This window comes from Cibotium barometz, chromosome 24 (genome assembly GCF_041138505.1).
Source record: "Cibotium barometz isolate CiBa-2024 chromosome 24, ASM4113850v1, whole genome shotgun sequence".
Taxonomy (NCBI): Eukaryota; Viridiplantae; Streptophyta; class Polypodiopsida; order Cyatheales; family Cibotiaceae; genus Cibotium; species Cibotium barometz.
Window position 1 is genome coordinate 1,703,236 of NC_141069.1, and position 72,089 is coordinate 1,775,324.

Below are 72,089 nucleotides of genomic sequence, written 5' to 3' on the forward strand. Positions count from 1 at the left end.
TGAATTATTTACACACAAGAGCCACACCACAAGGAGAGGTGCATGGAGTCCAAATCGAAGATGCCCACTAAGAAAGCAAGTAAAAAACATGAGCAAACTTGTCTTGCCCTCTACAAATTCCTCACCATTCCCACATCATACCAACATCTACAACATTTGGTTGCTCTCATACCATCTCAACCATCCCATGCCCACCTTTATGAAACTCCCAACAATTCCATTGATTGGTCTCTCCCAATGACCTTCTTGCTCCCCCCAAGCACTTCAAAATTTAACACTCACCAATGGGTTGAGCTTATCGGCATGGAGACATCCAAGAGGAACATCCTCTAGAAACAACATGAACTCAAGTGTCGGGATGAGTTTATCAAAAGAGGAGCCCCCGAAGCTCAACCACTCAACAACTTCTTCAAGCCGCAAATGAGAAGATTGACAAGCTAGTTGTTAAGCTTGAAAAATTAAAAAAAGAGAAGGGCATAGGCTTTAGAATGAGCTCGTTTTGCTGCTCCTAAGCTTTTTGTATTGCATGGGACTAAGAGAGCTAGCTCTGATGATGGTGTGGCTACTGATGGCTAGAGAGAGAGAGAGAGAGAGAGAGAGATGGCAAGGTGGTGAGAGTGAAGTGTGCAAGACTCAAAATGATCAATTTTTGTGTTAATAACAAGTACATGATTTTGTAGTCTCTCCTCTTAAGCAACATCATTTTGATGTGGTGCATAAGGAGTTTTACCATAGCAACAAAGTGCTGAAAATGAGAAAATACCTCTAACTTTTCCTTCACAGGGTAGGACCTAGCGTACTTATTGTAGTCATCATTTTCAACCATAGTAACAAAGTGTCCTCAATGAGAAAATACCTCTAATTTTTCCTTTATAGGGAAGACCAACCATACTTGCTGTAGTCCCAATAAACGTAACAAAGTATAAGTTTCCTCTCCCAAAGAAGTAGTCCTCATCATTGTTGAGCTACAATTTGTGATTAGCTCTATCGTTGCATTCTTTAGGAAAGGTTGGCGAGAAAGTTTACCAATGATACAAACATATCTTGGTGGTGGATCAAGTCGAGGAAGATCCTTTAACATCCCATGTTTATGCAAAAGCATTAAACCACCAAATAGAAGTGTGGCCAAACCTAGCATGCCACAACTAGGCATCTTTCATTGCATTAGAAGTGTCTATGCCAGACAAGCAACATCACATTTGTCATACATGTCCAATTTGTATAAACCATCAAGTGGTTAAAGATCTAGTAATACAATCTATTTTTCATGTTCTCTATCTCACGGATAATACATTTATCATTTGCAAATTCAACATTAAGACTCCTCCTTACTAGAGTGGGCATAAAAAATATATTCTTTTGAACCCTGGAATAAAAAGTACATTTTGAAGACAAAGATTCTTACCACTAATAGTAGTGAGAACAATCTCACCAATACCTTTGATGGGGTAAGAAGCATTGTTGGCATACGTAACAATGAGACTACCTTATGCAATCCCATATATTTGAGAAAAGTTCTTTGAGAAGTTATGTGTTTAGAAGCACCATTGTCAAGAAACCAGAGATATCTACACTGAGACATGCATCCTATTTAGGATTACAACTGCAAACAACCATTAGTGAGAAGTCTTTATGGACAACAACAACAATTGCAGAGTCCTCTTTCTTTAAATTTTGATTGTCACCGTAATTGCTTTAACTCTTGTTGGATTCCTTTTTATTCCTTTTCTTATTTTAAAGTTTGAAGCAATTTTCAATTGCATGGTTGGCTTCTTGCAATACTTGAAAGTCATCTTCTTTGGCCTTTTGGAATCACCCTTAGCCTCAAAACTTTTGTTAAAAATTATTCTTCCACTGAAATTTATTGCCCTTATTCTTGGATGTGAGAGCTTGATCACTATGGGACTTCAGGCTAGGTGTGTTGGTCCCGACCCCTGTTAAGGAGTAGCAGGAGCGATGCTACTCTCTTTGGTAGTAGTGAACAACATGAAAAAATAGAGATAAGTAAAAAACATAGCTCCCATGTAGGAGCAAAAAAATGTAGTTTGTAAAAAGCATGTGGAAAAAAGCATTTAAGGAAACACATCAACGTGCATTAAGGAAAAATGTGCAGTGTGAAGCATCACTCTAATAAAAACAATAGCATGCTCCTTTCTTTTTTTCTACATCGATATACGACCTCTAGCACCTCACCTATTGCCCCGCTGACTATGCCCCATGATGCCTTATTTATTAAAAGAAGAGAACGATCAAGAGTGGGAGCTTACGTAAAGTTAGAGCTCTGGTGTAGGGAGGAAAGAAAGCAAATAGCTTATGATGGTTGGATGATGTTTGGCATTAACGTGCGTGTGTGCGCTCTCTCTCTCTCTCTCTCTCTCTCTCTCTCTCTCTCTCTCTCTCCATCATGTAGTATTATCTTATGACAACGTAAGTTCAATGCTTCATCTTATGCAGTGTTGTAAAAATGACTCACTCTTTGCACTTTCAACACTGAAAGTGCTTCTTTGTTTTAGAGCTGCCATACCTTGTGTATGGCCCTTAAAAAAACAAAAATAGAAAACTCACTTCAACAGTTGGAGCATCCGCCTTATTCTTGATAAATAGTAAAGGACTAACGTTGCGAGGTGTCTTCTATATTCAATAGTTGGAGCATCCGCCTTATTCTTGATAAATAGTCACAAAATTATAATAGGTACACTTCTTATGCCATTCTTGTTCTCGTGTTGACAAGTAATTGGAATCAGTTTCTCTTATTGTAGTCTTAAGTCATTTCATAAAGTTGTCTTATTTCTACATAGTACTATTCATAATGAATCATCTACCTATTATTAGCATACGAATATATATTGATTAACAAAGACTTATGTGATTTTCAAACATATTTTATTGACTAGACTAACTAACTCATTACTCAATAAGCACATTAACATGTTGTCAAATTTGTGTATATCTGTGTGTACATTTTAAACGTACACACGAGTCCACATGCATAGTTGCTTAAGCATTCTAATACTATTGCATTCTTAATTCTAGTCATCTAACACCTTCACTAGCAAACATGCATTCTCGCTCTCTCTTTCTTTTATTAAGTCATAAATTCTTTCTTTTATTTTATTAAATCATTAACCCATTTTTCTTTTTTTTAAAAAAAAATCTTTAAATAAAAAGCAATTCTCTAACTCCACATCACCAAAGACACTCTCCCACGTGTTCAGAGGCGAAACGAAGAGAATGGATAAAGTGCAGTGCAGTATGCACAGAAGGGCTTCGTCGGCGACGCCGAGGGTTTTAGGTAAGGTCTCGACCCTGGAAGAGACAGCGACATGGGCCTTCCCTGTTATCTCTATGCCGGACAGTGCCAGATTTCCTTCGCATCTTAGTTTGGTCGGTTAATTGAAAAAATCTCATAGCACAGAATGTGCGTCGGTTGCTGCACTTATTTGGTCATGGGCCTTGCAGTTGGCATTTGATACCATGGCCTCCTGACAACAGCTTTTTCCATAATCCTCTCACAGAGATTAGGGTTAGGGTTTGGGTCGGGGTAGGGACCATTGCCATTGCCACCACTTGATGCCATGGATTGTAGGATATCCCCAGCAAGGCCGCCCCTTTTTTCCTCTAGAAGCCTGTCACAGGGATTAGGGTTAGGGTTAGGGACCAACGTCAGTGTAAGGATCCCTCGCAAACCTGCTCAGCTCGCGTTGTGTATCCGGAGTGCTCTGCAGGAAGAAGAAGGGAAGAAGCATGTGCAGGTTCTCAACACCACCACAGTGTTCAAAGTTGCAGGGGTTGCTGCCACCATTGCAGCTCTGATATTCACCTTACCTACCACAGGTCCAAGGAAGGGGAAAGAGCATGAGAGAGCTCCAAGAAAAGAAAGTGAGAAATTGAAGGATTCTGAAACCAGCAAGAAGCGAAGCAAAACTACAACAAAAATCATGCCGATGCCATTGGAAGAGAGGTTCCAATGGACTCAGGGTCTCCCTCTGGTGAAGGAGAAGATCGCCTACACCGATGTCCTTGATTTGCATCAAGAGGGGAAAGTGAAGCACATCATAAAACATCCGCTTCCTGCTCTGAAAAACAGGCCACAGGTTGTTTTTGTTGTATTAAATGATGATAGAGTGGTGAGGGCCATGCTTCCTTCATTAGACAGAGATCAGCGGTTCTGGAGCTCTTGGAAGGAGATGAAGCTAGAGTCGTCTGTCATGAATGCGTTCACGCCTCCGCCGCCCGTGCCGGAGGCTCCATGGGATGGGATGAATTTACCTTTCTGGAGCCAGGCGGACACCAAAACTACGAAGAAGGAACAGCCGAAACAGCAGAAGAGAAAACAGGGACCCGCTCCAAGGGTGCAGAAGTCTGCCGCCAATGCACGAATTGAACAGCTGGAAAAAGCCCGTAAGGACTTAGAGAGGGCGCGGACAACTCGAGATGCACAGCTAAAGAATCAGAGGCTGCAACAAATTCAAGCTGAGAAAGATGAGAAAACCAGGGCTTTGCAGCAGAAAGAGTGGGAGGAGAAGAAGAAGAAGCTGGCGGAGGCCAAGCAGGCCAAGTCAGAAAAACTGGTGCAACAGCAGCTAGCTGCCCGTACGTGGGATAACTTCTGGTACTCGGCTTCTCGCAGTGAGGGTTTTCGGTTTGTGTTGGGATTATTCTTTTTCTGGCTATTTTATCAGACAGTTGTTCTTGGAGTGAAGAAAAGGCGCAAGGATTATGAAGACCGCTTGAAGATCGAGAAAGCCGAGGAGGAAGAACGCAAGAAGATGGAGGATTGGGAGGATGAATTGGACACTGCAGAGGCCGCCACCACCACAGAAGCTTGGAAAACAGATGGAGCAAGTGATGAAGAGAAGAAAAGGAAGGAGGAAGCGGAAAAGAACCCTCAAGTTCAGATGGGTTTGCGTTTTATGCGCTCGGGTGCACGAGTGCGACGCGCGAGAGGAAAGCGGCCTCCGAGATACCTTGACCTTGGTGCTGATGTGAAGTTCGAAGATGTGGCTGGCTTGGGGGATATAAGGAAGGAGCTGGAGGAGATTGTGGATTTCTTCACTTACAAGGAGAAATACCTGAGAAGGGGGAGCAAGATTCCATGTAAGTTATGAGCCCCTTCACCAGTGTGGACAATGCATGACTGAGTATGAGAGAAGAAAGGGAATGGGGTGGGGAGGGGGTGGGTGGGGTGCTTTTGTTTATCAATAGATGAGAAGGGTATTGGATGAGCTGTAGGTGTTGTAGTATTCATCCATTTTTGAATGGAAGGCCTGAGTTTCATTGAATTGTGTCTGGTTTTTTGTTTTGAACATTATGGCTAAGATTATCTGTTTTAAAATGCATCGGAATGCTAGCTGGTATTCTTCTTTGTGGAGAGCCTGGGACTGGGAAGACCTTGCTGGCAAAGGCAGTTGCTGGAGAAGCTGGGGTGAATTTTTTTTCAATTTCGGCATCTCAATTCGTTGAGATTTATGTTGGAGTGGGTGCGTCACGAGTGCGGGCTCTTTATCAAGAAGCTAGAGAAAATGTAGGTTAACCTCCTCAAGACTTTTGATTAATGCATTCATTATGCAAATATTATACTCAAATCAAGGCTGCTTGACTCGAACTTATTATTATTATTATTTTTTGGCAATTCTGGTCAGGCACCTGCAGTAGTGTTTATAGACGAGCTAGATGCTGTTGGTCGACAACGCGGCTTGATTGGTGGATCGGGCGGTCAGGAGCGGGATGCAACACTAAATCAGGTCAGCCGCAACATGCATGCCTTGTTATTATGCTCTTTCAATGAGTTACAAGGACTGATGTTATCTACTCCAATGGTTTATTGTGTGCAGCTTCTCACATGCCTTGATGGGTTTGAAGGGAAGGGTGACGTGATCACCATTGCAGCTACAAACAGGGTGGACATCCTTGATTCAGCTCTTGTTAGACCTGGTAGATTTGATCGCAAAATCTATATTCCAAAGCCTGGTGCTAGAGGCCGCGCGGAGATATTGGGTGTAAGTTTCTTTGTCTCAAGCATGAGAGTCTTCCACTCTGTTGATCAAAGATGGTGTGGTTGAATTCCTGTTGCTTTTTGCAGGTTCATGCAAAAAACAAACCTATGGCAGATGATGTAGACTTCAATGCAGTTGCTGATGTGACAGATGGCATGGTTGGGGCTCAACTTGCTAATCTACTTGATGTTGCTGCATTAAACGTGCTCCGTGATGGGCGAACTGAGGTGTGCTTCTTGTATAGCTCTTTCCTGAAATTTTAATGCAGATCAAAAGGCATTGGAAATAAGCATGGTTACCTGGACTGTTTACTGTACGCTGGCAGCTAATCTAGCCTTTTCACAGATAACCACGGATGACTTACTAGATGCTGCCCAACTTGAGGAGGGTGGACATCCCGACCCTCGGCCTCGTAGTGAAGAGTTGTGGCATAAGATGGCATTAAATGAGGCTTCCATGGCTGTTGCAGCTGCTAATTTTCCTGATTTCAACAATATTCAGCTCGTATATACTGTCTTCTTAAAAAAAGCAGCTCTTTCTGGTTTATATATTTATCTGAAGTTGGAGTGTTTGTTTGAAATAATTAAGCAATCTTGGGAGGGATGCTAGTATTGTCCTCTTCACTGTCTCGTTTTTTTTGCACAGCTTACGATTATACCACGAATGGGAGAAGACAAAGGTGCAGTCCGTGTTCAGATGGACTACATAAAGTTTGAAATGTCTTCCCTCAGGTACATGAGGCTGTCACAATCAAATTCAAACCATAATCCACTTATGTTTGTTCTGCTGGTCTGTATGCACCACATAGATTTGTGTGCCAGTATGTTGTGGGACAAGCTTTGATCTTTTTTGTGATCTCGACTTCGGTCGAGAGTATGTTAAACAAGCATCTTTGCTGATTCTTGGCTGTCTTTTACAAGTTTCATCAAGTTGAGTTTGTAATACCACATGATGAATATGGTCTTCTTGCACATTGTCACATACATCAGCTCCATCAGTGGCATTGATAAGAGTTTGTAATCATGATGAATACGGCCTTATTCCACATTGTCACATGCATCAGTTCCAACTTCCAACAATTAGATGCATGGTCACGCTACAGCTACTAGTTAGGGGTAGGATTTAGCAGAGGAATCAGCCCAAGTTTTGAGCCCTAATCTAGAAAGGGATAGAGAGGCTATGAGAGTTTGAGGCAAAGCCCCAGAATGTGCAATAGTAGGCTTAATATCAGTTTGAATGCAACACACGATGACTTTAACAAATGCAAAAATAGTAACAACCCCTCTTTCCCCACTCTTTACATCCACATCATGGACCAGCTGTGTCAGTCAATCGACCAGCCGATCAGGCAGACATGCTGCTTGGGTATCTGCAGCCAACAGGCTAACTCTAGGAGATGGACGGCCAGCGCACATGGGGGCCTATAAAATAGTGTAAATAAGACCCTTTGCGCCTAGCCATAATGGTTGGATCTCTGCGTTCCAGTGAGCAAAGAGCACAAGAAATTGGAGTGCGAAGGAGCATTCTGGCAGCCAGCACAACAAGCTTCAGGATCTGGAAATCGGCAAGCAACTTGGGCTGAGTTCAACAGGGAATTGATCATCGTTGTACCTTGAAAAAAATATTTCATTCGTTGCAGGTTACCGTTGGGTTTTCTAGTGTGTAATTCGTGTTTTCTTGTCTTCCGTTGCACTTCTATCTCTATTAATGCAATCACAACACTTGGTGCTCTACAGTCAGTATAAGAGCCTGCAATACCTGCAAATTTTTCTCATCCAGCATTTGTGTGTGTGGCCTGCTTGACTAGGGTTATAGCAAAGGAATATTAGGGTTTGGGAAGAGTCCGCTTGGGTGATCTATGGTTTTTAACTTTTTGCATCATGGACGTAGAAGCATTGATGGCTGCATTCTCCTGCATGACAGCAAAGCAAGTGGTTATTATGACCCAACAAATGGTGTCACCAGCCGCTTGGACATTTCCTAGTATGAAAGGTGTCTGAAAGAGGTGTAGTGGACTCCAAGACGTCTAAATATTTGGAAAGTACAAGCTTTGAGAATGGGGGATTATCCAATACAAAAGATCTAGCACTTGAAGCTTGGTCTAGGCGCTCGAGATGGTTTCTTGGATGAAGAAATGGGCATTGGAGCTCAAGTGTCAAGTGGAAAGCATATATGGCAAGCTCCCGAGGATTTGGAAGAGATCTGACTTTCAAACATGGTTCTACATGGTGCGCATATACATCTTTAATAAGGGGGAATACAAAGGGTCACACTCCTAAAATCTACTAGGGTTACTATTTTTGGACAACCCCCAATAGAAATTCCGTTCGCATCATTAGGTCTGCAAGCTAGGCAAATGGGGGCTTGTTGAAGCACCTTTGATAGAATGTCTATGAGTTGAGATATTTTTAGAGATGAAGTTCATGCGTGGGAACCATCTCTTAAATTGGGACATGTGGCAAGATAGTGGACAAGTGGCCTCACACTTGTCACCTCAGCTCTACACTTGTTATTATAGCTTTTACTTGCCATTCTAGCTCATGAGAGCCCTAAATCTATAAATTGGAGGCCTCTCACTTCATTTGGGCAAGCTCTACTGCAAACTAGCCTCTACCATGTTGGCAACTCTTCTCTATTCTTGGTGGTTCTCTACTCCAAGGTTATGGCTCTCTACCATTGCTATAGGCTGTCCTAAGCTCTGCGTGGTATTCTTTCTGTGCTTGCCGCCCTTTTCTTTCTAGACGCTCGTGTGTGTGTGTGTGTGTCTTCTTGCTGTTCGCCTGTGCTCGCTGCCTTCTCTTTTTCAACTGAGTTTAGGCCGTCGCTTATGTGTATAGTTGTGTCTTCTTTCCTTCTCATCGTCGGTTCATGTCTTTTAATTTGCTTTGCCTTCTCTCCTCTTCTTAGTCGCTTCCGTTGCTTCCGCCTTCTCTTTAGGCTTTTGTGTGTGTGTGTGTGTGTGTGTGTGCGCTGCCTTGTGTGTTTGTGTGTGTGTTTTTCTTTCCCTTCCTTCATGCCGCAATCTATAGCTACTTATCATAGAAGGGATTCATTTGTTGAGCCCAAACGCAGACAATTACAACCTGACTTGCAGCCTTTTCGTTGTAACAATCCGGAACTGCAACAGTTATGTGACACTCTTGAGGAAGGATTTGCAGACATTTGACAAACATGGAATGCGCCTGTGCTAGATTTTTGTTTGAAAATCCCGTGTTATGTTCTCTTTGATCCTGTAACGAAATTGTCACAGAAAGCAGTAATTCTTTTTTTCCTTGGTAAAATGCCCATCGAAGGCAAATGTTGGTCAATGGATAAAAACCATGCTTGGGGGATGCTTCGTAGAAGGGGTTTACTCTGTAGCGGGAGGTTTTTATGAGGTGATTCTTACCGAATCCTAGTTCTCGTGCATCAAGAGCCTCTCTTTAAAGTGGTAGAGGGGCAGCAAACATGCAAGAAAAGTAGGCAAGCATCCGAAAGCTGAGTTTTCATGCATGTCCTATTGGAAGGTTGGCGATTTCGAGCTGTGATCTATGGCTAGAGCGTGCCTTGGATTATCCCATAAGTGGAAGCATGGGAAGTTTTAGCGCCATATATAGGGTGTGGTGGCACCTTGTCATAGTTATCACCTCCGGCCGGTGTTTTGGGAGGCAGCTCACCGGGAGATGGGAGCCCAGTGGAGGGATGCTGCAGTGCCCGTTGGGGGTGTTCGTGGTGCTCGATGGTGTTGCGTCTCCTATGTGCGTAATTCTTCCGCTGTGCATTCTGACATGGTATCAGAGCTCGGGCGGTGGTCCTGGGCGACCCCCTCGCGCCTCGGTGGCTTGCGGAGCTCAAATCGAGGGAGGGTTTTGGAAGGTTGGCGATTTTGAGCTTGTGATCTATGGCTAGAGCGTGCCTTGGATTATCCCATAAGTGGAAGCACGGGAAGTTGAAGCGCCATATATAGGGTGTGGTGGCACCTTGTCATAGTTATCTCCTCCGGCCGGTGTTTTGGGAGGGACGTTGGAGTGCTTGTTGGGGGTGTTCGTGGTGCTCGATGGTGTTGCATCTCCTACGTGCGTTAGTATTCCGCTGTGCATTCTGACATGTCCAAGTACCATCTGTTCTTTTGACTCTTGCAATGCATTGTTTTTGTTTGGAAGTATGCAAGCCTTTGAAAAAAGATTTTGACGGGCAATCTTTATCAAGTAATGGCTTCTATCTTGCCCCGTGTTTGCCATTTTTAAAGCTTACTTTCATCATTATGATGAAGGCAATTTTCAGCTTGTGTTATTAGCTGCTGTTCATCATTATTCAACTCTGTAAGCTGGCTAATTTCAGTGTACTCTTGTACTGCAATTTTGGCTTGTTCTACTTGTCTTCAATTCTCTCCCATATACCATCTGCCATAGTCTTGTATCTTAACTTGCATTCTCCGTACAAAACTGAACCAAGCAATATCTATATCCTCTTGCATATGTATGACAAGGGAAGGTGCAGCTATACGTACCAAATTAGTGAAATGAGTATGTGACAAATAACTGTTGTTAATCATAAGTAGCCTTCTGTGAGGTAATGGACAGTCATTGTTAGCCATGCCAACGTACAGACCAAGCCATGCTGGCAAATGATCAGAGAGGCGCAATGTGTGATCAATTCACATTTACATGTGTATGCATCATACTGAGCAGTATTAAGCAGATACCATCTGTGTAAGCGTGCCCAGTAATGCAAAACAACTTCATGATGAAAAGTATAACCCTTTGAATGTGGCATGAGTTGTGTCCACAAATCACATGCATCTAAAGAAGTCATTGTCTGAGTCCAATCTTGCTTTTCAGAACACATCATGTAAGAGCAGTGAGAGGTGTTATCATGAAAGTGTTAGCACATTCATCCCTAGTTTTTGCCCATATTTGGTGTCCCTTTTGGTCCCTTTTCATGGCCCTTGATTGTGGGCTGGCCATCCCTTTTATTATATATTTTTTTGGGATTTTTCCCACCCTGGATGTATTTTCCCGAGTCGGCCAGTTCATCATGTCCAGTCAGCTAGCCCCTCTTACCTATAAATAGGTGGGCTGGCCTCTCACTTTTTCATCTTGCCTAGTCTTTCTTTTGCTTCCTCACTTATGAGACACTTTCTGTCTCTTGCTTGGGACTGTATCATTTCAGTATATTTAGCGTAGTTGCTCCATATCTCTCTCTCTCTCTCTCTCTCTCTCTCTCTCTCTCTCTCTTGCACTCTCTGCTCAGCACACTCTAGTGCTTATTTGCTTCTGCTCTGTGCACTCATCCATGGTATCATTGCTCCTGGTTCAGCGATTCTCTCTGCTGCCCCAGATTGTACCCTATCTACAACCCCTTCACCTCTGCGTTTTTCTCAGATTTGCAGCCCTCTGGATGCTGCGTTTTCTGGACAATTGCTGCTGATTGCTTTCCCTTCACTTTGGCTTCATCGCTTACAGCGTGAAGGTACTTTTTTCATCAGCATTTTTTCCCTTCTCGGAGTTTGGAACTAGGCGATCTGTTTTTTCAAGACTGCAGCCCCTCTTTGGCTACGTTTTCCTCTCCAGTGGACATTCCCTTTTGCAAAGGGAGTCTTGTGGTGGTTCTGGCTTTGGTGGCAATCTTGGTACCTGTGGTGGACACTCCTTCCGAGATTGTGCATATTTCTGAGATTGAGCCCAAGCTTTTGTGATGGCTGCCTCGGCTACACTTCATATGTTCCTTGAGTCTACAAAGTTGGATGGTTCCAACTACACTTTGTGGAAGGTGAAGGTGAAATCAGCCTTGCGTGGCGTGGATCTTTGGATCTTACTTCCGGTGGTGACTCAAGCACAGATTGATATTTGGTAGGCAAATGATCGTCGTGTTTTCTCCTTTCTGATGTTGAATTGTCAAGATTCTGTTATCTCTCATGTGCGTACAACAGATGCTGCACATGAAGTTTGGAAGGCATTTGCAGATCTCTACGAGATTAAGTCTCCGGGTTGGATTTTGGCGTTGGAAAAGCAGCTTATGAACTTGTCAGTTTTTGCCTTTCCATCTTTATCTGCTTTCATCTCGAAGAAGAAAGATCTCCGGGACGAGCTTGCTGTTTGTGGCAAGGATATCTTTATAGAGGATATGGCTTTTCGGCTTCTCTCCAAGCTTCCAGAGAGGTTTGATGCTTATTTTTAGTCGCTTGTTTCTTCTTCTCGTCCTGTTCCAGTTACTTGGGAGGAAGTTCTCCTCTCCATTATGCAGATTGAGTCTCGCTTTGAGGAGTGGACTGGCACCTCTGGTGGTTCTAATGGAGCTTTGGCAGCACGAGATAAAGGGAAGAATCAACAAAAGAAAGGGAAAGGGGATTCTGACAAGAACTCCAAGGATAACGACAAGGATAAAGACAGAGACAAAAGCATATCTTCTAAAAACAAGGACATTGAGTGTCATTATTGTGGCAAGAAGGGTCATAAATCACCCCAATGTCACAAGAAGAAGCGGAATGAAGAACTCTTCCTCTACAGCGGTGTCTCAGACCAAGAAGGATGATGGTGTTCTTCTATTAGCAGGTACTCGTCATGTACTTGCTCTTGTGACTTCTCAGTCGCGGTCGTGGATTGTGGATAGTGGTGCTACTTCTCACATGACACCCCATCTAGATTGGTTCGAGGACTTCACTGCCAGGACAGGCGAGATCACTTTGGGTGATTCTTCTTCTGTGCCAGTGCATGTACATGGCACCGTCCCCATCTTCCGCTCCTCCGAGGACAAGAGGTGCTTCTCTGACGTTATGTACATTCCAGATTTGGCATTTAACCTTTTGTCAGTAAGTGCTCTTACAGCTCAGGGTGTGGAGGTGATCCTCTCTCGTTATGAGATTACCATTCGTGATAAGGTCATCCTTGGTTCAGAAAGAAGACCCAAGTATATCTAGAGAAGTCATCCACCATCACGAGCATGTACAGCGCCTTACTCAAAGACGCGGTACTCATAGGACCACATAAGTCTGCATGAACAAGAGCAAGTGATGTCGAAGATCTGTGTGTCGCCTCCTTCAGAAAGGCGGCTCGGTGTTGCTTCCCTTGTAGACAAGAGGAACAAATAGTAGATGGAGTCTTGATGGTCGGTAAACCCTCAACCAACCCATCCTTCGAAGCTCGTTGTAGAAGTTGATAGCTCAAATGGCCAAATCGAGCATGCCAAAGAGCTGAAGAAGAACCAGAAGAGAGCAAAGCGGTCAACTTGTACAAACCACTATCTTGGACTCCCTGCGTCAAGATGCTTCCAGTCGTCTTTTCAGCACTTTTGTGATTGGAGAGTTGAGGTGGAAAAAGAGACCGATTTCTCGGTCAAGGCTCTCAAGACTGACAGAGGGGGTAAGTTTACATCCTAGGAGTTTCAGCAATATTGCAGGACTCATGCATAGTCACATAGAAACGCGTTTCTGGGCTGAGAAACTCCGAAACCCCGAAATGCCAGAAACGTGTTTCAGAAACGGGGATTTTTTTTTTCATTTCTTAAAAAAAACAAATTGTCTTTTTTTAAAATTTTGTTAAGTGTTTTTTTAAAATGTTGGGCTCTCCCTCTCTCTTGCGTGCGGCCCAAACATCCTCTCTCTCTCTCTCTCTGCAATCACCTCCTCCTCCTCCTCCTCCTCTCTCTCCCAATTTCTCACAAATTCCCCAATATTCCCAATTCCCTAAATTCTCAATTGCGGAGTTTCTCATAAATCCCCAATTTCTCACAATTCCACAACTCCCCAATTGCCCAATTGTGACCACAATTGCCTAAGCTTTTACCATATTTTAAGTGCCTAGCTAGCAGTAGGTAGGCCTACAAATAATCCTACAAACTACAAGTTCTAAATCATTTTATTGTATTTATATAGAAAAAACTACGAAACCTCCGCGTTTCTTAGCCGAAAGACATAACGTTATGTCCCGAAACCTCAAAAACTCCGAAACGTCAAAAACCTCGAAACGTTTCTAGTGACTATGACTCATGGCATTCGGAGACATCTTAATACAACATATACTCCATCACAGAATGGACTTGCAAAGAGGAAGAATAGGACCATTATGGAGATGACCCGTGCTATGCTTGAGCATGCTTCAATACCTCGACGTTTTTGGGCTGAGGCGGCTTCCACTGCTGTCTACATTCAGAACAGGTCTCCTATTGCTACTCTTCCAGATAAAACTCCATACGAGGCTTTCCATGGTGAGAAGCCCTCTATTGTTCATTTCCGGGTATTTGGTTGTTCGGCGTATGTACATGTGCCTAAGGAGCATCCAAGTTGGACTCAAAGTCTTAACGCATGACTTTTCTCGGATACAGTTCTGTGTCCAAGGCATATCGTCTATATGATCAGCATGCCGGCAAAGTTGTTGTAAGCCGTGATGTGGTGTGCGACGAGACTCCTACATCTTCAGAGGCGGGTGGTGAGTTGTCAAAATATACAGCGGAAATGATAACCAAATCTGAGACCACAACAGCAAGTAGAGTGCAGAAAATAGACAGCACAAGAGAAGGAGAGAGATAGGCGTATAACTCTTCTCTATACACAAGATCCCGAGGAAAAACTGAATGAGTACAATGTAGCAGAGAAAATTACCACGACCCCTCCTGATGAAGTCGGCCAGCTCCTGGTACACATGAGCGCAGTCGGCCAGCATCAGAGGCTCTTGCCAACCGCAGCCACCCACATCATGGAAAAAATGGGAAAGTCTCAATCTCTAGCTGGTGTGAGGATGTGCGCATCTAACCAATAGCACACCGTACCCCATGAGAAAGATGAGTATCCATGTAGCTGGGTCTAATCACAAACCCATCCTCCATGAGCTGGAGAAGATGATCTCTATAGAAAGCCATCTTCGTACCAAGCTCGTTGTCGGCTGTATCCATGTCCTCCTAGTGTCCAGCTGAGTCAAGTCCTGCTTGGTAAGTCTGGTAATCTCTGACCGAGTGAGAGAGAGGGAGGGTGCATCCAGGGAGTACTGAAATGGAGGTAGCTTGTCCATACTAAAGCCATGCAGTTGGAACCAAGCTGTCATCTGTGCATACCAACATGATCCGTCTCCCTGTGATGCCAACTGTCGTGAAGACTCTAGGGCTAAGCGAGCATATCTGTCTCTAGGGAGAGCCCAAGTGCTATGTATAAAGGAGACTGATCCAATGAGTGCCTCTACTACCAATGGGGGGGCAGCCATCTCTGCACGGATAATATCATGTGGTACGGAGCTAATCATCCGGGAAATCATAGAAACCAAGGGCCTCTCCGTACATCTCCATCCATCAGTGCTACCATCTCGGCCGTGGTGATCCACTGAGGGTCCCCATATCTCCACTCCATACAGCATGGCTGAAGTGACCAAAGTGTCAAAGTGCGAGAGCTTTGTTCGAGGTTCCTGAAACTGAACTTGCGAACACATCCTCTCTAGTCTCCCCGATGCTGCATAAGCCCTGGTCAATCTGGTCTCCGCTGCTCTCCTCAAGGAAAATAGTGGGCCACTAAAAACCACATCTAGGTAAGTATATGCATCTGTATACTCCACTGTCTCCTGACCATATGTAAAGGTGGGTGCTGACCTCCTAACCCACTGTGCTGTGGTGTTAAACACCATCACCTTGGTTTTACCAAGACTAACAGACAATCCATTTTCCTTTGCAAACGTGTGCAATGCATCCAAATGACGCTGCACCCCCCCTGGAGAATCTGAGATCAACACAATATCATCATAATACAATAACAACGGAGTCCATGTCCTTGCTAGCTATGCTCCTCTGTCACCCTCCCGCTCTACATAGTCTGAAACCTCATCCACATACATCCCAAATAAGGTGGGAGAAAGGGGGCAGCCCTGTTTCACCCCAGTAGTGGAGTGAACCATCTCAGATATAGCCTAAGTAGTACGTACTTGCCCCACAACTGTCCTGTATAAAGCCATGATTCCCCAAATTAGCTCTGTGGGCACTCCCATCTCCTGTAGTCTGCGCATTAGTCTGGCTCTCGGTACTGTGTCAAAAGCTTTGCGGAAATCCACAAAGCAACAATAAATCCTCCTGCCATATGATCTGCCCTCCTCAATAATAGCTCTGAGTGTCAAGATATGGTCAAGAGTGGAGAAACCTCTCCTGAACCCTGCCTGCCCTGATGCACGTATGCCCTCTCTCTCTGCCCATCTACTCAACTCCTGCTCAACAATAGAGGCATATAATCTAGCCAATGTGTGACCAATCATGATGGTACGATAATTCCCAGGAAGCATGGGATCCCTTGACTTGAAGATAGGCACAATCGTGGACATATTCCAAGTGTCAGGAAAACCCTCACACATGGCTCGGTTAAACATCATAGCAATAAGCTCTGCAAGCATATCTCTGGCATGAATAAAGTGCTCTGCTACCAAACCATTTTATATGGCCCCTACAAGCAGTCGGCCTACTGTAGAGACAGCCGACAGCAGCTTGATGAAAACCCAACTAGCACAAGTACAGTCGGCCAGTAAAAGTGCAGTCGGCTAGATCAGTGCATACAGTCCTACAGTCGGCCAGCACACAGGGGTAGTCGACATGCACAGGACAGCCTCCCACAATAGAAAAAATAGGGAAAAATATGGAGAGGGGAAAAATGAGAAAACACCTAAATCGGGCGGGCACACCCACAATAGTGGCCCTAGTGTAAACATATAGACAGGAGATGACTGCTAACAGCAAGGGCTGGAGGAGTCCCTCCTCCTTCGCGTGAGTCAATTTCACCTTTTGGCAAATTGGACAATGTCTCAGACAAGTAAAGACACTATACCTCATGTATGGCCAAAAAAAATGCCATTTCTAGTGTCTCCAATGGAGAGTTCATTTCTTGTTGACTACCAATATTGGCGTCATACATATCATGGAGGAGCTGTGCGCGAAACGTTTTCAACGCACAGAGTTGGTCTTTCGTAGAAGAGCCACTTATCCTGTATGATAAAGGGACATGGTCTTGTGGCTTCCAATGCCTGTGTTCAGTGTGTGCCAAACTCCTTGTAGTGGGCATGTATTTGTGCTTCATCTCCGCTAGTTTTCGTTCCTCAACTAGGAGAAGTGTGGTATGGACAAATGAAACTTGCCCTTTTCTGCTGAGTGCATTAGCCATGGGCTGGCTTTGCCTGGAAGATACTCAATCATGTCACCAAAGTGTTGGAAAATCTTGCCTCGGCGGTGTTGGTGTTCACTCCGTTGTACACTAGGCATAGTCTGTAACGATTTACGTACTTGGTGATGATCAGTGCAAAAATGACAAAGTCGCGCCAAAGAACATCGCTTAAACTCGGATTACCAAAAACCATCACATAAACTTGATTACAAGATACCAATGCATCCAGCATGCACAAACTTGGTGTGACGTGCGTCGCAAAAGCAAAGAAGATTAACGCTAAGCAAAGAAGATTAACGCTAATCCTATGTTTAGCACAAAGACACAAAAGAGAAGGAGATATAGACCTAATCTACCATATATTGCTAAAACATGCTACATATACAATGATCTCGCTGATGTGAACCAAAGTAGAGAACCCCTCTGGGGTGCATACTGTCCTGCAACTGATCTATATAAAGCCATAATCTTACTGATTCACAGCTTCATGATGCATACCAAAAATCCCTGTAGCCCTCTACTTGCAATCTGACAAAAGAAGATCCTGCTGATCCACCACTGTGTCCTTGCTGCCTTGCAGACTCTTACAAATGGATTCTCTTGATCTTTGAATGATGATTTTAACGAATGCCTAATGATCCTATTTATATGGGAAAGGTAGAAATTCGTAATTGAGAGTTGGTTTTGCCTTTTTAGCTCACGGATCTCTGTCCACAAAGTCATATTGTGTTTATAGTGTGTCCAATTTGTGCGAGACCAACCATTGGGCTATGTCTTGGGCACTTTTGGGCATCGTTTGGGCTGCCCATACTGCTCAAATCGGACCATTTTTTGCCTCTTGTCTTACCCATATATTTGCTGATGAGGATAAGCATGTCCATGAGTATCGGGATTAACGGATGCACACGACATCCCCTCCTGCTAAGCTTGGAGCATTGGGGTACTCCATACACCTTTGCTCCGATTTTGTTCCGGTCCAATTGAAGACTCCACTTCATATCCACTGGCTCGATTCCCAAGCTCCTTGACTTGGTCTTCAAGTTCTCTAGCTCAGTCTTTGGATCTTTTGAATCACATGTAGTCTCTTCCTCCTCCTCACACGATTTGGATAGATTTTCTAGAAGCTCCTCTGAAATTGTTGGGCCGACCTTATCTTCCAAATAGGATTTGGAGAGATCCACCTCCTTTGGAACTATCGGGCTAACCTCATCCTCCTCCAAATAGGATTTGGAAAGATCCACCTACTCGATCTGCGGTTCTAGTTCTGGTTCTGCGGTCCCTGTCTAGTGGAGGATCTACAGCCCATTAATCATGCAATTAATGCCACAAGAATTCTCATGGGAACTTTCCCAACTCACAGGCACCCAGCCTAGTCGCTCCAATTCGTCAAGCCGCCTTTAGATCTACGCGAAATTGGGTCTGCAGTGGTGCCTTTTTTCTCTACATAAAAAATCAAAGCATTTACTTCAATTGACCTGCAAGGAGCTCACCCCGGGGGTTTTCAAGGCGTTGAATTCGATTATGGTGTCTATTATGCCCGAAATCGCCTCTCAGATTCAGCTCAGGACTGTGGTAGCAGCGCATTTATTCTGGTAAAATCAGTGGTTAATTAGGTCTTTTTTCTAATCTTTGATCACTTGAGGCATTCAATCCTACTAAGGGGAAGAGGTTTATGGAGTTATAACACTGATTTCATCCCTGAACACTTGTTGGCATTGCATTTTTTTCCCAAATCTGCAATTTCTTGCTAATCCTTGGTTAATCCAATGATTAACATCACTAATCTCAGCACTTGGCTGTTTGGAGCTATGTTTCCACACTGTAACTCATTGCTATTCAAGCTTAGAAACTCCTTGTAAGCTGAACATAAGCTTGCTTGAAGCTTTTGAGGCTCCAAGAAGGGTTATTTTTATGCAAAGGGGAAGGAGGTGAAAATTAGGTTTTTGTTTCAACAATGCCCTCCTCATGTGAGTCAAACAACAACAATTATCTCAAGGCCAAGAAGAAAATCAAGAAAAAACTCATAACAACCTCAAAACCATATTACTATGCACATGCTAAGGAATTTGGATTATCAGATTTTCTAGGTCATAACATGCATTTGTATGGTGAAGGTAATATCTAGTGAGTTGAGTTTGGGCAAATTCAGTTTGTAAAGGGTTAGACACTGTCTTATCAAAGTAAGACCTTCCCTCATGGCTACTCAAATCAAATTAGATAAATTTGAAGGAAATAACTTTCATACGTGGCAGACAGATAAAACTTTCCTTACTGAAGAAAGGTTTATGGGTATGTACTGCTATCCTAGTGCATACGTACGTGTGTATGTTTAGTGATGTCCTCCTTTCATGAAACATGGCTCTTAGTCATGTATAATCTCCAATCAACATGGAAAATGCATCTGAGGCCTTATGGTGCATTTGATAACCAATCACGTTCTAGTGTGGACTGTGGAGGTCAAGAGTTGTTGGGATTGGTGTTCACCAATCCTGGTGAGAACTTATTTTTTCTCAGATTGATTTCATGCGTATGCTGCACCCATAGATGCTGACATGCTAGGATGGGAATCGAATTTGGGTTCCTCATGTTACATGTTGGGACCCTAATCCATTGGAAAATGCATTTGGTTTCTTGGCTGCCTTAACAGAGTAAGGGCTTCATCAGTTTCCTGCTTGATATTTACATTATTTGTTCATGGACACCTAGTTTCTGAACCATTTTTGCAGCTAGGTTTTTTAATGCTTACTAAATTTGCTGGTTTTTTTTGTGCATAGCCGACAAGGGGTGATGGATTATATCACCTTACAATTGGCGCCACGTGCAGCTGATGAGATATGGTTTGGCGGTGAGCAGGTTAGTCGATTCAACCAGCTTGTGAGGGATTAAACATCATGCTGTAGAAATGAATTTTAAGTTTATCACTTGTAGGGGATATTATGTTGCTCCGTGCTAAGTGGATAACCTTGAAAATAGAATGGAATGTTTCGCCACCCAACGCTAACATGTGGACCATGCTGCATGCTTCATGTAGATGTGTACAATATGGGCTGATCAGTACAACCAGGCTAGAAAAGTGGCACGATATTATGTCTTTTGTGGGTTATCTGATTGCAAAGATATATATGGCATGTTTCACTGCTGGTCAGAGCTGGAGCGTTATTATGTAAGTTGCTTGTACTTGAGAATTTGTTCTCATTTTATGGTCTGGTTCCCATCGTTTCTGTATGTCAAAAGCCTGCCAAAACTGTGTGGATGGTTTAAATTTTTGCTTTCAAAACCATTGGTCAGAATTTTATGCTGGACTTGAATCGTTCAAACAGATACAACTGAAACCTCCATTGTCAATTGTGCACACCTTTTACGGTTCTATTCCATCCAGCCATGTGTTTTACATCTCTCTCTCTCTCTAGGAGGACACTAGGAGGACATGGATACAGCCGACACACGAGCTTGGTACGAAGATGGCTTTCTATAGAGATCATCTTCTCCAGCTCACGGAGGATGGGTTTGTGATTAGACCCAGCTACATGGATACTCATCTTTCTCATGGGGTACGGTGTGCTATTGGTCAGATGCGCACATCCTCACACCAGCTAGAGATTGAGACTGGCAGATTCAGAGGAGTACCAGCTGAGGCCAGGATTTGTCAGCTGTGCCAGATGGAGCCAGAGACAGAGTTACATTACATATGTCACTGTCCAGTATATTATGAGATACGAGGCCGTTTTCACTGCCTGTTCAGAGAGGGCTTTGGACCACTTTCTAGAGTCATGAGATACCAGGATCAGAGATGCCTCGGATTGTACTTGCTGGAGCTGCGTAGACATAGAGAGGGTCTCCTGAGAGGGAGGGGATCAGAGAGGGAGAGACACCTACAGAGGCAGATTACAGACTTCTTTCGACCAGAGATTGAGCAGTCAGGTCAGCAGGCATTGCAGCTAGCCCCAGAGTACAGCCGCACACTGATTGATCGGGCTATAGAGCTGGGGCGGTCCAGGCGCCCCAAGATGAGAGGCCCATCTCGACACCGGCGGAGACTACAACAGAGGATCAGGACCATACTAGCACGGCATGGGAGACGTCCAGTCAGAGTACTCACCATGGAGGACATTGAGGATATCCGCCATCGACCGATGAGAGACATCTTTGGATAGTGATGTGTATGATGCTTACCTTTGTTGCTGGAGTTTTCCTCCTAGATGTTATCCATTAGGAGTTCCTGGTACCGTACTTTTCCTCATAGTTGTTTCAGTTTCAGTTAGTTGTTTAGTTGTTTTTAGCTTTCCTTACACAGACATTGTATCAGATCCACCAATTGTTGTAACCTTTTTGGTCTCATAGGTCATTTTGGCCTTTTGAAGACGTTAATATATCATTTCATTTCATTTCATTTCTCTCTCTCTCTCTCTCTCTCTCTCTCTCTCTCTCTCTCTCTCTCTCGGAGACCAGAGCATGTGGAGTACGGGGATCCACCCTGCGCTCGGGGGGGGGGGGGGGGTGGGGCGGGGCTATGCAGCTCTGTTTAGCCCACATTTTTGCACCACTCACAGTGGTTCGGAGAGATGAGGAGGCCGGGCACATGTGGATGTGACTGTCTGCCGGGGCAGCGGCTTGTGCATGTAGAAGTGCGCTACTTTCCATCAGAGACGTATAGCTATGCTCAAAGCTGTTTCTTGGATGGGAAGCCTTCCTTCATGGCACTTTATGCAGACATTACGGAGTTTTCCAGGCTATAGTAATTCTTATCCTAGGAGACTTCAATGCACGGACAGGGAGCAGTCAGGTTCAGCTCTTTGATGTTGACAGGGATCCCATCATTCTACATGAGCTAGACCTCGAGGATATAGGGACATGCAGGACATCACATTATCTAGGTCACTAATTTTATGGCCTACGTCACATGGAGTTATCACATATAACTGCATGACTAGATGGCCTGCCTTAGGTGAGCTCACTTCATTCCCATATGGTGGAGGCTCTAGTACAGCAGATTACCTGATGAGCTGTGGGCATCCACAGGGATTTTATAGATGCCTTTTTTAATGACATTTTGGTGTTTTCCAAGAGCAAGGAAGAGCACAAGATGCGATGGAAAGTGGTTTTTGATGAGCCGATGAAGCATAAGCTCATGATTAATGGAAAAAAGAGTGATTTTTTCCTCTAAGAGATTTACTATCTTGGATACATAGTGTGTAAAGATGGCCATGTTGTGTGAATGGATCCTGCGAAGATCCAAGCCATTAAGGATTGGTAGGAACTTAAATCCTTACATGAGATTCACAATTTTCTTGGTTTATGCTCTGCAATGATTGCCTCTCCATTGCATGAATTTACCAAGAAACGAGCCATGTTTAGATGGATAGAAGCTCAAATTGATGCTTTCCATAAGCTCAACCATTATGTCCGGGCCGGTTTTGGTGATCCCCGACGTGCAAAAAACCATTTATTGTCGAACGTAATGCATGTCTCTCCCCCCCCTCCCCCCCCCTCTTCCTCTCCTTAATGATATATTATTAAGGAGTATTTTTGATTGTACAAGCTTCATGGGCACCTTGTGCCAGATTTCCAATACAAATAAAATGAAAAAAGATGCCAAGCACGGAGTATGTGTCGGTGTAGACCCGATAGCAACTGCCAAGGGAAGCCTCGTGTAGTCCAAACTCCAATGTCATGCCATACGCAAGCTATCCTTCAATCACTGGTCATGGAGCAAAGCACGCAAGAACTAGGACCCAGTTGTAGACACCCGTTGCACGTGCACGCAGTTGGATAACCGGAGTGTCCAGACTAGTCTTTGTTTTCACGGGTACGTGTCATGGCCGGCCATAGTCAAGGTAGCATCTTCCACGAATTGTATGGGGTCCCCTCGCTCTCACGTTGTCATTGGCTACAACAGCTTGAGTAGAATAAAAAAGGTTATGGGCCTCTCTATAGTGCACTCCACTGAATAGAAGCACCATAGAGCAATGGGGATTATTTATGGCAGGCAATAGTCACTATATAAGTAACTTATGGGTTATTGAGGATACTGATATATATGATAGTTGGTCTGTGCTTGGACTAGAGTGGACTTACTCTTGCTATGGACATGACGGTTCACAGGCGGTCTTGCCAAGGGTCCCTTAGGACAGGCTCTAGTGGTATGGGATGCCAAAGCTGATTGGCATGGCCTGTGGGTAGTGAAACCAATGAAACCTTAGCCCCTCGCTCTGGGGAGATACTAGATGGAATCTTTGATTGGGAGGAGAGTGTGCGTGCACCCTTCTATGTTGTTCTAACCTTGTGTTTAGTTTGTGTATTGGGTGATCCTCCGGGAGGGGTCTTACTGTCCCTATCCAAGCAGGCAAACCAAATAGTTCAGGCCAAAACATTTGGGAGGCATGCAAACATGAAATGCAATGCACAATTTGTAAAGGAGAATCTCCTATTCATGCAGCTTGTACCCCACGGCTGTTCCGACGTACGTGAATCTTGTGTGTAGACTCCAGGCTCAAGACATAAATCCTAGCCACCATAGGAGCTAGTCTAGAGTTCAAGGGCTCATATCCAGAGCTCAAAGGCTCAAAGCTCAAAGTGTAAGTTTATAGAAGTGACGTGTGAACTAGAAGTAATAATTCTCCACACGGGGCACTTTTTACCTTTGTATATCAAAGGGTTTTTTCCCTTGTGAACACACCCTTATGGTGTGTAAGTGACCTTTAAAGGTCACATCTTGTACTTTGCACCTTATCTCATTCTCATTATTGTGTGTGCATCGTGCAAGCTCACCCTCACTCTCTTTGTTCAGTGTGCACTCTATGCTTTTTTGCCAAACCTAGATCTAACCCTAAACCCAACAGTGGTATCAGAGCACAAGTTTCAGCCCGCCTTGTCTGAGCCCTACGAGCCCGTACCAGTCTGTACATCTTCGCGTGACATCTGTATAGTTATCGTACCTTGCTGTCTGTATTGCCAGTATTAGGCATTTCTAACACCTATGCCCCTCTGTTACTACACATGCGCCTTTGTTCGTACTGTGTGTTGGGTATTCGGAGTGTCATTTGTGTGAATAGCCGTTGTACGTGTTTACATTTGTGTCCACTTATGTGTATGTGTGTGTGAACCACCTCATAGAGGGGTCACAACAATATCTGGATATTTATGTGATGACATGAGCAATGATGTCAAGAAGAGAATCTTTGTAGTTATAAAAGATACATGTGCTTCATTGAAAAATCAACTAATACATCACATCAATTCGTCGTGTACTTTCTCTCTCTATCCTTGTGATTCTTTCCCTTCTCTCTCTGTCACTGACTGCTCCAACACAGTAACAATGGTTCCCATCTTTGAGCCTCCATAGGTGTGCTAACCCTAACCCTAATGAATGCTACAGTGGTGCTTGCTGCTTCACAAGTGCATGCTGTTGTTGTGGATGTGCCACTTGCTCTCTGCTCTTGCATACGTTTGCTAACCATCAACTGCTATCTCCTATGTAGCCTCTTCTGACCACCATAGCATTGCTCTAGTTGACTACTCAAACCACTGAGCCTTCTCGCTCGTGAACTTCTACATGCAGGCTCCTTCTCAAGTGTTTTTGTCCTTCTAGAGCCTAATGCCTGCGTTTCCACGTTCCCATGCGCAGACCTCTCTCACCACGTTGTCATCTACGTCGGGTCAGCTCACATTCAACAGCAGCAAACAAACCCTCCTGGTTACGGTGCCCTCTGCGCCGCCAGTGTTCCTCCACTGTCTGCTTCAGCTGCGCGCACCACCTTGCCTGTGGATCGGTGCGCTGCTAGAAGCTGTCTGTTTTGCCAGCTTCAACGCCTTCTCCACCTGCCCACGTGCTCGCCCATGCGCACAAAACACTAAAACAATAAGGTTTTTCAAAACCTTAATGGTGCGGTGAGAATGGCCATCAATTACTCTCCCCTGCGGAGCCTCTTCTGACCACCATAGCGCTGCTCTAGTCAACTACTCAACCACTGAGCCTTCTCGCCCGTGAGCTTCTACAAGCAGGCTCCTCAAGTGTTTTTGTTCTGCCAAAGCCTAACTTCTGTGTTTCCATGTTCCCATGTGCCGCTAGCCGGGCTGCTGCTGCGTGGACCTCCTCTGACCTCTACGTTTTGCCATCCTTTGCCTTGGGGCCGGGTTGACTTTGCGTGTTTCCAGCGCAGGCCTCCCTCACCACGGCATCATCTGTCTACGTCATTCATCTCACATTCAATAGCAGCGAACAGACCCTCTTGGTTATGGTGTCCTCTGTGCTGCCACATTCTTAGTGCTCTTCCATTGTCTGCTTGAGCTGCGCATGCCACCTTGCCTTTTGATTGGTGTACTGCTAGAAGCGGTCTGTTTTGCTAGCTTCAACCTGCTGCCCACGTGCTCGCCCATGTGCACAAAACACTTAAACAATAAGGTTTTTCAAAACCTTAATGGTGCAGTGAGAAAGGCCACGCTGCCCTTTAAAATTTCAAATATTTTTCAATATAAAAAAGCTTGTTAAGTGTGAAAGTCCACTATAAGAGGGTGTTCACATGGGGAAGAAAGGGCAGCCATTTTTTGGCTACATGCATTTATTTCAGACTTCACCAAATGCCCTTGCAACATGGGCACATTCTTTTACACCAACACGAGCTTCTACGTCATCACTGTCATCATTTGTGCTCGGGCCCCAACATGCAGTGCCTTGGAAGCATGCCAGCATTGAGGGGGGATCCTTCCTCAAAATCCTTTTTTAGTTTTGATGTAATAATGAAGGTATGTGTCACCATTTGGTCCCTTTACCACCTCTGATCGGTGTTTTGGGGGAAGCCCACACACAAAACAGAACCAAGGTGAGAATGGGGATTTTCCACAGAAGAAGGGTTAAGCTCAAAGATAAAAGCATTGAAGCATGGGCACTTGACAGGAGCTTTTATGGGCTTCAGGTATCATCAAAAAGAAAGCTTTATGGGCACCCTGCATGGACATGTGGGTCAATTTGTAGCCCCACAAGGTCAGTAAAAGTTAGGCGCCCACCTTTGAGGGATATTTTTAATAGCAGGGAGTTAGGACACTAAAGATGGCCAAGTTCTATCATTTATAGAGACATTGGTTAAAGAAAGCTAAAAAGGGGATATTTTAAGCAACCAAAACCACTTTTGGAGAAAAGGAAAAGCATGGACCATACTTTTAGAGCTAGCCGACCTCAAAAGGGCATGGGCTGAATCTTTAAAAGCAAGGAGGGGGAGCTCTTTTGGTAGATGCGCACAGATACACAGGCTGGTTTTATCTCTCTCTTCACCCGCTTTTGAGTAGGCCGACAGCAGTGCGCTGGCTGTACAGAAACAGTGTAGTTCTCTCCCCCTCCATTTCTCCACTGGTTGCTGCAGAAGCTGGCTGTACAGCAGCACCTTCGGCAAGGAGCTGGCCGTACAGTGATAGTGTTCTCCTTCCTACTGGTTGTTTTCTTCGGCGGTCAGAGCAGGCTGAGTAGAGTTTTTCTTCCCTCTTTTGCCCTCAGGACAGGCTGTAGACAGTGAGCCATTTTGAGGCAGATTCGGGGATTGATTGGACTGATTGGTGGAACTGATTTGGCTTGGCTTTGTGAAGAAAGCTTTGTCAGAGTTTCATGTGTGCTTTGTGGAAAGCTACTTAGGATCTGTGGAAAATCCGGTGCAGCTTGCACCCTCACCTTGGATTCCTTGTAAAAGCTTCTACGTGACAAAGATGTACCTATGGGGGGCTGGCCGTTCCGGCTAAGTGTGCTGTCTATTTATATATTTGTGGCTGTATGCTATTATACTCCTTCTGCACATGAAGTGTTTCTTCCCCAATTTGGGTCTTTGAGTGTGCTTTTTGGGTACAGTGGTATCAAAGCTCAGCTTCTCTAGTTGATTGGAGAAGAGCAAAGATCTTGGAAGGACCCGTATATGAGCATAGGCTTCCTCGGAAGCAGAGGCTTCCTTCCAACATTAAGGAAGAGAAAAGATCTCAAGTGGGGACCACATCGACCATCAATTGCTATTAAGAATGGCCAACCTATTCACTTATTGAGTCTTGTGTTAAGAGCATGAGTAGTATACAACTTAGCCTAAGGATTTATGGATTCACCGAATTTATCCTTGAAGTTTGAAGTTGGCTTTATGTGCCCGTGTTTAGCACTCTTTCCATATGGATATTGTGGACTATATAATCAAGCTTACAAGCAAGCTATATGGAGATATATCTCAGGATATCTTATGGATATGGTGAGGAGATATTTCTTTTAGCTTCATGATGACGAACCTAGCAAAGCAAGGCTAAGTATAGTTTGAGTTTTGGAAAGTTGGTGCTTTTTGCAATTTATTGTAAGTGTTTTTGGACACTTAACCCTTGTATGCCTGTACATGGAGAATTGTGTGTTATTTGCCTTGAGCTGTTTCAAGTAAACACTGTTAATGCTTGAAAAGCCTAGTTTATATGGTTTTCATATGGATAAGTCCAAGGACAATGGACTAAGCTTATGGCATATCTTTGCTCGAGGATCGATACATATATGTTGGCTTGGCACATCTATATGGTTATCATGTGCTAAGTTATTCTTGAGATTCATATACAGCTCATGGCTCCCTTTATTGGGATGAAGTACGTCGTTGGCTCCCTTTATTTGGGATTTATTGGACTTCCGGAACTCATGGATATCTCATGGATGGAGGATTTTTTTTTATGGATTTCTATTGACGGCCGAAATGCTGTAAAACTATTCGTGGCGAAATGCTTGCTAAACTATTGGTGGCCAAAATGCCTATAAACTATCTATATCTTTATGGAGCACGAGGATATTTATGCCTGTGAGTGATTCTTCTCTTATGTTTCACACTTGAGTCCACCTCTCCTTGAAGGTCTATAGTCAGAATACTACCACGGAGTGCAAGTGGTAGAGTGAACTTAAGTGCACCTCTCTTCCAAGGTGTGTGGTCAGAGTACCAACCTGGAGTGCAAGTGGTAAGAGTGAACTTGAGCCAACCTCTCCTCCAAAGTGTATGCTCAGTATCAACACGGAGTGCATGTGGTAGAGTGGACATGACGCCTCATTGGCAGGGGACTTATCTCTACGTCAAGGGTCATGTGGACTAACATCTCATTGGCAGGAGACTGTGTCTACACCAACTGTGACCATGATGGACTCACTCATGGAAGGGTGGTTACCCTGGTGAGTAATGACGTGAACTCATGGAAGGGTGGTAACCCTGGTGAGTGAACACGTAAACTCATGGAAGGGTGGTAACTCTGGTGAGTATTATCTGAACTCATTGAAGGGCACTTGCTTTGGTGAGTACCGACATAGAAATATGCCTATGATATCTGGACTTATGGGATTGTTTCGTCTCGCCCATTTATTTGATGATTTTTTTCAATCATATTGGATTGCTGTCACTAGCCTGGACATTTCCCAATATAAAAGGTGCCTGGTGTCTATTGAACCTCTTGGTGGAAGTATTGTTTACTATGGCTGTGGTTGGATGCTACAGATTGGCAGTGGATCCACTACACTGCAAGAGCAGTGCTCTTATGCCTCTGGTTATGTCACTATAGTGTGAATTTTTATCCATGTGACTACAGAGTGAATTGTTATTCATTGGCTTCGTAACTAAGCAGCACATAGATGAAGCTGGATTATGTATATTGGACCATATATATTACATCATATGGACTTCTACAGTTGTGGACAACTGCTTATAAGGAGGGGATGTCACCATTTGGACCCTTTACACCTCTGATTAATGTTTTGGGGGAAGCCCACACACAAAATGGAACCAAGATGAGAACGGGGATTTTCCATAGAAGAAGGGTGAAGGTCAAGGATAAAAGCATTGAAGCCTAGGCACTTGACAAGAGCTTTTATGGGCTTAGGGTATCATAAAAAAAAAGCTTTATGGGCACCTTGCATAGACATGTGGGCCAGTTTGTGGGCCCACAAGGTGAGTAAAAGTTAGGCACCCACCTTTCAGGTATATTTTTAATAGTAGGGACACTAAAGACGGCCAATTTCTATCATTTATAGAGACACTAGTTAAAGAAAGCGAAAAAGGGGATATTTTAAGCAACCAAAACCACTTTTGGAGAAAAGGAAAAGCCTGGACCATACTTTTAGAGCTGGCCGACTGCAGCTAAAAAGGACATGGGCTGAATCGTTAAAAGCAAGGAGGGGCAGCTCTTTTGGGAGATGTGCACGGATACACAAGCCGGTTCTCTCTCTTCACCCGCTTTTGAGCAGGCTAGCACCAGTGTGCTGGCTGTACAGAATGTTGCATGCGTGGAATCCTTGTTGTATTGATCCGCAGCCCTAACCTGATTAAGAACAAGATGCTGATTTAAACATGGTTAAGACATAGGAGAGAGAAGAAGAGAGAGATCGGTGTCAGGGTTTTTCTTTATTTTATTTGGTACGAAAAGGTTACTAATGAATGTACATGGTTGAGCCCTTGGTCAGCCCCATAGGGGTGACCTTTGGCCCCTTTACATGATAACTACTGATGACTTCTATGACTTGATGATGAATGAACTTGATGAGATGCTGTATTAATGACGTTATGCTTATATATGGCCAAAGAGGTGCTAGTTGGCCTGTTTCCCTGCTGTCGGCCAGTTTGCTTGGACAAGTGCTTAATAAAATATTACTTATTGCTGCTGTGCTTACTTAAATGCTGCCCACTCTTCTAGCCATTGTTTAGGAACTGGTCGCCGGCTGCCTGGGTATCAGAAGGGCTGCCGACTGCTGCTGTAGAGGCTGCTGACTGGTCACCAAAACCCTCCAATGATACTTATGCTGATGGTGATGCTGAAGATGATGATCCTGCTGATGAAGCTGAGGCTTTCGCTAAGGATGATGATGATGATGTAATGCTATGGCTGCTGATGATGAGAATGATGCGGTCGATGATGACACCTATACGCTGTCCTAACTGCCGGATTAGTCAGGGATAAAGATTCTTCATGCCGAAGATTAGCCATGGCACGGGCGTGCACGTGACATAGAAACTATGTGGTTCTCTCTATCCCTTTCTCAATTGGTTGATGCAGAAGCTGATGGTGCAGCGGCACCTTTGCAAGGAGCTGGCCGTAGATTGACAGTATTCTCCTTCCTGTTGGTTGTTTTCTTTGGTGGTTGGAGCAGGCTAACTACAGAGTTTTTCTTCCCTCTTTTGCCCTTAGAACAGGCTGTAGACAGTGAGCTGGTTTGAGGCAGAATCGGGGATTGATTGGAGTGTTTGGTGGAATTAACTTTGTGAAGACAGCTTTGTCAGAGTTCGTGTGTGCTTTGTGGAAAGCTACCTAGGGTCTGTGAAAAATCCGGTGCAGCTTGTATCCTCACCTTGGATTCCCTGTAAAAGCTTCTACGTAATAAAGTACCTACGGGGGGCCAGCTGTTGCGGTTCAGTGTGCTGTCTATTTATATATTTTGTGGCTTTCTACTGTTATACTCTATTTGCACATGAAGTGTTTCTCTCCCCGTCGGGGTCTTTGAGTGTGCTTTGTAGTTACAGTATGTGTGCTGTGAGTTAGTCATCTCCCATAATGCTTCGTTATTCTTGATCAAAGCAAGGGGGGATTATTGCGTATGAAACCAATATAGGTCATGGTTCACTAACTCCTAGAGTTACCTTGGCCCCTGAATCTAAGTTGGGGACAAGCTACATGAACCTCTGAGCCATGCTAGGATAAGCCTTTGAGCCTATGAGCCTGTTGAGAACATGCTCACTAACCTTTGTGCCAAGCTTACCAGCCTCTGAGCCAAGGTAATGAGACTCTGAGCCAGCAACCATGAACATGCCTAGTTTGGACCAAAGATGGAGCATGTGTATTCCTGACTATTAGAGGTTCCTCATCACACTCTCACCTCTACTCTGAAGGGGGATTTGTTGGGTATTCAGAGTGTCGTGTGTGAATAGCCCTTGTATGTGTTTACGTATGTGTACGTGTTTGTATGTCTGGTGCCATATGCGTGTGTACCCATGTTTGTGTGTCCACCATCTTGTCCAGTGTGTATCCATTTATGTTTATGTGTGTCCACTTATGTGTGTGTGTGAACCATGCCATAGAGGGTTCACAATAATATCTAGATATTTGTGTGTGATGACATAAGCAATGATGTCAAGAAGAGAATCTTTGTACTTATAAAAGGTACATGTACTTCATTGAAAAATCAACTAATACATCACATCAATTGGTCGTGTACTCTCTCTCTCTCTCTCTTCGTTTCACCCACCCTGCATTTCGCCCCCCCTCCCTTTCTCTTCGCTTATCTCTTTCCACCGGCCTTCTCTCTCTTCGCTTCACCCACCCTCTGCATTTCGTGCCCCCTTTCCCTCTGCATTTCGCCCCCCCCCCCCCCCTTTCTCTTCGCTTATCTCTTTCCACCGGCCTTCTCTCTCTTCGTTTCACCCACCCTGCATTTCGCCCCCCCCCCCCCCTTCTCTTCGCTTATCTCTTTCCACCGGCCTTCTCTCTCTTCGCTTCACCCACCCTCTGCATTTCGTGCCCTTTACCCACCCACCCTTGCTCAGGCCCCCAAGGCAGCAACATAACTCTCTCCTGCACCTGTAGCTGAGCATCTTGTAGGTCGCATTTTTTGAGTCTCCCCCAAAGGGGAGAGGGTACCCTTGAGGGGGGGCTCCTTCCACCAACAGCCCTCTCCTTTATCAGCAGCAACACATGGAAAGTAAGAAGTCTTTTGCCGCAGTCCCCGCTTCACGATTACCGCCCATTCTGATAGAATGTGCAGCGGAAGAAGGGAAAGTGGAAACACAGGAGGGAGAGAGAGAAAGATGGAGAGGAAACACAGGTGAGAACCTGCTCTCAATATCATCATCAAAAGGAATACATGTCCCGAGCAAGAGGGGAGAACCTCGTAAGTGAGGGACTGCAGCTAGACAAGCTAGGCAAGCAGTGAAAATATGAGGGAGGCATGCCGGCTATATATACCTCTACATGAAGGCAGCCGACTAGGGATAAAAGACCTCCACGACTGGGGAAAATCCCAAGACCATAAAATGGGTAATAAACATGGGTAAAATATGAGTGAGGGGTGACCAGCCCCTCTGACTAACATGGTCAGCCCTAGAGGCTAAAATAGGACACCAAATAGGAAGCCAGCAAGTAGGGGATGATGTCTAACAATGTCTAACACCCCCTCTCAGCACCGGATGCTGAGCAAACTCCAAGAAGCCAGAGACGCCGTCCTCGATCAAAGATGAAAGACTGCAGAAACAGGTACCAAGAAAGCTCCACAAGCAATCTCCTCAGCAACTCAGCTACAAAAGCAACAGAACAAGCTGCCAGGTACACCGTTCCTCTGGAAGAAAACAACCATATAGGCTGCGACGTGCTGCTCCAAATAATGGTTCCAAACCCAAGTGTAAGAACACTCCCCGAAGTCGAATGTCGTGTATCCAGCCTGGAGAAGGTATGAAAAACCTGAAAACCAACCAAGAACAGATCCTGTATATAACCAATCTTGGGAGAAGCAAACTGCTCCTCACTGGAACCCTCAAAAGAAATAGAGTCAATCTGCTCCAACTCTGTACCAAGAGTAGCCAAATGCTGTATAAAAGCATCCTCTGAAAAGGTCGGCATCGCAAGATGTAAAGACTCTGTAGAAAATATGGGGTCCATCTGCCCAAACTCCATAACATGAGTTGCCCAATGCTGTACATAAGTACACGCCACTGAGGTGGGCATCGCAAGATGAAAGGATTCCACATCCCCCTCTGAAAAATGATATCGTCGGACTGGTACAAGCCCAACCTGATTCTGATCCAAATCCAAAAAACTCTGGAAGTACCACTGTGCCCCAGGCACGATTAGCAACCACAGATCCAAAGCATCCCAAAGGGTCCAAAAAACCATCCTCCAAAACAACAAGCCATCAGAACTGGCAGGGGGAGGGGCATCCTCAGAAGCATCACAAAGAGAGGCAGAGGTAGACTCCTCACAATGAGGAAGGGAAGCAGGAATATAAACTGTAGTGGCAACAAAGTCTTCAAAAGCATCACAGATAGCAGAAGACTGTTCCAGAAGTAGAACCAGATCCCAAGAATCAGCAACAGATAAAAGATCCATGTGAAAGGATCACACCGCAAAAGGGCAAAACACCCTCCTTGTTCTGCAAATACTGCAAAGAACACAAGCTCGGACAAAATAAACTCTGCTCAGGATCTCTGAAAAGATCACTGCTCTCCTCCAAATAACTGTAAACTCCTGTCAAAGAAGAATGTCTCCACAGATACAACACAGCTCCCGAAACTGATCCTCAAGTGAAGTAGCTGGAGAAAGGCCCCCTCTGAGTGTAGAAAACTCCTATGGGAAGCAAAACGCAGCCAAAACACTGCTATCCAGCAAAAATAGCACTCCACCGCCAACAGAAGGCAAGGAACATGTAGAAACCGGGAAACTGTGTAGGCCAAGAACAAAACACAGGTATAGATGCTCCAAAATCAGCAAAAAACACTGACTGAAATCTGAAATTCAGAATCCTCCTCAAGTACCAAACTGCCTCCAAAGCCACAATCCAATCAAGAAACCCCCTCTGCAAGTGATCTGTGTCCACCGGAGAAGAAAACGCAGCCAAACAAGGGCTACAAACCTGAAAATTCAGGCCAACCAGTGTCCACACCTCCTATGAGGAAAAACGCTGAAGAGAAGGTACCTTCGGGTCCAATAGATGAAGCCCAAGTGAAGGTAGAGCTACAAGCAAGATCGGTTCAGAAAAAACGCAGCAACCATGGCTGCAAATCTGAAAACGCAGAGGTATAAGGGGCTGAATATGGAAACGCTGAAGAAATAGGTACACCCAAGCCTCAGATCAGCAAATCAGCATCAGAAACCTGTAGAAGAAAAAAACGCAGCAAATATGCTGCTGTTGGCCTGTACAAAACATGCGACCAGCACTACAGGGGGGGTATGAACGCTGAAAATTGCTGAAAACTGCTGTAGACAGCCACCTGAAGAAAAACGCAGCAACCTATGTGCTGCTGCCCTTGCTGAAAATGCAAAAACGCAGGTCTGTCCAGGGGTGGAAAAAACGCAGATATGAAGAGGTATAGGAGGGAGCATCCAACGCTGAAAATCACCGGCGCTCTGATACCATGATAGAATGTGCAGCGGAAGAAGGGAAAGTGGAAACACAGGAGGGAGAGAGAGAAAGATGGAGAGGAAACACAGGTGAGAACCTGCTCTCAATATCATCATCAAAAGGAATACATGTCCCGAGCAAGAGGGGAGAACCTCGTAAGTGAGGGACTGCAGCTAGACAAGCTAGGCAAGCAATGCAAGCAGTGAAAATATGAGGGAGGCATGCCGGCTATATATACCTCTACATGAAGGCAGCCGACTAGGGATAAAAGACCTCCACGACCGGGGAAAATCCCAAGACCATAAAATGGGTAATAAACATGGGTAAAATATGAGTGAGGGGTGACCAGCCCCTCTGACTAACATGGTCAGCCCTAGAGGCTAAAATAGGACACCAAATAGGAAGCCAGCAAGTAGGGGATGATGTCTAACAATGTCTAACACATTCCTCCACCCTTGAGCAAGCCGACACCATGGGAAGCCTACCTCATGCAAGAACTGAAGAAACTCCAGGGAGAATTAGCAGCACTGAAACACGAGACTATCAAGAAAGATAAACAAATCAACGAACTGAAAGTGCAAGTGCAAGCCATGAAGACGAAGCAAGAGGAAGCACGAGAAGGACCCATACCTACAACACTACAAACAGAAATGACAAACCATGTTTCAAAGGTAAATTCAGTTAACTCACAAGATTTTGTTAAAGAAGTCATATCAGCGGTCAAAGAAAAGGAACGAATGGAAAGTAACAAAAAGGTAATCAGAGTCGGTGGTCTTCCTCAAGGCTGGGATAGGGCAGACATAGCTCAAGAGCTTCGAGAAGACTACATATTAGATACAGATGTACTTACAGCACAACTGAGCAAAGTAGTCCCCTTCGTGGACTTAGGAGACCCTATCTCTATTATAGTAAAGGGTACACAGGCAAAAGTCTCCTATATGGACAACAATGAGAAAATAGCAGTGATGAAGCAAACAAGGTCTCTCCAAGGGACAAAGGTATGGATAGCTGATGAACTCACCCCGCTACAACTCAAGAACAAATCGGCAGAGCTGAATAAAGTTAAAGAAGCAAGAAAGAATGGCAAATGGGCAATATACAGAGGAGGACAAGCAATCATTAAAGAATTCCGTACCCCACCCCCCTCAAGAGCAAATCCATCCATGGATGAAATATAGCTATTTTTATTTTGAACCTCAATTTCGAACTAGATGCAATAGAACCCATTGTAATTTAAACTCTTAAGAGTATTAAGAGTTCATTTTGAGTTATTTTTTTTCCAGTTTTATGCCTCTTTGGCATCGATACCCAGAGTGGAATGTAAATGGATGTACCTGATCTGTCCCATAGGTCGGATTCGGCCTCCCGTGGACGTTAATATAACTCTCTCTCTCTCTCTCTCTCTCTCTCTCTCTCTCTCTCTCTCTCCTTGTGATTCTTTCCCTTCTCTCTATCTCAATGACTGCTACAACACAGTAACAATGGCTCCCGTCTTTGAGCCTCCAGAGGACTTGCTGAACCTGCAGATGCCACATCAATAGTTAATTTGGGAGTCTTTCAAATTTTGGTGAAACCGATTTGCAGCCACTAATAAGGACAAAGGGATCAATCCTCTCCATCCTTCGGAACATAGAGGGTACTCTCAGTCGGACTATTTTGAAACCGTGAGCATCCAAATGTAAATGTATCTTTTGTACCAAGTCTAGGAACTTGCTTGAGACCATTGGGTGCCTTTCTCAACCTCCATACCTTGCCCATCGAGTCCGCCGCACTTTTGAGAGAGAGAGAGAGAGAGAGAGAGAGAGAGAGAGAGAGAGAGAGAGAGAGAGAGAGAGAGAGAGAGAGAGAGAGGAGCCTGCACAGTCGACGATCGTGCAAAGTTCGATGTTAGAGAGCAGGTAATAGTTTTAACTTTTTCTTTTTGGAAACCTAGTTAGAAATCAATGATGTGTCGTGTTGCTTGGCATGTAACGCCGAGGACTGGCTAGGTTTAAGAGTTGTCTGAGGAGCCACCTTGTGTGGTGCTTATCACTAGGCATTATATTATATTATTCGATTATATATGCCGTTAGATAAGTATGTCCTCCAGCTTGACAATCATTCGTATCACTCGGTCATCGTTATCGTCATAGTAGTGACACCTTCCCATGTTGGCAAATTAAGATCGACACTGAGTCGTACTACTCGATCGTAACGTGTCATCTGTGAGCCATAGAGTGGGGTATATGATTTGACCCTAAGTCATATTGCTCAGTTGTTTGGATCGTCTCGAGGGTTTATGCATAGCATGTTAGGGTTCGACTTTGGGTTGTATCACTCGACCATCACGTGTAGTTCTAGTTCATATTGTATGTGCGCGTAAACTTTGACATTGTGTCGTACTGCTCGATTCGTAACATGCCATTGTTTGCATTGTATGTGAGTGTATGCTTCAACATTGGGTTGTATTGTTTGATTGTAACGTGTCATAGATTGTAGTTCATATTATAATTTGTATGTCTATCTATTCTATGTTGTTTTTTTAATACACATTGTTGATTCTCTCTCTATATATATCTAACGTGTCTTGTTTACTATGAGTCTCAATCTCCATGTTCTCTATCCACAATCCACATCATCTATTCTCTCTCTCTCTCTCTCTCTCTCTCTCTCTATCTATCTATCTATCTACAAACATAGATTATCTATCCAATTTTTTGGTCTCTCTATCACTTTAGTATCTAAAATCTAATGTAGGTCTGATGTTAGGTTTCAAGTTTGTTATAAAAATATGGTTTGCCATATAAATTATTTTATACATGTATGATGTCTTAGGGTGTTTAAATTACACATATTAATTATTTGAGGCACGTCGCTCTCTCTCTCTCTCTCTTTATGAAACACACATTAAAAGTGTAGTTTGCCATATATATATATATATTGATTTATGCATTCAATGGAAATTTGCAGAATTTGATTATTGGGCTTTTAATAATTTGAGAAAATTGGGGCTTTGAAAATTTTCCAAACATTAATGCTTTTAGAAGCTTACAAAAATTGGGACTTTGACAAATTTTAGAAAATTGGGACTCTAAGTGGACCATAGGAGCAACGAAACCCGTTTCAAATCATATGAAACTGACCGAAACTTTTACGAAACGTTTCAGAATATGAAACTCGTTTTTTATTCACCTAAAATTTTTAAGGCCCAAAAACCTTACATGCCAGTTTCATACATACGCATTTCCGAAGCGCATTTTTCCTTGTTGCTTGCTGCTCAACTTGCACTCGCACGTCCTTTTCTGCCTGCCGAAGACTGGTCGACCATCTTGAGAAGGACGCTTCAACCTTGGCCATGGCCTAAATACATATTTTCATGTATATTCTATACTTATATTTTTTGCATTTTTTGTATGAAACTTTTTTTTGACATTCCTTTTTTGCTTGGTAGTGACTCGTTGACCATCTCAACAAGGACGCTTGAGCCTTGGTCATGGCCTAAATACATATTTTCATGTATATTCTTTATTGAAAAATATATATATTTTTGCACTTTTTGTATGGAACTTTTTATTGGACGTTTCAAAAAATTATGAAACTTCTAAAACCATTTTGAAACCCGTTCAAAATCACGCGTTTCTGAAACTCCTGGTAACTATGAAGTGGACATTGGAACTCTCTTCATGAAACACTCCAGGAAAAACATCCACCGAGCATGCACAACACCGCACACCGACACTTCGTCTATCAAGTGTACCACAAGATGTAATTGACTAGTGAGGATAGTTCTTGGGAGGTCTCCTCTATCATGCACACTACCTTCGCTGCCATTACTCGGGCTGTATCAATAGTGGATGGATGGATCTCCTTGGAACTTATGTACCTAAGATGGATTTGAGTCCATTTAATTAGTATGACATGTCTCACAAACTAGCACAACATGTTAGAAATTTAGTTTTTCATACCTCACCACCGCTCCCATTTTGTAGAGAGCCTCGCGTACTTTTCGATCTCCAGACCCACTGATGCATATGGGAAGAATGAACTACGTAACACAACATTGCAATCAATGTTATGTAATTACAATGAAAGACCATCATACCACTTATTTAAGAAGGGAGTCTGTTGTGGCAGATACAAGAATGGTATATGATGGGTGGAAGGCGATGGAGAGGTCAATAGTGATGATGATCTCGCACATGATCAGGAGTAAGCCTTTAGTGCCACATGAGATTGTGTAAGCGGAGATAGGGGTTTCCCCTATCGTGATAGAGGCTCTTTTCCAGACAATGAAATACTGGTACAGATTATGGGAGCTCCGGGGCTCCCACTAGATAAATAGCCCCGGATTGCTCTCGAGTCCTCGAGAAAGCTAGCACTCCAATGTCCCAATTTTCTTAAATTTGTCAAAGCCGCAATTTTTGCAAGCTCGTAAAAGGATTAATTTTTGGAAACATTCAAAGTCCCAAATTTCCTACAGGTTGCCAGGTTGTAGGTTGGGGCCTAGACTCTAGCTCTAGGCATTGAGGCATTGGGCCAATAGGTCGGGTGCTCTATGACATTGGGAGCCGGGGCCTGTTAGAATATGCAACGGAAATGAGACTGAAAATTGAGATCAGAATATGCAAAAATGTTGGAGAAGAGATGTGGTCTAAAACTCTAGTATATACACGCTAAATCTGGTACAATACGTTGGGGGGGCAAGGTGCCCATATATATATGGCCAAGAGCAACCAATCAGCCTTGTCTAAACAGGCCGACAACCCCTACATGGGGCCCCATGACCAGCTGGCTGGCCCACAACTAGCATGACTTGGTCGGCTGGCCTCCATAGCTAGTTGCCTCCTACAGGCCGGCCAGAGAAAAAAAAAACAGCCTCCAACGCACGGCTATAAAACTGGGAACAAATGGGAAAAAAAGTATGGACAAAATCGGGGACAACTCCCGCGAGCGAGCTCCCTCACTCCCTATGGTACAGAAAGGAGAGGAATGCTAAAACCCGCTCTCAGCTCCTCGATGTGGAACCAATCCTAGTGAGATGGAGTGCTGATGGAGCATCTGCTGAGGAAGAGCATTCGTGAAGAGGTCTGCCGCATTGTCCTGAACCGATAAGTTTTTGATATAAAGAGGCATCAACCTGCTCACAAGGGTCATGTACAGTAAGTTTGATATTTGGGTCCATTAGAGATGAAATAGGCTTGCAGTTCTCCATCCCAAATATCCTTACTGGCAGTCATGTGGAGCACATAGCCGTGACGAAGGCTGCCTTGTCAGAGGAGTTTGAGATGATGGATTTAGGCTTACCCCATTTCTTTTTGGGATTAGAGATTTGGCAGACCCAAAGGAGGTTCTTTGTTTCGCAGCAGCGATATGTTCATGAGTTGTTGGAGGCCTAGAGGATAATCAATGTGACCATACCGCGTTCTCGAAAGGGATACAAGTTCAGATTTGCAACTGATCTCTGGAAGCCTTGTCTCTGGAAGAAAGCATCAATCTTCTGGTTCCTAGCCCTGGGAACCTATTTAAGACCATACAAGGCCTTCTGCAACCTGTGAACCATATCTTTTGTTCAAGAATGCAGATTTAACATCCATCTGATACACCGGCCATTGGCAAGGGCAAGAACTGTTCGAATCGTGGCCATTCTTACTATCGGTGCAAAAGTGTCCTCGTAGTCGATGCTTGGCCGCTGAGCATAGCCCTTAGCCACAAGTCTGGCCTTGTGCTTGTCCACAGACCCATCGGACTTATACTTGGTCTTGTAGATCCACTTGACACCAATGACTGACTGTTTCGACGGCCTCGGAACCAATGCCCACCAAGTCTTCTAGGAAAGAGCTTCCTTAACTGAAGTAGGTTGAGGTCCATACTCCGTGGTCCACTCAGAGGGATACTCTGTCGCATCAGACTCTCGAATGGTATCCAACAACCACTTCGGTACTCGGACAGAATGCAAAACCACCTGCTGCTGCTGTGGCAAATCTCCAACCACAAGATCAACCTCTCCTACTGATTGAGGCTAGCTAGCTGGAACAATAGCCCGAGACTCATCCTCATACTCATTGGGCTCTCCAAGAAGCCGTGGCTCCTCAACAGTGGAAGCTGGAACATGCTCATCAAATACAACATCTCTGCTGACAGCAACCTCATGTCAGCAACCTCATTCCACTCTGGGTCATGTAACCTGTAGCCTTTGGAAAGAGAGTTATATCCCACAAAAACAAGCTTTTGGGACTTGGAGTCAAGCTTCCCTCTCTGCTTCTTGAATGTGAACATAGGCATCACTCTCAAAAACAAGGCAATGGGACACATCCGGTTTTTTGCCAAAATAAGCCTCAAATGGAGTCACCTTAGGCATTGCAGTCATTGGAGATCGGTTGATGACATGGACAGCCGTAGCCGTAGCCACAGCCACAGCCACAGCCACAGCCACAGCCACAGCCTCAGCCTCTCCCCAAAGTGGACAAGAAAGGTCGCGATGCTCCAAAATCGTCCTTGCCATCTCCACCATAGTTCGGTTCTTTCGCTCAACCACTCCATTCTCTGAAGGAGACCTAGTATTGGCCAACTCCCGCTTGATGCCATTCTCCGCACAAAACCTCACAAAAGCATTAGAAGAGAACTCCCCTCCTTTGTCAGCCCGAACAGTCTTCATGTGCAATCCAGACTCCTTTTCCACCAAAGCATACCAGTCCTTGAACCGAGCAAAGGCTTGTTTCTTATGTGGCAGAAAGTACACCAATGTGAACCTGCTACAATCATCCACAATCTGCATGAAATACAAGGCTCCTCCTAAAGATTGGCTCTGCATAGGTCCACATAAGTAAGTGTGAACCAACTCCAGTGGTTTCAAAGCCCGCCTGGTAGCTTGCTTCCGGAAAGACTCCCTATGCTGCCTCCCACAAATGCAGGAACTGCAATGTCCCCGCATGCTGCCAACATCTGGCAAGCCATCCACCATCCGGTCCCAAAAAGCCTGCCACCCACAGCACATCCACATTCAAGTGGCCAAAACAAAAATGCGACAAATCACTGAGCTGAGAACCTATAAGAGAAGAGAGTGTTGAGAGTTTGTAAATCCCATTCTCCACGCTGCCTTCCCAAACTACCTGGCCTGTTGCTTTGTCCCGGATAGTAATTGAATGCTCATCAAACTCCAACAGCATGTCGGACTTGCAAACCTCATGCACTGACAAAAGATGAAAGCCAAGTGATGGATATAGAACCAGGGAGGAATGCTTCTCCTCTCTGCCATTGGGAACGATCTCCACCCTTCCCTCATTATGAATCGGAATAGTGGACTTGTCACCAATAAAGATGTGATCTGTTTGCGTCTGAAGGTCTTGTAACAACTCTCGGGAAGGAGTCATGTGCCTGGAAGCACCAGTGTCTAGAGTCCACTCCCGAGTATCCCCAACGGTGAGACCAACCGTCTCCTTGCTCGAAGAAGATGAAGCTCTAGTGTCCATAATCTCCAAGTGCAAAAAAGCTGGAGTCTTCGCAACTGCCAGTTGAGAAATCTGCACCTTTCTCGGTGCTCCATCAAGGACATTTGCTCCAGTAGTGACCCTTCCGGCCACAATGGTTACAGGTCTGCTCGGCCTTCAAGGCATCACAATTTGAGTTGGGCTTCTTCTCAAAAGACTTCAACTGTGAAGACTTTCCCTTTGCCCGTGTTGTTGTTGCAGCCTTTCGACCGCTGGCTAGTCAAAGCCTTAGAACCTCCGTCCTGTGGAGGGTTTAAAAATCGCTCCTCCTAGTCCAAGACCAATGGCACGAGTTCCTCCTAAGTAATGGTGCCGAGCCTCTTGCTAGTGATCAAAGAGGAATAGAAAGCTTAGTATTGAGAGGATAGATGAGACAACAGGGTGATGGCCATATCCTCAGATGATATCTCCTTCCGAGCCTGAAGAACCTCTTGCTGAAGAGCCTGGAGTTTGTTGATGTGCTCTTGCATTGTTGAAGACTTTGCAAGATTCATCGCTCGCATCTGCACTTCCAAGGAAAATCTCTTCATGGGTGATACCCGATTGTATAGAGGGGCCATGTGTTGCCAAATCCCTTGAGCTTGCGTAATGTGTTTGATATGATTGATCACTTGGGGTGTGCAGTTGAGAAAGATGAAAGAATATATATACCTAGATGAATCCAGGAACATGCCCAAATTCACCTTTTAGGAACGTGCATGTTATATACTCATGGTAGTCAACCCACAAGACTATATAACTATCAACTCCATTATGCATAGTATGGACTAGATACTACGACATCCCCACTAACGTCATCAGTGCCCAATAGTGGGTGTAGAACTCTGTATCAAGATATGCTCTCTCTCTCTCTCTCTCACACACACACACACACACACATAAGAGCATATATTCACACAAAGCCCTTCGTACTGAGTTTCTATCAAACCTCCGGAGATGCAGGGCAGACTCAGCTATAATGAAGCCTAGCACTAAGGGAAGTAGCAAATAGAAAGAATTAGACAACCCTTACATGGGGCTCCACGACCAACAAGACCTCGTCGGCCAGCCTACCAGAGAAAAATACGTCTACAAAACTGGGAACAAATGGGAAAAAAAGTATGGACAAAATCGGGGACAACTCCTGCGGGCGGGCACACTCACATCACAGGCCCTCACTCCCTACGGTACAATATAGTACAGACAGGAGATGAATGCTAACATGGCCTTGGGCTAATGGTAGGCTTGTTAGCATATACATCCCTCATGTATGGTGCTTGAATTAGTCATTTCAGACTTGTAGAAACCTTTTTGTGTGGAGTGTGATTCATTAGGAACTTGTATTGGGGTTGTCCTAAATCAAGAGGGACATGCCGTAGCTTATGAAAGCCGCCATTTGCATGATGCCGAGCTTTCTTTGGGCATCTGTGAGGAGGAGTTGTTGGCTGTAATTCATGCCTTGACCATTTGGAAACACTACCTTCTTGGGGCTGATTTTATGGTCAAGACACGTCATCAAAGCCTGACACAAACAAAGTTTTCGGAGAAGCATATGAGGATGACAAACTTCTTGTCCATGTTTCATTTTCAGATTATGCACACTCCAAGAAAGAAGAATGTGGTGGTAGGTGCATTGTCGAGAAAGCCATATGTGGATGTAGCGTTATTTACCTCACATGGAGACTTGTCTGCCATGCGTGAACTGTACCATAGAGATGCTGATTTTGGGCATATATGGATTAATCTAATGGCTAGTTATGCACACGCCTCTTGTGTGATCATAGAGGGGTATCTCATGAAGAATAATTGCCCCTGTGTTGTGTGAAACATGAGGCCAAGGATGAGTGCCATGCTCCTCCGTATGCATGGCATAGGGGTATCATACCTACTACACGCATGACGGAGCGCTATTTCTTTTGGCCAAGTATGCGCAAGAATATTGAGGCATATGTACGTGCATGCATCACATGCTAGAAGGCAATTTTGATAGGCAAAAGGCCTCAGGTTTGTTGCTGTTGCCCATTCCCTCATAGCCATGGGAAAGAATTGGAGTGGACTTTATCATGGATTTGTCTCGTACTCAACAAGGCAATGATGCTATTTAGACCATTGTTGATGTTTAGTAAGTATGCACACTTCTTGCCAGCTAGAAAGACCATTAAGCTTGAGCATGTAGTCCAGATATGTGTGGCGCAAGTCTTCAAACACCATGGTATGCCTAAGTCCATTGTGGGGGATAGAGATCCCAAGACTACAAGTCTCTTTTGGAGAGCTCTGTTTGAGAATATGGGCACTAAGTCGGACTTTTCGTCGGCTTTTCACCCCTGAATAGATGGGCAAAGTGACGCTGCAAATTCAACTATGTTAGATCTCCTTAAATGCTATATTGCACATTAGAAAACAACTTGGGAGAAGTATCTACGGTTGGTAGAGTTTGCATACAACAACATAGCGCATGCCTCCACAGGAAAGGCCCCATTTGAGATTGTATATGGAAAAGTGATATTGCCACCCATCCTACGCACTAACAACGATGAGATCTTTGTAACTGTTGATGTGTATGTTAGAGATCTTGATGTGTGCACATGTATTATGCAATGGATACATCTCCCGTTCCTGGAACCTATAGGTACCAGGTCTTCCCAAGCACGGAACTCGCTCAATGGGAAGTCTAAATTGGGAACCTTGACAGTGGGTTCCACGTCCCGGCCACACAACAGGTGACACGAGGCTTGGCCCCCCGAAGATAACACGAGTCCTAACCTCAATACGGGCGACACGAAGCTCCCTGGCCTCCTGTACGTTGCTCAAATCTAAAAGTAATTTCTATGCTTGTCAAATTAGAGGCCAAAGAAGTGGCTTTCTAATGCTTTTATGCTACTTAATTTATGAAAAACTTAGAAATCAAGTCCATAATTGGATATTGATTCTAATGATAGTTATTCTATCATATTGTATTATTAAATTTTTAGGCTTTCAAAATTATTGAAAATTATCAATAATAGCAACGGAGCTATGGCAAAATTTTTAAAAAATTAACACATAAATCATTTTTGTACATAATATGAAAAGAGGACTTCCTACCATATTCTAGGATTAATCGTCCTAGATCAATTGAATAATTCTCATCATAACCATGGAAAATTTGGTGTTCCATAAGCATTTCTGCTACACATAGTTTATAGGCATTTCGCACGTCTAGCTCGCTCGCTGAAGCTCCCGCCTCCACCCTGCTCTGCGCACCATCGCTCCCCCCCCTCCTCGCGCCTTTTTTTCCTTCCGCCCCCCGCTTGCTCCCCTCTGCTCGCCGCTGCGCCCCCCCTCTCCTTCCACGCTGTTGCGCCGCCCCCCCCTCCTTCCTCGCCGCTGCGCCTCCCCCCCCTCTTCGCCAGTTCGCCCCCCTCCCCTCTTCGCCATTTCGCCATCCCCCCCCGCTGCCGCCTGTTCGCCATCCCCCCCCGCTGCCGCCTGTTCCCCCCCGCTGCCGCCTGTTCGCCATCCCCCCCGCTGCCGCCTGTTCGCCCCCCCGCCTCTTCGCCTCCTCACGCCCGCCTCCATTCAGCAGCGCCCTGCCCCCCTCCTTCTCGCGTTGTCGCCGCCCCCCCCCCCCCTCTGGGCCTCTCCTCCGTTTTTCGCCGCCCCCCCCCTCCCTCCTCTGTCGTGCTGCTTTTCACCCCTTGGGGGTTTTTGTTTTTTTTCCCTCATCGTCATCCGTCCTTCCGCCTCTTGGTGTGCAGCCCGCTTCTTGCAGGTTTTCCGCTTTCGCCTCGCCTTCGCTTGAGCTTCAGACTCTGATGGAGACTCCTCCCGCCTCGCCTCAGAGGGACTCTTCCGCAGCCCCCTCGCCCGCCCCCGAGGTCATCCCCATCAGGCTTTCTCTTTCGCCGGAAGAGGAAGCGAGCCTCACCGCAGAGGTGGAACGCCTTCAGGCTCACTCCACCATCTGCCGTATAGTCGGCACTCGCCCCAGCAGAGGGGAGATCAGGGATCTACTTCAGGCTCGCCTTCTTGCAGATGTGGGCAAGATCCTGAATGTACAGCTCTTGGGCCGGGGACATTATCAGATCGAGTTCGAGGCCGCCCAGAGCGTTGCCAAGGTCCTTGCCATGAGTCCTTTGGATATCAGGGGTGCTCGGGCTTTCTTCAGGCCTTGGCAGCATGGATTTGACCCAGCTGCGGCGGAGCAGGGAGAGCGCCTCTTCCATATTACAGTTTGTTTCCCTGGTCTCCGCCGGGAGTATCTTCCGCTCCTCTCCAGGCTCGGAGCATTGGTGGGCTCGGTTCTTGAGACGGGCCCCTCAGCAGCTTCAGTGGTGGCCAGAGCAGCTGGGCTACCTTCGGTCAGAGTGTTGGTATCTGACATCTCCTCCCTTCCTAAGGTCATTCAGCTACCTAGGATAGGGGGGGGGGTGGATAGATCAAAGAGTGGAGTTCTCGGGGCTCCCGAACCAGTGCTTCATTTGCAGGCAGGTCGGTCATTTGGCCAAGGCCTGCCCTCGCAGGAGACCTCGGCCCTCACCACAGCAGCAGGCCACGGATGGCCCGCCCACAGATTCGGCTCGGCAGGCTGCCTCAGGGACACCTGCTCAGGCCACAGAGACCTCGGAGTGGCAGCCTGGACAGGGGCGCCGTCGAGGGAGACAGCCACAGCAGCACGCCCAGGTACCGCTGCAGCAGCAGCCACAGTCTCAGCCTCACTGGGTTCCCGTGAGGAACAGATTTGCTCCCCTTCAGGAGGAGACCCCTGCAGCGACCGAGGACCAGGAGATGCCAGCTCCCCCTCCTTCACCTCCCCCACACCCATCCCCTCCCACCGCCTCGCTTCCACCATCGCCTCCTCCCGCCCCCGCTCCGGTCTCGGCAGCGGCTCCCTCTCCTCCTCCCTCGCCTCCCCCTCCTCCCCCTCCGCCCGCCTCGCCTTCCCGGGAGGTCCTGGCAGCTCCCTGGCGCTCACCTGCAGTCCGGAGGGCGCTGAGCACTGACCTCGCTCGAGCATCACAGAGGAGACCTATGCCGATTAGGGCCTCACGGATTTCATCTATCCGCAGTCGGCTGAGTCGCCTCGGCATTCGACAGCGCTCGGCGGCGTTTGATTATACCTTCACACGGCTTTTTGGAGCAGAGGGCCCCCATGAGCCAGCACCCATCCGAGTGCATGTAGTGATACCTCCGGCCCGCGGGGAGGAGGCACTAGACTCAGCGGTGGCCTTCTCGTTCCCTCTATGTGGACCTTGTGACCGGGAGTGGACTCTAGAGCTCGCTCTCAGCACGTTGAAGACTCAGGCAGTTGAGTTTTCTCATCACATGAGCGATTTGGAGGTTACAGATGTGCTAGGCCGACTTTGGGAGTTGGCTCATTTTGTCTTGGATCCCGGGAGTGTGGATACATCCGGGATTCGGCATTTGGTCGTGCGCATAGTTGCAGATCTGGCACGCGACCCAGGATATGTGAGTATTCACGAGGTTACTATGTCAGAGCAGGAGGCAGTCGCCATGGGTCACAGCCACTGGCGCCTGATCCGGGATTCTTGCAGTACACCGGGTGGGCAGACTCGCAGCCGTTCGGATGGGGACTACTCTCCATCCAAGCCGCTTGCGAAGGCCCGCCGCACGGCTGAGACAGCATCCACCTCAGTAGGACATCCATGAGGATCATCTCATGGAATGTACAGGGCCTTGGCGGAGCACACTTTATACGCTATCGAGGCTGCTTGAGGTAGGAGCTACAGAGATGCCTGGTTGGTGGCAGCATTGACATTCTGATGATGCAGGAGCACCACTTGGGTGAGAGCAGGATCCGGAGATATGGTTCGGTGATGCCTGGTAGATGGGACACTTTCTGGTCTGCAGGGTTTGGTCCTTTGGGTGGACAGGGAGGAGTATGCATGGTTATTGCAGATGCATGGCGGCAGGCCATTGTGGATCGAGGGATCATTGTGCCTGGTAGAGCACAGTATGTCATTCTGAGGATGCATGATGAGCTATTGGGTGTGCTCAACATCTATGCGCCCAATCATGCTAGTGCCAGAGCAGAGTTCTGGACTCAGGTTACAGATGCATTGCCAGAGGCCGCACATTGGTGTGTTGGGGGAGACTTCAACATGCTTGAGGACCCGGCAGATAGGGTGGGAGGCAGTCATGTTACAGTGCACGGCACGGAGCTTGCAGCTTGGGACCGGTTTTGTATGACACTGAGGATCACTGATGCATGGCAGCATGGGGCTTTCTCCCGGTCTCAGGACAGTCTTAGTTTCTCTCGGTCGGATCGCCGGCAGGGAGGGACTAATCTATCTCGGATTGATCGCTTTTATGTGGGCGATTGGTTGGGGGAGCGAGGGGGCTCCGTCGGCATTCTTGCTGGCACCTCATTTTCAGATCATGCGCCAGTTATACTGACTTTGGAGGAGGGGACACGGGAGCCCAGCTTGCAGTTGAGGATCCCAGAGAGGGTACTTGCAGACCCCAGTCTCGCTGAGGACATTGAGAGGATCTGGCATGATAGTCAGTGCTCTGACCAGGATGCAGCGGGCCAGTGTGCCCAGGGACTCATTGATCTTAGCTCTTTTTTACACGCTGCAGCTTTGACACGACTGGGAGAGATTCGCGAGCGGGAGCAACGGCTGAGACGCAGCCTTGCTTCGCTACAGCGCCTTCAGGAGCAGCAGCCTGCATGTGAGTGGGTGGCGTCCCAGCTGAGCCAGGCACGCCAGGAGGTTAGAGAGGCAGAGGAGCAGAGACATGAGTTTTACTATCGTCGTCAGGCCTCTCAGTGGACGCAGCTTGGTGATAGAGTGACTGGGGAGTTTTTTGAGATCACTGGACCCCATCATGCGCGAGCAGGGGTTCGCCAGCTTGGTAGACCGGATGGATCGATAGCTACTGAGCTCGGGGAGATCAGAGCCATTGCCACTGCTTTTTATCGTGACTTGCTTTCAGCGGAGCCAGCCACTGAGGATCGAGATGTATGCAGACAGACTGTGTGGGCCCATGTGCAGAGGAGGGTCACAGACCATATGCGCACAGTTCTAGGTGCGCCTCTGTCAGAGATTGAGCTTGCCGAGGCCTTGAGGGTCCTGCCGCGACATAGTTGCCCAGGGGAGGACGGACTGACGCCGGCCTTTTTTATGCGCTATTGGGACCTTTTGGGGCCAGGCCTCCGCAGGGGCTTTCAGCATGTTTTGGACACGGGGGTGATGCCGCAGAGCTTTTCCGAGGGCTTGATCTATCTTATCCCCAAGGGAGAGGGAGTATCAGATGATATTCGGCATTGGAGGCCTATTACGATCCTCAATACTGTCTACAAGGTCTTGGCAAAGGCCTTGAGTTTGAGGATCCAGCCCTTCCTGGGGGAGTTGATTCACGCTACTCAGACAGGATTTGTCAAGGAGCGCAGTATCCTTGACAACATCTTTACTTTCTGGGAGGCGATGGCCCGAGCTAGGTTTCTTGGCGAGGACTTGGTCGTGATGCTTCTCGATTTTGAGAAGGCATACGATAGAGTTGATTGGGGATTCTTAGAGGGCACTATGCTACGCCTGGGCTTTGAGCCAGGATGGATCAGAGGGGTGGCAGCTTTGTATTCCACAGCTCGCAGCCAGGTGCTGATTGCAGGAGGTCGGGGGCCGAGTTTTGAGCTGACCAGATTAGTCCGTCAGGGGTGTCCTCTCGCCCCTTTCCTTTTTCTCTTCTTTGCGGAGGCTATGAGTATGTATTTGACGGCAGAGGAGGTTGGTTTGAGAGGACTTCAGCTCCCAGTCCGGGGGGAGGATTTGCTTGATGCTGAGTTTGCAGACGACACGGGCTTATTTTTGCATGGCCAAGAGGCCAATCTTATTCGGGCAGAGCAGTCGCTCCAGGTTTTTAGTGCAGCTTCGGGAGCATTGATCAATTGGCGCAAGACAGTGGCCTTTTGGATCAGTAGTGCTCCCACTCCGGCATGGAGTCCGGACCCCGGTTTTAGATGGATTCCTCCCGGCACAGCAGTGCGGTATTTGGGATGCCAGATTGGCCTCGATTTGTCACCTGAGCAGCAGATTGCCCCGCTTCTTCTGAGCATTCGGAAGAAGCTATTGTATTGGAGTACAGCTCGACTATCCTTGGTTGGGAGGGTGGTGGTGGCAAATCAGGTGCTGTTAGCGACTATGTGGTACATTACGTCTTGCTGGATTTTCTCGAGCTCTTGCATCAGCCAGGTACAGAGGCTGATCAGGAACTTTCTGTGGTCTGGGCGGGACGGTTAGCCAGCTCGGGCAAAGGTTGCATGGGCAGTTATTACACTTCCGCTGGCTAAGGGCGGTTTGGGCATTATAGATCCAGTCGATCAGAGTAGAGCCTTATTGGGGAAGCTTATTGTTCGGGGGTTGCTTCCAGGCGCTGAGCCTTGGAAAGAGCTCCTCTTGCAGCGACTGCAGGCCCGGGCGCCTCTTGCAGGGGGTACTTGGGCACCAGAGATTCGCTGGATATTCATAGAGATGAGGAGGACAGGCCTCAGTAGAGGATGGGAGGACAGATTTGCTTTGAGTATCCTGAGAGCTTGGGAGCTGCTGAGACCGGGGCTCTCTCAGCGGCCTCCGTCTTGTGTTGAGGAGCGGGCCAGGCAGCCGCTCATCTGGAGCCCAGCGGTTCGTACAGAGCAGGGTCATATGCTGGGTTCTCGGCCTCGTCTAGCCTGGGGACCTTTAGCGGCAGGCCCAGCTCGTAGTTTTGGAGACTGGCAGGCTTTCTGCAGTCTACCAGAGGAGACCCAGGTGGAGAGGCTGAGTCACTTCAGAGGGGGGTTGATTATGAGGGATGATATTCAGGAGGCACTTACAGAGGAGTGGTTCACACCTCTCGAGCCAGTGGCCCCACGGTGGATGGGAGCCTTTACACAGTTGGAGATCCTGATTGCTGTCAGAGCTAGCACTGAGGATGGCAGATGCCTCTATTATGAGATTCAGGATGAGGGCCGACTCCAGAGAGTGGAGGTGGAGTCGCCTTTGGTTGCAGAGTGCACCTTTCAGAGGATTCGGGTAGTGGCTGCCGCTTCTCGGAAGTGGCATATTGACCCCGACCCTGCTGACGTGCTCCCGGATTGGCGTATATGGGCATATGCAGCGCGCCCCTTGGCCCGGCTACAGTGGGACCCCGGAGAGTACGAGTGGCATGATCCTTATGCATCCCTTGAGGCCACAGAGATCACATTTTTCCAGTATACTGTTCGGCTGGGACGGCATATTTTGACGGCGAGGAGGACGGTTTCTCCAGCGGCAGCGGGGCATTGGCGATTGCAGGGACTATCACAGGAGTTCCTGGAGGATTTCTGGGCTCGGCTCTGGGCTAGTCGACAGGCCCGCAGGATCTCGGCTTTCCAGTGGCTGGTCGCCCACAGGGGCTCAGCAGTTGGCACTTGGCTTGTTTACAGCGGTCTTCCGGCGGCCTGCGTCCGATGCGGCCACCCTATGGAGACACAGAGACATTGCCTTTGGGACTGCCCTCAGGCACAGCAGATTTGGCTGCGGATGCTGCGTATTCTAGCCCCCCTCTCTCCAGAGGGTATGTTTACGTGGGGTGCCGCTGCTTGGTCGACTTCGTCAGGGCCTGCTATGGGCTATGAGATGGAGCAGGGCAGTCAGGCCATCAGATTTATTAGGGGCCAGCCTCGCCTGGTTCCGGCACCGGATTTCTCGTCCGCCAGCTGGACACAGGAGAGGGATTTACGATGGGAGCTCCTCAGCAGCCTCACCATCTGGTTCACCTGGAGGGCCCGGTGCTTCACGGCCTTTGAGGGGAGATTAGAGCCACCAGCAAAGACTGTTCGGGGGATTTGGCAGGAGTTGATCCACACCCTGCGAGGACAGTACGACCGCATCCGGGGAGACTCGGATGAGGCGATTTTACGGCGCCAGGCCTTTCATACCACTTGGCGCTGCGGCCCGTTCTACACCCTACACACGGGATCCCCCCGTTGGCACTACAGGCCACCTGTTTGGCTCTTTCCCCCCCCATTGTATGATTTAGCCACTCAGTCCTTTAGACTGATGCTTGTATTTTGCAGCACCTAGGGAGAGTCTCCCGGGCTGCCATGATGTATTCACTGCTCTTCTCTCTGTTAGGAGCAGGAGAGATCTCTTTTGTAGCCCTACGGGCGTTTTTTACATAACTAATGAAAGGATCTTTTCTCGGAAAAAAAAAAAAACCATGGAAAATTTGATTTTTATGTTTATTCATTAATTGTTAATTAAGAAAAAAGAAGAATTTCTAGTAATTCATTTTAAACATAAAATAGAAATTCCCATGACAATAGAAATCCATGTATTCCAATGAGGAAAGAGAAAAATTTGGAATACCAAATTAATGGATATTTTATTTAAAAATTAAAGAAGAAATTTAGTTAAATTTATCTTTTTGCATAGATAAATTTAAATGATGAAAGAGCAATTCCCACCATAATTGGAATTCAACCATTTAAATGAGAAAAATGGAATTTCTAGTGTAAAGGAATTAATGGAGATTTTTATTTAATTTTTAAGAGAAAATTTAGTTAAATGTATCTTTTTTCATAGATAAATTTAAATGATGAAAGAGGAATTTCAAAATAGGGGAGAGTCACTTGGGCGGCCAAATGGTGACATCCTCCTTGGCTTCTAAACTAGTGTCCTCAACTGAAAAGCCTCCAAATACGCATGAAGAAGATGTGGGTAATCTCTAAAGTAGTCTTCATTAAACCATTTCGCATCGAGAGGCAAGTAGTTTTTGAACTTCACAAGGTATCACTAGGAAAGCTTACCACCAGGTAGCTCTCTCTCCTTGTGAAAAACAATCTACTCCTCTTGATAAACTTCCTCTAGCTCATCAACCTCTGGCAGCTCTTATGTGTGTGACAGGCTCTTTTGGCTATGGCCCCACATACTTCCGCAATAGACGCACATGAAACGCAGTGTGAATTCTCCATTGATCAAGCATTGCAAGCCGGAAAGCAACCTCATTGATCTGCTTGATCACCTAAAAAGGTCCATAATACTTGGTAAGAGCTTAGGGCATGCTCCCTCCTTTCCTGGCCTCTTACGTAGTCTTGCTTTCTCAAATTTCAGCAATACCCAATCATTCTCTTTAATGTCCACCTCTCTTCTATGCTTGTTGGCAGCCCTCTTATGCTTATTCTATGAACGAGCAATGGTTGTCCGCACTTGTGCAACGGCAACTCTACCTGCTTGAAATTGATTTTGCGTGGCTTGTTTTTGTGTGACTGCGTGATATGACGTTGTCTAGTTCATGGGTAGGGGGGACTCCCACCCGTGAACTGTGCGAGTGCCCGGGGCCCAAGGCATGCAAGTTAGGGCAGCCCAACGTGTGCAATGTGGGCACCCTTTTGACCATGTAAACACACGTTAAGTGTGTGTGTACACCAAAAGGAGGTGCCCACCTTGGTTAGATGTGCCTGGGGCCCAAGGGATGCAGGTTAGGGCAGCCCAACCTGTGGGCACCCTTTTGACCATGTAAACACACATAAGTGTGTGTGTACACCAAAAGGAGGTGCCCACCTTGGTTTGAGGGGGTTGTGCCATGTGGCACACAGGGTTGGTGGTCGTGTGCCCACCAACCATGCACACGGCTGCCTCTCTCTCTCTCTCTCTCTCTCTCTCTCTCTCTCTCTCGGCAGAGATACTCTAGACTCGTGCTAGAGTCGTCCTGACAGCTCGCATCACAGGGCGACACGGAGTACTGGTATGCCGAGACTAGCACACGGTTATAGCTACATGGTATGCATATGGACCACCTTCCACCTTTACAGTACAACCTGGACTCCCCCTTCCTGGAGTTGAGCCGGAATGAGCTCAACAAGAGCATCTGGATGGATATCATTCAGCTACACATAGCACGCACATGGATCACCAGCCGAGCCACTAGGGACGAGGATGGCTTTCTACCGACAGCATCTTCTCCACTTATTCCTTGATGGTTTTGTTGTCCGCTCGAGGTACATGGACATTCACCTCTCTCATGGAGTCAGATGTGCTACTGGCCAGATCCGCACGTCTTCACATCAGCTGAGGATAGAGACCGGTCGTTATGGAGCCCCATCTCCCTTGCTCCTGAGGATTGGATTTGCCAGCTTTGTCAGTTGGAGCCAGAGATTGAGGAGCACTACATATGTCGGTGCCCAGTGTACTACGAGATCTGGGGGCGCTTTCATTGCCTCTTCCGAGATGGATTTGGGCCATTGTCCAGAGTGATGGACTACTCCGACCAGTGTTGCCTTGGGCTTTTTCTCCTCGTGCTGCGCAGACACCGAGACCACATCCTACACTCTAGACAGTGGGGACATGTCTGAGACACATCCCTTACTGACTTCTTCAGAGCAGCAGCGACCCCGGGCACCGTTGACCACGAGTTGATTGGGTCCACAGCCACCTCGAGGAGTCACCTTGGACAAAGCTAGAGGGCTATGTAGAGCACCGTCTCCACGACCCGCTAGGCCATGGCCCCAGGCGAGACATTATTAGAGGATACATGCGATATTGGCACGTCGTCGTGCGGCACGACCTCGGCGCTTCAGCCTGTCTATGCTGGATCGACCTATTTGAGACATTATGGGATGAGTCCATGCCAGTTGCCGCCCATAGCCTACCATTTTTCCAGTTCCACACTTTTATATCAGATATGCCTTTTTCTGGCAGTTGTATCAGGCCACTAGTTCCTCTTTGGCCACATGTTATAGCTAGTTGTTTTTCAGTTTATGCTTTTCATTTTCTACTCGGGACATTTAGTTTCCTTGAGTTTTGGATGTATTGGTACTTTTGTCTCATAGGCCACTTTGGCCTTCTTGTAGACGTTAATATATCTTTCTTTCTTTCTTTCTCTCCCACTATTTGGAGGCTGGTGCATCTCTCCTTGCTGCTCATCTACAAGTCGACTATCATTCAGGCCTCTTGCTGGCTGCTGTACAGCTGAAAACCCTACTGTACCGGTAGTACTTGCTGGAAACCCTACTGTACAGCCTACTGTACCAGCTGTACTTGCTGGAAACCATACTGCACATGCTGTACTTACAGTAGTTCCTGCTGCACCAGCTGTTGTACTAGCAATAACATCTGTACCGGCTGTACATCTTCTTGTACCTGCTGAATATCACATTACATCTACTGTACCGGGTGTATTTGCTGTGAACCGGCTCCACTTGTACCTGTTTGTTTTAGTACCTGCTAATGGAAACCGCGTCCTAGTACTTGCTCATGTGCATGTACCTGTTTGTGTACATGCACCAGGGAGGCTTGAGCCACGGTCTCTGTGAGGCTGTGAGCTAGGCTCTAGTACGAGAGCGCCTGTTCGTGCATGGTCTCAGAACGACAATTTCACGTTTACTCCCCTCTAGGTGTATGAAACTGGTGGCCAGGTTACTTTGACTCATTCGATGAGTCCGGCATCGACAATCTACTCCAACACCACTGTTGTTTGGGTAACTTGGCTTCATATTTGCATTTGCATTGGATTATTTGGCTGGAAAGCCCTTGGAATCTTGTACACATTAAAGTACTCCGATAATATACTTTAGTATTGAGATGGGAGGGGAGGGGCAGTGGTGGTGTACTGTGCAGTGCTTGTCTTTGCAGATTATGTTGTGCATTGATGTATCTTTCAATTGTTTTGTGCATTGCGGTTTTTACATTTTAAGTGTTGACACGTGTATTGTTCATGAGACGGTGCCCAAGGACGTTCACACCTAGTTGGTGTAGTTACACAAAGCATAAACTGTCTTCCTTTATATGCCAAAGAGAACTGGGATGAGTAACAAGGTTGAATGTAACCATTTTTGCAACAACTTTTCCAACTGTTATTCTTTTTCCATCATCTGCTCAAATTGTAAGGGAACCTACATGGAGGTTGAGCATTGATCACCAAGTCATTGGTATAGTCCTCTAGTCAAGATGGTGGCAACTTGCACAACAACGTTTGTCCAAAAGATGTCAACAATCCATCCAATACCCAAACTCTGTTTCGCTTCCAGGACTTGCAGTTTGCCATTAGGCATTGTTTCTGGTCTTTTCCAGCCATCAAATTTTTCTGGTTAGAGTTCTCTTTTTTGGGTTAAGATCGAATTTCAATGTTAGTTTTCTTGGATATGATTGTCACTTGGCAGGCAGACAAGTGAGTGTAAACCGTAGTTGTTTCTCGTACTGGTATGAACCTATTCATACCGTATGGTTCGTACGATATTTATGGTACGAATTGATCATTGGCAATTTTTCACTGTTGGCAGTTTTTGACCCTTCCAAATTGAAAATGTCTAAGTTTACAAGTGTTAAGAAAAAGCGTATTTTATCGTACGGTATCCCAAAATTTCATATCGTACCAAAAATTCCCGTACGGTGTCATATTTTCGTACCGTGACAATTTACAACTATGGTGTAAACTTCGTTGACCAGGTCCCTTCTGTGTGCACGCACACGCGTGCACATTAATAATGCAAGCAGATGGACAAAATCAGCATGGGAATAGGCCTGTAGAGTGTCACATGCATCATCTCCATTCATTAGATGCATGCCATTGTACACAGGCAACCAGACAAAAGCAGCATGTGAATGGGCACGTGAAGTGTCTCATGCATCATCCCGGTTTATTAGATGCATATGTCGGGTTTAGTAGAGGAAACAACCGATGTTGTGAGACCTAATCTCTTAAGTAGCAAAAGAGCCTATTGGTGCAGCACAGGGTTCCCAGAATAGACACCTTACTGACGGGACCCCTTGTGGTGGTGGTTAATTTGAATGGCTACGTTTTTTCACCAGAATATTCAATGCTTGTAAAAGCATTAAAAAATACATTGGATGTTGAGAATTGCTTTGACATGATCAGAAGGATCATTCAAGAGGCACATTATTGTCCAACCATAATGTGTGAATCCAGCTTTGCACTTATCTTTTCAAATGCAAAAATGCAAATCAAGTTAACCCAAGTTGGCATTTCGGCCTACGTTTTGGAGGGTTAATGGAACTCTCTAGCTCCATGCTTTGCATCCACTATAAGAATTTTGGTGCAGCTAGCCAAGGGAGAGAAGACAGCACAACAAACACAAGATGCAGCGGAAATAGCAACAATTAGTGAAGATCAGTCCAGGGCTTCCTTTTGTAGCAATTGGGATTTTCTTGCTTTGTTCATAACCTTGCTTTTGAAGCTCAGTAGATGGTTTAGTTCTTAGCAGTTCCGGAAGATTCTTTGTAAATATACAAGCATTATTTAGTTCAGGAATGTCTTTGCTCTCTTCCTCTTCTCTGTGCAGTCTTCATGTTGTACATTGTTAAAAAACCATGCTTTTGGTAGTGCACTTTCACAAGAAAACATTTTCCAAAAGCCCTGCCTGATCAGACGCAGGAAAACCAGACTGATCACAGCAGTAGGGGGACCGTTGTATAGAATGTGATTTTTCACCTATTTTTTCTGTTAAAAACCTCAAGAAAGCGTGTATGCCGCTAAAAAGTTGAAAGAACTTTACGAAATGTTTCAAAAGGTGTGAACGAACAAACATGCTTGGAACATTTTTCATGTAACACCCGGCAACTATGACAGAACATTTCAAAAACGTTTTGTACAGGAATGAAATGTGTTCCAATGCAACTATGGGGGTGATACTGGGGGGCTGTCATAAAGGCCTCCTTTATCTTTTTCTCGAGTATTCAGCATCTAGGGGCATATTGAAGCAAGGCCAACTTGGAGCCACAAGAATTGGGCTAGCGTTCTTCTGACACTACTGCAGCCTGGTTCAAGGTTCCAACACCTAGTAATTGCATGATTTGCAGTTAGTGGACAGAGAGAAATGATGTGCATGGTTAGCTCATCCTGGCTGGAGTTTGACTACACAATGATACTATCTATAAACTGAGGATCCATTATAGGTGTCTCTTGACGTGTATCTACGTGTACCTGGCATATTCCAATCATACGAGCACTCTGAACAATGTGTCAGAGTGTTGAGGCTCTCAGGATGTCTCAAAGTAAGAGCCACAGCCACAGAGCTTTTCACTGCTATTAAGAGCTTAGTGGTGCATCCTCTCCATAGTTGTCAGGTACGATACTGTACGTATGATTCGTACAGGAAAATATGGTATGATTTATATATATATATATATATATTTTGGAGATAACTTGAATTGAACACACAACCTACAACTAGGTGCCTCACGGTTTCATCCAAGGAGATTCGATCCCATGACCTTAGGGAGGCACTCGAACACTTACATCATCTGGACTACAGGTTTTTGGTAATTTTTTTTCTTATCGTACGATAAAATACGGTGTTTTAAAAAAATACTTATAAACTTAGGTATTTGCAATTTTGAGATATGGAGCATTTTAAAAAGGAGGGAAGCATCATAGTATAGAGGAAGCTCAAACAACCATAGACAAGCAAAAACAAGACCATTACTCCCCAAAAAAAGTATTATTTTTTGATTTTTTTTTAAAAAAAAAATCCCGGAAAAATCCATACAAGTCCGTATGGTCTCGCACCGTACGGTATTCCGTACGATATGCCGTCATACATCATACAGAAACAACTATGAGATTCCTCTCTCAATATGTCGACTCCTAAAAGTAAGAGCTACAGCCACAGAGCTTTTCACTGCTATTAAGAGCTTAGTGGTGCGTCCTCTCTCAGGAGTCAGTATGTCGACTCCTAATTGTGTTTGTAGGTTACCAATACATGTCACTAAGTAGTAATGGCAGCTTCCATCCAAACTAGGTACATACATTCTAGAACAGATGCCATAGTCTAAAAAGAACCAATTGGGAGCTTGTGAACAGGCACACACTGCAGGCAAAGTTTTAATGTTTCCATATTTGCACATGAACTACATACAACCAACCAATTGGGAGCTTGTGAACAGGCACAAAGGAACCCCAAGGTGGCCGTGACTATTGTTAAAAGAAACATTTTCACTACCAGAGGTAGACTTACCTTGGCACAAATTGCAACCCATTTTTTCTCAATTGAGCAGAAAAATACACGGGCCGGACTTAAAAGGCCTAAATTAGCCCATTCCATGCTTTTTGAAGCTGCCCAGGCTTTTTTAATTTGGAGGCCCAGATACGCATTGTTTTATGCTATTTAACTGTTCAAAACACATCCCCAGTTTGAAAAGCAGGTAATGTCTTACGCAATGTACTCTCAAATGTGGTGTTGCAGGAAGTTGACGTGGAGGCTAAAAAAATACTGGAGGCATGCTACAGCCGGGCAACGAAGGTCTTCTATTTTCTTGAATCGTGTGTTATAACATCTGCTGAGCTATATTTTCTTTCTGGATGACATAAAAAGCTTGACAAGAGTCGAACTGTGGCAGATTATGGAGAAGAACCAAGGTTTGGTAAAAGAGTTGGTGAACAGTTTGGTTGATGATAAAGTTGTAAAGAAAGAGCAGTTTTGGAAGCTGGTAGAGCAATATGGTAGCCTTGAAGAGTTCCCTCCCCACCTTGTAGATATCCGGAATAAGAAGCTGGAGGAGTTCAGAGAACAGATGTTTACCCAAAAAAGGGCTGCACAGTTACCTTTGTGATGTGCCTTATCTACCCAAATGGGCGCATTAAAGGTGGCAGATTTTGTAACTTACCAGGTGGTTCTGCTGAGAGTACTGTTTTTATATTGCTTTTTGTGGTGCCTCCTAGATGTTCCTATGCGATAAGCATGAAATGATCGAGATAAAAGATCGTGAGTTAAGAGCTTACATGAAATTACAGATAAAAGAGGGATTGCAAACCCTTGTGTCTCAGTAGAAAGCATATTTAATGAGAAAGTTCTTTCGGAGGAGTCCTCAAACACATCAATTGGTTGTTAGATTTCAATGGTGGACATTGATGCATGTTACTTGCTGTCCGGAATAACATAGACTCATTCAAAATAGAAACATTCTTGAGCAAGGCAGCTCTTATTATTAACCATGGGTCACTTACAGTCTGGCGCAAGGCAAGCGTCATCTGTATTCCATTATTTATTCAATAACTACCTCACAAAAACAATTGGAGCTTAGTGGCTAGCTCATGACCCACTCTACCCACAGGTCCTCAGTTCATAACCTGACACCTGTGCTGCTTGCCTGCATCTCCATAAAGAGAGGTGAGTTGTAAAAGAAACAAAATGTAAGAACAATTGGTGTCTGTTGTAATGGCAACTCATGTAGGTTTGAATTGGTTGTAAGGATACAAGCGAATACTTTGAAAAAAATGGATTGAAAGTTGCTTCGCAGAAAAGCGCTGGTGGAATGAGTCACTTTAGAAAAGAAGGAAGTTTCATAATTTTAAAGTACTTTTAAGTCTTTGCTTAGTATATCCAAAAGAAACAGTGAACACAAAAAAGTCAAGTGTAATATGTGCTTCTTAAAGATTTGCAAGAAGTATATGAATGAAAATATGCATAATTAATCATACTTACCTAAAGTACGAAGCAATGTGTGCAACGAGGGTTAGCGGGAAGAGAAAAAAAAGGGCTCTTAATTTGGGATAGTGAAGTAGAGCATGAAACAAAAGCTGGGCATCTGGTAATGATGGAAGGTATCTAGTACTAGGGGTGGGGTTCTAGAGCTTCATCATTGCAACTATCATGCAAAGCCTCCATATGATTGCTTAAGGGCTTCCTTTATTTATTAAGGGATTGGCATCGTACGGACATTGCTACTTTGACATGTAAGTTGGTTGCAATGTAATCAAACTTTCTAGTGGATAAACTGAAGCGTAAAGAAGAAATTAGGGTTTGGAATGTCTACAAAAAAGTAAACGTTAGAAAGGCTGCATAGTGTGGTCTTTCCAAGGTTCATGCTTAGTTCTTGTTCTTACTAAAGTAATATATTGACTCTTAATAATGTCTCTATAAGCCCTTCATTATGTGAAAATAGAAGAGAATGCATACTTGTTTCAATGAGGGTGGATATTCCTCAAGTCCTTGTAATAGATTTGCGAGCTCATCTCTAAAAAGAGCTCAAAAGGGAAAGACCAGCTTTAGTTTTCTCTAGTTGTGCTCTATGATGGCTGAGAGAGCCCTTGCTTTGTATGTTGTTGGCTAGAGATCTACATTGTGCATAACCACGGCTCCAAAATCCACGAAACAATATTAAAGTTTTTTGTCTTTGTTTTTTCCTTCCTCAAGGTGTGATTGTGAAGCTATGGTCTAGTATGAAGTGGCAGAACATAGCGCATAGAAGTCAATTGAGAGAGAGAGAGAGAGTTTGTCAACGTCTACAAAAGACCTGATGGTACCAACATGTGTCACAACAATTCATTGAGCATAGAGCTACGATGGCGTTCCTTTTGTTGGAGAAGCCCCTCCATGATAGCGGAGTATATACGTCTTGGATTTGCAGTCGAGGGAGGGGTCCCCTGATGCTTGGCATCTAGCTTTGAGGAGGAATTGTGATCCCTCACTAGTGACACCATGGGTGTGTGGATCCTGCGAGCGTGGTGGGTTGATATCCTCCGGACCTTGTGAAGACTAGATGGTCAACAATTTGAAGAAGTCTGTAATGAACGTTTAAGAGGATTCTCGCTGGCTTTTGCTCCCTAGGTGTCTGTGAGCATGGTCTCAGAGTGGTGGTGAAGCTTCAGTAGGTACAGACCCCAGCATCTTTATGCATAACCCGTGAGAGAGCAGAAGCCCTCTCAGAAGAGACAATGAAATCTCGCAGAGGGCATAGAAAGATGAGCATTTGAATATCTGAACATGTAATGCTTCTTGGACTCTCGCATGGCACTTGCATCTATCCAGCCTGATGAAACCCAAAGTCACAACCCACCACTAGCTTCATTGAGTGCCATCACCTTCGAGGGGTGGAGTACCTCCTCATGCAGGATGTGTTGGAGCTCTTGGACTTGAGGAAGGAGGAACTATATAGTATACTTATGTGAGATGCCAGTGATGATTTCTTGGACTTCGATTACCAAGAAGCCCTACCACATGTTGATGAGGTAGGGCGATATGATGAAAGTAGTGTAGATGATATCTTTGCTATCATTGCTGTCTAGAAGCGGATTGAGGATGTAACTCCTCAATATAAGATCTCAGATGAAGAGTTTGAGTGCTTGCAGAATGAACTCTTTGGACCTCGACCACAACATGCGACACGTGGTCCAACTGGACGATGGCAGACCCATTCCAAGAGTAGATCTGGAGGCACCCTTGCAAAAGGAGCTTAATGAAGCAGAAAAGGTATCTCCTTTTACCAGTTGCTCCCCTAGATTTGATATTTAGGGCCTTTAGGGTATGTAGACCCCACATGTATGATCTTATGCCCATCAAAGGCTGGGAAGTGCACTGTCCGAAGGCTTGCTAAATCTGCAAAAATCAGGGCTTCCCATGCGAGCCTTCGGACAGTGCACTTCCCAGCCTTTGATGGGCATGGGATCATACATGTGGGGTCTACATGCCCTAAAGGCCCTAAATATAAAATTTGGGGCCATTCTTAAAAAAAATCATCCTCTCCCATGCATTACATGATCAACGTTGACATCAATTTTATTGGTTTGTAGGAAATTGTGTATCTTGATGAATTTGCATCGAAGCAGAGTGGAAGATCTGGGGGGCCAAGGAAGGGTTAAGGACTCTGCACTCAAGGAGTACATTGGCAAACTTGCCAATGATGTGATAGTCTTCCACAAGACTTGCTCTCCGAGGTATGCGGATAACTTTTTGAAGATTAAAGCACTTACAAAGGGTGTTGCATTCAAACTTATTCTGACTAAATCAAGTTTGGAAAAAGTTGTTCTACTTCGACGCTCAAAGTTACTTGTTCTCAACTCAAAGGTCGGGGCCTTTACATTCTATGGTGGCCCGTGGCATTGTTATAGCGGTATAGGATCCCACAGTCATCAGGACAGAGCTTGAAGGGTTCCATGTTTTAATTCTGGCCTTCAAGGCGGCTTCAAAGTCTGGAGAGCCTAGTAGTAAGAAGCCTAGGATATAGCTATGATGATTATGTAACTTTGATGACTATGTAATTTTTTATGCTATGAATGAAAATTTGGGTTGCAGAGTTTTTTGTTTTAATACGTGTCTTATAATGTATTTTATTAGTTGACTCAAGCAAATAAATTCAAATTACACACGTAACTCAAATAAAAATTATATCCATTCGAAGACGCATATAAATTAACAAATTATATAAACTTAAATTAAAAGAGACTTATTTGCAACACAAGATAAGAGATTTTTTTTTAAAAGATATACATCGAGCTTTTCATAGCTTTTGAGAATTACATTCATGCGATATATACAAAAATAAAACTAAAGATCCTGGCCTGGAGGATCTCTCCAGCGTCACATGCATCGCACCAACTACCTGTCCTTTTCACTGATGGTGAACCTCTTTGCATCATGGACAACAGCGAACACCATGTCACCAAAAATGTCCACTAGGTACGCCTCCGCAACAACCTCCTAGAGTGCCTCCAAAGCTTTGCATGTCCACCGTGTAGGTAGTGGGCTTAATGCTGTGCAAACCCAGAACCTCCTATCATGAGACGGTCTTGCAGATCCTGCATGATCTCTTGCACCACACGTTGGAAGGAGATCTTCGGTATAAGTAGGTTCACCGTCTTTTGGTATTTCCTAATCTGACGGAGAGCCACAGTGCCAGGCCTCAACCTACGCTTGCGATGTTGCTGCCGTGGTGGTGGTTGGATGGGGGGTACTCCACGTCCCACCTTAGGGGGCCAGACTCTCCTAGCAGTTTTCTTGGGTGCGAGCCATGCTCTTGGAGGTGTGAGAGAGAAATGAAAGATAAGAAATGAGGTGAAATGAGGGTTACTTCATACTTATAGATGAAAATTTATATATTTTCTAAATTAGCTGAATACATAAATTTGATACTTTTTAATTTTTAAAAATATTTTTCCTTATTAGAATGAGCTCTAATTTTATGTGTACATATAAGTATCATGGAACATCTCCTAGATAAGATATCAACCCCATCAGAGGTCTGTAGGGCCCTTGTCCAAAGGCTCACGTATAGACCTGCTATTAAAAAAAGAAGGCCTCTACACGTGAACCTTCGGACAAGGGCCCTACAGGCCTTTGATAGGCCTGATTATTTGTCTAAGACATGTAAACTATATGATCTAGGCACAGAATAAATTTCAACCCATTCTGATCACTGCACACCATGCATCAAAATTTTCTAGGAAAAAAAATATTATCGTATAAAATAGCACTTGCATATGCACATGGACTTGCTTGCACATGCACATGCATGCTCATGATGTAAGCCACATGATCTATGCATAGAACAAATTTTAGCCCATCATGATCTAAGCACTCCATGCGTCAAGTTTTCTCGAAAAATTTAAGAATATACACCTACACATGCACAAATAAAAAGCACCTACATATGCACATGCACTTGCAAATTTTTTTCCATGAAAAATATAAGAATATACACTGACATTAGAAATGAAGAAAAATTAAAATATTCAAATCAATGGGCATGACCCAATGATGGAGAATAGGTCAAGGCCACGACCAGGCTGTCCAACCTCATCTTTATCCCAAGAGAGAACTGGTGTGGTGCCGCATTTGTCGAGCAAACCACACTAGTATGGAACGTCCACATTTGAGACCTAGACCAACTCTCTGATGATGCACTTACTGCTGCCAGAGATGGGGAGACCATGAATCATACCACCAAAGGGTTGCTTAAGCCATGCCTTTACAATAAGCCTTACTGCCAAATCCTAGGCAAAGCACCTGCATATCACAATGCACCTCAACCCAGCCATCATGAAGTGACTCTATGAAGTATTCTCAAGGTACCCGACGTACCCCTCCCACCTCCAGTCCTTCCACCACAACCTCTGTTACCTTGAGTGACCCCAGTTTGCCACTTGACCTTGACAGAAATTTTCAAAGAAGGTGAGGAGGGGGACACGACTAACAACATTATTTTTGAGCCACCTGAACCAAGTAGCCCACTCCCACAAATCCTAAGTCATTATGTGATGGAGGGTGAGCACAGGTAGCCTATATACCTAACTGCCGCAACACCGCAAGGGCAAGACTTAAACCATATGTCTAAACGACCACCTATGAAATGCTACCACTATGTTAGACCTCACCGAATAGCTGAGTGTCCGATCAAGAAAGGGATGGCAAGTACTCCTGTGTGACTATACCTACCTTAACTCCCTTTGCACAAGTTATAGAATAGACCCATTATGAGATAACAGTCTGGCGTAGCCTGTAGCTTATTTGGAAATGTGTTAAATTTAATAATCTAAGTTGTCTCTAAACCATCTAGTCTTTCATGCCACCTTCCTGTGTGAATACGGGGATGACTACTCCTTATAATGAGGGTCGTACACAAACATGAGCTAGCCAGTCTATACAAAAACAATATAAGGGAGTATGGATATCCAATAGTTTAAGGGTCCTAATCTTAGTTTAAAGGATGCGAGACGAACGAGCTAGCACACTCACATCAAGAAGTTGTAATTGTGGCTCTAAGGCAAGGCCTAACAACAATGGGTGTTCCTCACTCTGTTTTCATCGGAACGCTCCTTTGCTAATGGGCTCGAGGTAGATCTCTCTATATGATTGGATGGACTCTAGAAGAGCTAGCCTTCGTGGTGATGGCTCTCTTTCACAAAAAGCAGGGAAGGAAGAAGATGCTAATGCAAGAGGGAAACCGTGTTGATGCCCCTAGCTAACCAACATAAAAGGCATTTGCGATAGATTGGAGAGTATATGCATATAGGTCACTATCGCACAACTTATATACATTCACTATCCATTGCCATACACGAAATACATGTTGTAAAAAGTTGTTAAAAGAATAGTTTAATGCTTCTAAACTGATTTTTTCAACTACAACCGAGTGTTGATACACCTAGCTAACCAAAATAAAAGGCATTTGCTATAGATTCAGAGAGTATATGAATATAAGTCATGCCATTGTATGGCATACAAAGAAAACCTTTAAAATTTTCTTGAGGCATTCATGGATGAGTTTTGTGTAAATTCAATGTGGAGAGAGAACCTGGCATGTTTAAGAAAGTTATTCATAAGATGTAGGTAAGCTTATAGTTCCTTCAACCCTCTAAAGCACCGATTCTGGTTAAGATAGGAAGTGATCTTAGGACATATTATCTCCAAGAAAGGAATTTAAACTTGTAAATAAATAACGAGATTGGTTCTTGAGTTGCCTCCACCAACAAACTACATGTGTACATAAATTAATCTTCCTATATGTTGAATATGCTAGTCCCATATACAAGTTGCTTATTATCTTCAAGTACAAGATGGGACATTATTTTTTATGTCCACATCGATGCCACAGCCTTGACCATGGGATGTGTGCTTGCACAACCAAGAGACCACAACATAGATTTCCCTATAAGTTTTTTCAAGCAAATAATTTTGAGAACTATACTACCAAGAGACCACAACATAGATTTCCCTATAAGTTTTTTCAAGCAAATAATTTTGAGAACTATACTACCACAAAAGGAGAAGGATTGTCCATGGTATATGCAGTGAAGGAATATTATCATTACCTATAAGTTTAGCAAGCAAACAATTTTGAGAACTATACTACCACAAAAAGAGAAGGATTGTACATCGTCTATGGAGTAAAGGAATACTATCATTACCTTATGGACAACAAATTTATCTTTTTCATTGATCCTCAAGTTTTACTTTACCTTATGCAATTAGATGCATTATGTGCTAGTTATTGATCTTGATCAAATTTGATTTCTCTATCACCATAAGGAAAGGATGACAACATGTTCAACTGATCCATTATCCAGGGTATTAAAGGGTTTGAAACACAGTAGACTTAAAAAACCACAACACTTTATGAAAATGAAGAAAAAATAAATTTACAACACTTTTAGAGAAACTTCTTATATTCACTTGGAAGAATAAGAATTACATTGACTCCACAATCTCAAGGATGTGTGGAGCAACAGACTGCTTGCATGTTTTGCAATGTTCACTTCGACTCCCAACCTTCCTACCATCCAACTTAAAATAGAAATTACAAGGGGGATTATTGGACATAAGTTGGATTTCTTGCCTCAGCAAACTAAGGGGCCAATGACTCTGTACATTAACGCTAAAAGGGTCATGACCCTCCCAAAGAGTAACCACATCAATGAGTGTTGAATGCGTGCCATCTCGCATGTCTTGGTCCAAGCTGAGCCACTCCCTCGTAGAAGTCGCCACCTTCTATGCTTAAAGCAGATGCACAAAATTTGTCTTGCAATGAAGTACCTGTCATTAAAAAAAACAACAACCAACATAAAAACATAAAATCAACAATCAACATTCAACAATCAACAATCAGTGTCTTGCAATGAAGTACTTTATGAATAAAAACCATCAACAATCAATAGAAGTGCAATCTTACCTAAAGGTAACATCTGACACAATAATTTTGCACTCAATGATATCATCGTGGTGAGTTCTCTTGAGATGCCATGACTCACCCAGTAATTGAGTCATCCAATTCTCAGATGGGCACTTGCATATTGATAAGTAATCTTAGTTTTCTTAACTACTTCATAGGATTCAAACAAATGTGCAAACAAACCAAATGGTACAAACCAACTTAGATGCACATCTCTAGAGCCTGTGGATGGTTTCATGGCAGTATGAACATCAGTTTTTATCTTTACCCTACATGCTTCTAATATGTCTAAGCTAGGATTATACCATTCCTAGGGGCTAGACAACGGTGGTAGTGGAATATACTCCAAACTATGTCTCTCCACATCATACACTGAATCATAAAAGTAAACATTTTGAGATGCCAATTTGCTTGCACTCTTGTTGTCATAGATCAAGGCACCTATCTCTGCATGTAAAACATTTAGCTTTCCACTAAAACATTCTACATTCTGCCATTCATGCAGAGTGGATGGATATAAAGTTGCAAGCAACAAACATGCTTGTATTAAAACTCTATCTAATAACCATGGACTCAAAGCACAGAGATATAAACTTACTATTAGGCTTATGTCTTTCACTGAAGTTATCATGATGCACTCAAATCTCTTTGTGCATATAAACATGTTGAATGAAAGCCTCTTTTATTATACTCATACCATTTATGTGTCTCCTGAACTCTATGATTCTACCTTTCCATTGCTTGTTGGGGTCTGTGACATCTTTGAGCTTGACCTTGAAATTGCCACGAGTACTTGGTCGTATTAAAATCCAATTTAACTTACTATATTGATCGGGGATCCAGTTACCTTCATCATTTCTCTTGTTAAACACCTCCACCGTGTGAATATTACTGATATTCCTTCTCCTTGAAGACATCTAAATTAATAAAGCTAGACTGCATGATTAATAAATATATATGTTACATTGTAAGCAACAAATACAGATTAAAACAACAAGAAATAAAAAGCAACTTACTGCTTTGATTTACACAACCTTGTTGCTCCTATGAAATAAACATAAACACATAAAGATAAAACATTAACAAATCCTAAACCTATGATCATTACTCACATCAAGATAACATAGACAAACCCTAAACCTATGATCATTACTGTTATATTTTATGCCACTTGAAATCATTACTATTATGTAGAGAAGATTGAAATCAACAAATAAAGATTAAAACAACAAGAAATAAACAACAACTTACTGCTCACAACCTTGTTGCTCCTATGAAAATAAACAGCAACACATCAAGACAAAACATAAACAAATCCTAAACCTATGATCATTACTGTGGTATTTTATGCCACTTCAAATCATTACTGTGCAAAGAAGATTATAAGCAACAAATAAAGATTAAAACAACAAGAAATAAACAACAACTTACTGCTTTGATTTACACAACCTTGCTCCTAGTGAAAATAAACAGCAACACATCAAGACAATACATAAACAAATCCTAAACCTATGATCATTACACACATCAAGACAAAACATAGATAAACCCTAAACATATGATAATTACTCACAAGAATTTGATGCCACTTCACATCAAGATAGCTACCTATGGTGTAGAGAAGAGAAAGTTTATGTGAGAAAACGTGCATAACTCAGAGACGTTTTGTCCAAATGAGATGAAAATTTAGGAGGAGAGAGATATGGTGGAGAACAACATACCTGTAAATTTTCGTGAAGAAAGAACCAGAGTTGCAGAAGATATGGCAAAATTGAATTTTGCCAAAAAAAAAAGGAAAAAATGAAAAGGTAGTGAAATGCGAAAGGAGGGAAAGTAAAAAGTTAAACATAAAAAATGGAAAAAAATGAAATTCGGTTTTCAAACTTCCATGTGCTGACCACAAGGTACATCTGACATGAAAGAATAGTTTATGACATGAAATCTAACATTTCTCTATTTTTTTAAGATATGGGCTCTATTATTTTATTGTCTTAAGAGATTTGTGCAAAGATATGACAAAAAGATCCATGTTACATGGATCTAGAATCCCAGCTCTCTCATTAGTCAGGCCAATCTTTTTTTATTCACTCCTTAAGGGGCAAAATGGAGAGTCCATATTTCTCCTAATTCCTTTCCCTTCAGATTTTATGGTTGTGGTTTTAAAGGAAGCTTCAGAAGTACCTTCATGTAATTCTCGGGAACGAGTTCCCTTGAAATTGCCTTCAAAATCCATGGCATTTCTACATAACTTCTCAAAGGAGGTGTGTCCAAGAGCCTATAGGGAATTATGCAAGGCCACATCTTCAAGTCCCTCTAGGAATTGATTGATGAGTCTTTCGTCAAAAAACTTGTCCCTATCGTTACATAAGCAGAGTGAAGGTATCTCACCTGGTTGATATAGTCTTGGATGGATTCTCCTTCCTTTTGCCTCACATTATGCAATTGTTTGACCGAACTCCAACGAGTTCCCTGCCTTGAATACCCTGCTTTGAAGGCCTCTTTCAAAGCATCACAAAGGTGGCCTTGTCCACTAACCTCCTTTTCCATCAAGTGTGAGGTCAAAGGCAGTCACCTTAATCTGATCTTCTACATGGTCAAATGCTTCATAGATCTAGTTAAACATCTCTAAATGAGGAATGGGATCCCCTAATCCATCAAACTTGGTAAATAAGTTTGGAGATATGGGCCAATTTGTCTCTTTCTGATTTGGGCAATGGCATTGGTTACATGGGTACTAGTGGTCCAAGTAGGGCAAAATTTTGGGTATTTTCTACTCTTCCACGTTTGCTTCTTTTCCTCTTCTTGTTTGAAGTTCTCCATGGCCATGGACTCCCTTACACATACTTTATGGCTACCAAATCTTAGGGCAAGCGTTGCCATGCTTCCAAGCTTCACATAGATCTCCTACTTGCCCTTTATTTGCACTGTCAGGTTGCATTTTTTGTCGCCCCTCTTTTAAGCTTGTGGAGTGAAGAAGATGAGGCACAATGAAGGTATAACTTTTGCACACTATTGCATATCATATTAAGCATCCTCTTGATCAATGCCTTGCTTCATTTTCTCAAGTCTTGAACATCTAGGGTTTCTCTTGAAATCAGAGTTTGAAGCATGCTATTCTTCACGCAAGTTGAAATTTATGCTTCTCCATAACTTCCTCTTCACATACGTGATTGCATGAAAAAAATGCATAAGGGATTAGGGTTTCTCCACTTCATTCCAAAATTAGGGTTTCCAAAAGACATTTCACAAAAGTTGAAGCATTCATGAACTTCATAGTCTCCTGCTTTACATGCATAATGAAGCTTCCAAGTTTCAACATCTTGAGTGATTTACATCAAGATTTACTCTTAATTTTCATTAGCCATCGGTGAGCCTTGGCAAGCATTGGTACATGTATAAGGGCTTTATCGGTGACACAAAATGTGTTTCACATGGAGTTGACATTGCCAAGACACTTTGGGATTGATTGATGCAATGTATTGGTGAAAACCTTGCTTCACATGGTTTTGGTGGTTGTCAATTTGGCCACCACCGGCAAGAGGCTTTGTTACCAAAGCTATTGGAAGCAATAAGGTTCATTATATATGTGAATGAATGAGTAGATAAGCAAGAGTACACGCTACCTTTGTAAGTGAACTCTCTCACATACTTGGATTGCAAAAGGATTGCAAAAAGCTGTTAATTACATTCAAATTTCAATTCCCAAATGCTTATAGAATCTAGTATGATGAGAGGGTACCTTTGGTTAGGTGGAGAGGCCAAAGGGGAGCGCATCTTGAAATCTTCATGTGCCGGGATTATCTTGGAAAAGTAGTATGAAGGAGGATTAGGTACATAGATGTGAAGACATGGCCTCAACCTTTGCCTTGCATATAAGCTCGATAAGGGGGTGAAGAGGCTTGTTGGTGGCTGCGAGATCAGCACACAAAGTACTTCTTCAACACCGTTCTTCTTCGACATGCACAACCAACTGGCAAGACTAAGGTTATACAAATGACAATGTGATGACACTTTTGGTTGCATTTTGGTTACCTATTGATTAGGGTATGATGAATGATGCAATGGATTGCAAAAAGGGATGCAATTTTGAGCTTGAGATCGTGTTGCAAATGTCTCAAGGTCATGGCAAAATTTTTACAAATTGAGGTCAAATGTAAGATTCCTCCCCAGCCTTCGAGGTATACAGGAGTAAGAATCTCCCTTTCTGATCTTATAATTATTCCCTCTCTAAAATAAAAGAAAGTTTTCGTTTAAAAAAGGAAGACCCTTTTCCTAGAATACTTCTCAGGAGTCCCACCTGTTTTAAGGATTTAGAACAATGAGTTCAGAAGTGAGAATCGGTGTTTTGGATACCAAGGTTTTGGTTTTCATTCGAGTACGGCCCAAAAGAAGTTCTTTATCTCTTGGGGAGTATAAGAAGTTATCCCCCAGATATTGTGACCCTTATATCTGAATTCAATGAAAGTAGGTGACAGCCTACAAGTTTCTTTTATCTCCTCACCTCAAAATTCTTAATGCCTTCTATAGAAAAATGTGTCAAACACAAATCATGGAAAGACGGTAAAACTTCAGTGGCAAGTTACCGTTGGCTTCTAGGTTACGCTAGCTCCTTCCTTTATATAAGTCGTAACTTTTACTTGTCGCTCATAGTAATCTTACGCCCATCAATCCCCTTTCTTTCTTAATCTCCTTCATGGCTTGGCAACAAGAACTAGTTTTATCCATGATGATTTCTCACCTTCAAGACGCAAGAGAGTCTGTGAAGAAAGACTTTATAGAACAGTATGAGCGCTCACTTTTTCCTCACCTAGGAACTTCTGTAACGCAGACCAAATGGCGGACCTATCAAAACATAACTAGGGTAACACCCTGGGGTCAGCAGCACTTTCGTAACAATGTCCGCTTGGCCATGGTTATTGAAGTTTTGGGTTTGGGTCCCCGATACTACTGCGTCATGAGATCAAGGCATCTTGGGTTTTCTGAGCGGGTCTTCTTACTGGCGTGTTTTCTTCCTCATGAGAAGATATGCCTTTATCCCGTTTTTGGCTTGCCTCTCAAAGGTCCTTTTGTTAGATCACCTCATACCACTGAGATAGGTGCGGCAAT

At 44.6% G+C, this 72,089-nt stretch overlaps 1 protein-coding gene across 1 annotated transcript; it reads left to right on the forward strand.

Moving 5' to 3' along the window:
• Window positions 1-2,643: 2,643 nt before the first annotated feature.
• Window positions 2,644-59,617, forward strand: EMB2083 (AAA-type ATPase family protein). The gene is made up of 12 exons (XM_086818012.1): window positions 2,644-2,692; window positions 3,196-5,097; window positions 5,352-5,524; window positions 5,643-5,744; window positions 5,835-5,999; window positions 6,083-6,223; window positions 6,342-6,500; window positions 6,642-6,727; window positions 19,872-19,950; window positions 20,129-20,260; window positions 58,784-58,840; window positions 58,938-59,617. The coding sequence occupies exons 2-12, from the start codon at window positions 3,576-3,578 to the stop codon at window positions 59,148-59,150; spliced, it is 2,829 nt and encodes a 942-aa protein (XP_086674138.1). The 5' UTR covers window positions 2,644-2,692; window positions 3,196-3,575; the 3' UTR covers window positions 59,151-59,617.
• Window positions 59,618-72,089: the final 12,472 nt, after the last annotated feature.

Bases quoted from the DNA above. Each gene is read 5' to 3' on its own strand.
- EMB2083 (XM_086818012.1), top strand. From the start codon at position 3,576: ATGGATTGTAGGATATCCCCAGCAAGGCCGCCCCTTTTTTCCTCTAGA. The intron at 5,525-5,642 runs GTAGGTTAACCT...AATTCTGGTCAG, and splicing joins ATCAAGAAGCTAGAGAAAAT to GCACCTGCAGTAGTGTTTAT. The intron at 5,745-5,834 runs GTCAGCCGCAAC...TATTGTGTGCAG, and splicing joins GGGATGCAACACTAAATCAG to CTTCTCACATGCCTTGATGG.